General features: G+C 35.4%; 1 protein-coding gene across 9 annotated transcripts; it reads right to left on the reverse strand.

Annotated features, from left to right (window-relative positions):
• Positions 1-37,040: 37,040 nt before the first annotated feature.
• Positions 37,041-53,639, reverse strand: LOC131033592 (protein argonaute 16). Of its 9 annotated transcripts, none has more exons than XM_057964823.2 (24): positions 53,403-53,639; positions 52,262-52,328; positions 46,481-46,822; positions 46,064-46,263; positions 45,711-45,908; positions 45,458-45,594; positions 43,137-43,234; positions 42,852-42,949; positions 42,510-42,687; positions 42,311-42,427; positions 42,128-42,235; positions 41,834-41,893; positions 41,634-41,753; positions 41,385-41,550; positions 41,152-41,267; positions 40,876-41,013; positions 40,194-40,339; positions 39,792-39,869; positions 38,607-38,670; positions 38,394-38,505; positions 38,081-38,154; positions 37,859-37,953; positions 37,738-37,769; positions 37,041-37,577 (listed from the first exon to the last, which is right to left on the reverse strand). In XM_057964823.2, exons 3-24 carry the CDS (start codon positions 46,706-46,708, stop codon positions 37,393-37,395), a joined length of 2,748 nt encoding a protein of 915 aa, XP_057820806.2. In that variant the 5' UTR covers positions 46,709-46,822; positions 52,262-52,328; positions 53,403-53,639; the 3' UTR covers positions 37,041-37,392. The 9 variants fall into 9 exon arrangements, with proteins under 9 accessions (XP_057820806.2, XP_057820807.2, XP_057820808.2 ...); XM_057964824.2 differs by having other exon boundaries at positions 52,243-52,328; XM_057964825.2 differs by lacking the exon at positions 52,262-52,328.
• Positions 53,640-72,089: the final 18,450 nt, after the last annotated feature.

Consider the following 72,089-nt stretch of genomic DNA (forward strand, 5'->3'; position numbering starts at 1 on the left):
ACATTTTGTACACAAAGCTTTTGGACTTGTATATTTTCAAAAGAATAATGAAGAATGCATTGAGTTTGTATGCAGTGATTGTATTCATGATTTATTGTTACTAATTTCTCGTATGTTAAATTAGTAATCCCTTTGTGTATCGGTGGAATCTATTGGTTTTTAGTTTAATAATCTATGTAACTGACTTGATGAAACACATCATGTCTTGGTATCTTGACTTGTCTATGCTAGAATATGTTGAGATTTGTTGTGCTTCTTTCATAATAATTGCATATTTTTAAACCCATCTTATGCTTAAACCCCCTTATAATGGTTATCTATTGTGGAAACTTAGTGTGTATTCGTGTGTCTGTCATTGGGGTTTTTGTTATCTACTTTTTGTTGGTAATATGGTTGAATTGATTATGTGTTGCATCGATGTTTTGTCATTGATGTCAACACTAGCTGTTATGATTTTGGTTAACGGAAGACAGGTTTTGGTTACCAGTAGAAGATCTTGTGTTACCGGTAATGGTTTAAGGTTTAACCGATAGAGTTTTCACTGAGAAACCTTGACAGAATGCTAAGTGGTGTTGGTACGGCTTCTAGATGGAATTCAGGATGCAGAAGGTGACCCCTGATCTTCCCTCAATTGATTGAAGACATCGCTTTGGCGTGGTGGACTCAGATTAGGTCCAGTACCTATCTAGGTTATGGATTGGTATCATGTTAACGTGTTCTCTACATGTTACCAGGATGATTTATGGATTGGTTATTGTTGTTTTGGTCTAAAGTCGACATGGCATATCATTGTAATAACGATGTATGTAATGATCTTATTGTAATATATTTTAAGTGGCCGACCTAATTGGTTTAGGCCTTAGGGTTTGTATAAATTGATGTAAGATCTCGTTGCAAATCATGTGGCGTGATCGTGGAATGCAATATCATATGCGAAGGAGATTTGGTTGATCATAGGTGATCGAATTGGGTTTAAGGAAGAAGTCAAAGGCCTCCGGTATTGAGCTTAACCAGGACTGTAATCAGGTATGGTAGATGCTATCTCTAGCAGTTCATTATTCTGGATTGTTGTCCAATTATCTCTATAGTCAGTGAGACTCTTTTGTAATGAGCAGTGCGCTCTAGGCAGTGTCCCTTCCTACATGTACAGGCCCCTCATTGTATCACATACTTTCTACAGAAGTATCATCTAACTGTGGGTAGGCTTCCCACCATGGTTTTTCCCTTTACCGAGTTTTCCACGTAAAAATCATGGTGTTATGTGGTATGGTTGCATTGTGATAATTCTCTATTTCATTCTTAAGTTTTATTGCTTACCGGTATCTATTTCTGGTATTCTGGTACTCAATGTTTATGTAATATGGTTAAAGGTTATTAAGTGGTTTGATTGATATAATTTGTTAACAACTAATTCACCCCCCCCCCCTCTCAGTTGTTCACCGGTTATCCTAACAATTGGTATCAGAGATTTGGTCCTCTTTTGTAGAAGTTTAACCACTTCAAGTAGATCCTATGGTAGCTAATACTTCAAATCCACCGGAAACTATTTTCAAAAGAGAAATCCTTAAGCTTGATGGAACAAATTATGGGATATGGAAAATCTGAATGGAGATTCATCTTAGATGTCTTGGTAAGGATATTTGGGAGATCACTGAGAAAGGATATACACCTTATGATCTAGCATCCGGCAATCCTGCTCCTGCAGACCTGGATAAGAATATTGAAAATGATTGCAGAGCTAGAGAAGCCCTCTTGTGTGCACTTACTGATCAACAAATCATGGGACTGCTTGATAAATAATTGGCAAAGGTTATGTGGGATAAATTGCAAACTCTGAATGAAGGTGATCCTACTGTCAAAATTGCTAAACTTGATGGTTAATGGGTAAGGTATGAAAACTTGAAGAGGGAAGATAATGAAAGAATTGCTACATTTATGGAAAGAGTAAATAAGATTGTCATGGGAATTCAATGTTGTGGAGGATCTCTGAGTGAAGATGAAATAGTTTCCAAATTCTTGAGAGCCCTCCACTAGCTTACAAGATGAAGGAAACTGCAATTAATGAATTGAGGACAATAGCAAACACTGCATTTAACAGAGACATTCTGATTGGGAAATTATCTGCTTTTGAGTTTGAAGAATTTGGAACTTCTGGAGCTGCAAAGTCTAAACCTGCTTTTCATGCATCATCATCTACCAACAAAAGTGATTGGAAAGCCTTATATGCAAAGGAATTGGAAGAGATGAGGAAAGAGGGTGAAGAATTTGAGAAACTTGAAGCCTTATTTGCTAGAAGAGTACCTAAAGGACTGGTAGGAAGTAAGTATGAAGGAAAAGCACCTTTTAAATGTTTTGCACGTAATAAGATTGGTCATTTTGCATCTAGATGTCCTGAAAGGAATGCAAGATTTGAAGAAAGACTTAAGAAATCATTTAAGCCTAATTAGAACAAATATAGATTCAAGAAAAGAAAAGAATGCTACATAGCAGATGAGGAAGGAGTAAGTGATGACTCTGAGGATGAACCGATAGCAGACTCTACTAGTGGTTCCAGCAATGGAAAGGAATGGGTGTTCTATGCTTTAAAGGAAGATGAACTAGAAGTGGCTATCATGAATGAAGAAAAGGCCCTGGCAGCAAAAGTTGAAGACAAGGATGAATGGGTAATTGATAGTGGATTCTCACATCATATGACTAGAGATAAAAGAAAATTTATGTCCCTGCAAGAATACAATTGTGGTGAAGTCAGATTTGGAGATGATAAAGCATGTATGATCAAAGGTAGAGGTATTATTTCTCTAGATGACAAGCATAATACCTGATAATGTCTATTATGTAGAAGGTTTAAAGCATAATCTTTTTAGTGTTGGTCAATTGGTGGACAAGGGTTTCCAACTTCAGTTTAAAGATAGAAAATGCAAAATCATTAACAAAACTGGTTTGAAGATTGCAACCAGTACTCAGACTGGAGGTTATATTTTCACTTGAACACTGGTGATAGGACATGTTTGATTGCTCATATTGATGAGAGTTGGTTATGGCATAAAAGGTTGTGTCATGTAAATTTTTATTGTATTGTCAAGATTAGTTCAACAAAGGCAGTTAGAGATATACCTAAGATTATGAAGCCTCATAATCCGATATGTAAGGAATGTCAATTGGGAAAGCAAGTCAAAACTTATTTTAAGAGCATACATGATGAATCTAATGATGTATTTGATTTGATTCACACTGACGTATGTGGTCCAGCGAGGACTAGAAGTTTTCAAGGTGATAGGTATTTCATGCTGATAATTGATGACTATTCTAGGATGATGTGGGTGACTTTTCTAAGGGAGAAGCTGAAGCCTTTGAGAAATTCAAGATCTTTAAAGCTAAGGTAGAAATAGAAAATGGATTGAAAATCAAATGTCTGAGATCATATTAAGGCGGTGAGTTCACTTCTCCTAAATTTAATAGTTATTGTGAGACAAATTGAATTAGGAGACAATTATCTGCACCTCAGACTTCTTAGCAGAATGGAGTAGTGGAAAGAACATAACAGAACCATTTTGGATGCAACAAGAACTATGATAATGGAAGCCAAATTGCCTCACATCTACTAGAGAGAAGCAGTGAGTACAACAGTCAATAGAGTTCACATCAAAGGTGAAACCAGTAAGACCCCTTATGAATTATGGTTTGGACATACACCTATTGTTAAATATTTTAGAATTTGGGAAGTGAATGTTATATCGAAAAGGATGATTCAATTGGGAAGTTTGATCCTAGATGTGATGAAGGGATATTTCTTGGATATTCAATTCAAAGCAAAGTATATAGATGTTATAACAATGATATTTCTGATACTTAATATAAGTACAGATCCAATATCCAACAAGATGAGGGTGGGGGGTGAATCATACAAACTTAATCTTCCATAAAAACATCAAATTCAACCTTGGTAACATATACTTTAGTAATATAACCCAAAATTGTTAATCATGCAAACTCAAAAGCATTTAAACATCATAAAACTCATAACACCAGATTTAACGTGGAAACCCAAATAGGGAAAAACCACTGTGGGATTTCGAACCCACTAAGAAATATACTCTTCTAGAGTATGCTCGGTTAAAAGCAAATCATGTTAAAGATTACAAACACATTGCTAGATGTGACCCAGTTAAGGGATTTCCCTCAGATCTATTAGGATCTTCACCTTGTTAGAAGTGACCTTGTTAAAGGATTTCAAAGACTCAATCAGAATGTCACCTTGCTAGAGGGTTTTACAAATAAGACTGTTAAGTCCACTCGGTTAAGAGATTTTCTATCACTTTCACAAAATAACTGTAATAAAAATCTATCTGCAACTTCACATCTAAAATGCTAAAGCAAATTCTTATTTGTTCAATACAATCTAGACATAGAACTAATCTTGTCCATCTACTGGGCTTCTATACTCTGTTATTCAAATAGGTCTTCAAGCTTTTGTGCTCGGTAATCACTATGTAGCATCCCTGTGCATACACTTGCCCGCATACATTGTTTATCAACAGTTTCCTATTTATAAACAATTAGCTAACCGCTTAATCTCCTTGATCACATTTCCCATGATCAATCATAGCCATCAGATCTTCAATCTTGTCCAGGTTCAATGCATCTTTCGATCTGAAAACATTTTACCCTGCCTAGGAACTTGCATATATTTCTTGGAACTTGTGCTAGGGTATTGCGGTTCAATCTGAACTGTAGATCTTCATGTCGACTTTCCTTTGCCATAGATTCATTAACAAACTATATTTATGGCATACCAATCATTTAATCAGTTCCAGCTCATCAGCCTCTTTCATTAAATAACGCATGTAAACATTTAATGCATTCTGTTATAGCTCGGTTACAACTCGGTAAATACTAAACTTTACTCGGTAGACATTCCGCCTTCATTAACTGATAGCGATAACCTTAGGGTTTACCGACTAGGTTCTTTGCTTGATAACATAGTATAGTATTAACCTTATAACTTACAACATATGTATGATGTTAAAACAATCTAAACATCATAATCTCATCATTGTCTGACTCGGTAATAGTTGCCCCATTGAATACCTTATTCATCCCCTTATTCATCATATTCTTTATGTGTCTTTTACCGACGTCTCTATACTCTTTAAATCATACTTCTCAAGATATGGCAACATCATACTGAGTTAGAAAATCAATTTCTTGACATCAATGACAAAATAATAATATCACAACAGTAAACATCCTTAATCAGTTATATCCATAATCATCAACAACCTTCTCAATATCCTTATTGAAATGTCAACAATCTTTCATTGTCTGTTATAATGCTATATTGCCAACAAACAAAAGATTGTAGAAAATTGTGGAGAGTGTAAATGTGAAAGTGGATGAGCAATACAGAAATCAATCTATATCATATGACAGGGAACTGGCAGTGGAAATGTTCATAACTGAACAAGCAATGCCTCAACCGGTACAGGATACTGAGACAGTTACACCAATACAATTAGAAAATTCAACTATGGTTGATGATCAGAATAGTGAACCTGAAGTTCAGAAGACACCAAGGTATGTAAGGTTAAATCATTCTAAAGATCAAATCATTGGAGATAGGAACAAAGGAGTTATGACAAGAAGAAAACTGGAAAATGAAGAGGTATGTCTTATTTCTCAATTTGAATTGTCATTTGTTATTGAAGCTTGTAAAGATAAACACTGGTTAAAGGTTATAAAAGATGAATTAGATCAGATAGAGAAGAATGAGACTTGGACTTTAGTTCCTCGGCCTAAAAATAAGAATGTTATTGGAACTAAATGGGTTTTTAGGAATAAACTAAATGAGGATGGTCAAGTTGTAAGAAACAAGGCTAGACTGGTTTGTAAAGGATATTCTCAAATGGAAGGAATTGATTATGGTGAGACATATGCACCTGTAGCTAGAATTGAAGTTGTTAGACTATTTCTTGCCTATGCAGCTTATAAGAACTGTAAGGTCTATCAAATGGATATTAAATGTGCATTTTTGAATGGTGAACTTGAGGAAGAGGTATACATTGAGCAACCTAATGGATTTTCACCGACATATGATAAAGATGTGGTTTGAAAATTGAGGAAAGCTTTATATGGATTGAAACAAGATCCTAGAGCTTGGTATGCAAGGTTGGATAAATATCTTTTGAAACTTGGTTTTACTAAAGGCAGTGCTAATAGTAATTTATATTATAAGATCACTAATGATGATATTTTGATTATTGAAGTATTTGTTGATGATATCATTTTTGGAGGTGAAGATAAATTGTGCATGGAATTCTCTAATAATATGAAGAATGACTTTGAAATGTCCATGATTGGTGTGATGAGATTTTTCTTAGGTTTTTAGATTACTCAAACTGACAAAGGCATTTTTATCTGTCAAACTAAGTATCTAAGGGAGTTGTTGAAGAAGTCTGGTATGGATAATTCCAAGCCGGTAAGTACTCCTATGGTGACAAGTGAGAAATTATCTATCAAAGATACATCTTCACCGGTAAATCTGACAAGGTATAAGTCTATTATTGGTGGCTTGTTATATCTAACTCAGACTAGACCAGATATTATGAATGCAGTAAGTATTGTTTCAAGATATCAAAGTAATCCTAAAGAAAATCATGAATGTGCAGTAAAGAGGATATTTTGGTATTTACAAGGAACAACAGAATATGGCTTGTGGTATTTTAGAGATGATAACTTCACTTTATGTGCATATATATATTCAAATTGGGCAGGAGATACTGATGACAGGAATGTTGGTATTTTGGATATGTTGATATGGTTTTGTCATTGATGTCAACACTTGTCAACACTTATCAGCACTTGGAGATCTTTGGTTATGTTCACCAGCATGTTCAGTGACTTATGCACAGTCACCGATATCTGGTTCACCGGTAGGTTATGTAGACGTATAAAATTGACCATATTCCTAAATGAATATTTTATGTTCATTTCTCTATTTAATTAAATCCAATTTAATTAAATTACCCACATTCCTCTATTTAATTAAGTAAATTACTCAATTTATTTAAATTAAATTCACTATACCCATTTAATGAATAAATCATTTTATTCAATTAAACCCCCCCTATTCACTTTTAATTAAATTCAAATTTAATTAAAAAGTTATCCTAAATTGAATAAATCTAATTTATTTAATTTCCCCAAAATTGCAACCAAATTGAATTAAATTAACTTTATTTCAATTAAATCCTATTATTCCTCCATCCACTTGCACTTTCCTACATCTCCCACTTGCCTTCCTAAACCCCTTCCTAATTTCTTCTAGACTCTTCTAATCGCTTCTAATTAGCCTAACCCATCTTCTAAACTTTGTCACATCCCTAAGCAAAGGGAGGTCACTTCTCAAAACCTCAAAGTCTTTGATAACCATTAAAGGCTTCAAGTCTTCAACCACTTAATTCCCCAAAGTCTTCATAACCATTAATGGTTAACTCAAACCCTCTTACATGGTTAAAGAATTTATTTTAACTCAACCTTCATCCAACCCAAGGGTCTCATCAAGTCTTTAATGCTTTGACCATGATTATCTCTTAATCATTTGCACAAAGGTTTATCCTTGGATTAACTCTTAATCTAGTGGGTAAACCTAACTTAAGCTTAACCCTTACCATCTAGATAACCATAAGGTCTTCTCAGGCATTTAATGCCTCCAACCCCTTCTCTCAACCCAACCCTATGTTGACACTTGTCACCATTTCATTGGTGCCAATTGCAAACATGGATCCCCAACTTTCAAACTCAACCCTTGATTAAACCATTCAATCCTGACCATCCATTGCCCTATTTTTGCTATAAATAGAGCTCTCATCCCTCCATTTTCAGATATAGATGAATCCAAGTTTGTAGTATCACACTTATGCTCAAATACATTCAAGCTTTCATATATCATTTTTATGCTCATCATTTTAGCCTCTCCTTAACTAGGAATTAGTCTAAATATGCATGTTTAGAATACTTTCTATTATCATTAGTTTAAATCATTGAACTAATATAGTATGCTAGGATAGTTTGTTTACTAACCTTGTCATTTTATAGTTAGTTTATTGCATTTCTAGAATCATGCATAGCTTAGGATGCATCTCATATTAAATCAACAAAAAGCATCCCTCGTTCTTGCATTTGCCATCCCTAAACCATTTTGCTCAGTGATCTGAGAGCAAAAACATTGGTTTGAGGGACATTGTAAGATAGAGAACCATCCTTGGGAAGCTGAGTGATACTTCATTACTCCATAGCTTGCACCAAGAAGTCCTGTGTGTGTGTGTGGACAGGTATTTTGGAACATTTCACACATTTTGAGTTCTATCAACCCGCTTTTCCCGCATACAGGTTATATTGTTCACCGGCACTTGGAATGACTTGGAGATTACTTGGTTATGTTGAAGACATTGTTTGAACACTTTGTTTTGGTAATTTATTCATTGATATAATCAAGTTTGCATATTTGTTGTTACCGGTAAATAGGTCTAGGTTATGGACCGGCAAGCATATCTAATCCAGATCAGCACGACACATCATGAAGATGATTTATTACTATTGTCAATGTATTAAGCCGACATCATGCATCGCATATTGATTCATCTGTAATTGATTTTATTGTAATATCCTTTAGTGAGCTGACCTACGCATTTGGTCTTAGGTTATGGTATAAATGTAAGATCTCATTTATGAGATTAATATAGGATTGCGAAAAAGGTTTATAAGGTTGTAATATTCGGTATATACGAATATAAGCAAATCTATACACGTAGACATCATTCAAGATTGAAGTAAGGTTTGAAGAAGGCAAATCAGAGCTTAACCGGTACTGAATCCAGCATATGAAGATGTTATTTTGAGAAGTACATTATCATTAGATTTAACCATCCAACTGTAGTCAGTGTGACTCCCATTTTGTGATTGAGTAGTGAGCTCTAGGCACTTGGCCTTTTTGCATGTGTAGACTCCATATTGTACACACATACTATCTGCAGTAGTATCATCTAATTGTGGGTAAGCTTTCCCATCGTGGTTTTTCCCCTTATAGGGTTTCCACGTACAAATAACTATGTTATGTGTTGTGTATGTTATTTGTCTTTTTGTTTCATGCATTAAACTTTACCGATACTGCAATTAACTGTTAAACTATCTATCGGCATTAAGCATTAAGTTTCGTTAAGTTAGTTTTGGTTTGTATGTATTGGACAATTGATTCACCTCCCCCCCTCTCAGTTGCCTCCAGGACCTAACAAGGAAGAGCACTTCTAGTGGAGCTTTCTTTCTTGGAAAGAAAGTGGTTTCATGGATCAGCAAAAAATAGTCATGCATTTCTTTATCTACTACAGAAGCTGAATATGTTGCAGCAACAACTAATTGCACTCAAGTCTTGTGGATGAAGCAAATGTTGAAGGATATCAAGGTAAATTGTAGTGAATCGGTAGTTATCTATTGTGATAACCTTGCAGCTATTGACATGTCTAATAATCTGGTATTTCACCCTAAGACTAAGCACATATCAATAAAATATAACTTTCTGAAGGACAAGGTGGAAGAAAAGAAAGTCAAACTGGTTTATGTGAACACTAAAGAGCAGATTGCAGATATATTCACTAAACCACTGTCTAAGGAATCATTTGAGTATTTGAGAGACAGGTTAGGGATTTTTGCCCCTCCGGTAGAGACTTGATTGATGCAGTTTGGCATCAGTTTGGCATGAATTATCAGAGATACTATTCATTCCGACACTGAAGAGTGGTGCTACTACTCAGGGGGAGTGACGCTTTGAGATTCAGAGGCTTATATTATTGCTTTGATATTTTTGTCAGATTTTTGGCATTGATGTCAAAGGGGGAGAGATAGTTATGTGAAAAATAAATTCAAAAATTTACAGAAATAATATTCATAGGGGGAGAGTTATTGATAATCAGGAGAATGTTGGTTATCTTCCACAAGGGGGAGACTTGTTTGGCATTTCTTGGTTCTTAGATGTTTTTCACATCTAGTGTAGCCATCAATGCCAAATGGGAAGATTGTTGGCAATATGGATGAATTGATTATGTGTTGCATTGATGTTTTGTCATTGATGTCAACACTAGTTGTTACTGTTTTGGTTATCGGCAGATAGGTTTTGGTTACCGGTAGAAGATCTTGTGTTACCGGTATGGGTTTAAGGTTTAACCGATAGAGCTTTCACTGAGAAATCTTGACAGAATGCTAAGTGGTGTTGGTGCAACTTCTAGATGGAATTTAGGATGCAGAAGGTGATCCTTGATTGTGCCTCAATTGATTGGAGACATCGCTTTAGCGTGGTGGACCCAGATTAGGTTTGGTACCTATCTAGGTTATCAATCAGTATCATGTTAATGTGTTCTCTAGATGTTACCGGGATGATTTATGGATTGGTTATTATTGTTTTGGTCTAAAGCCAACATGGCATATCATTGTAATAAAGATGTATGTAATGATCTTATTGTAATATCTTTTAGATCAACCACCTAATTGGTTTAGGACTTAAGGTTTGTATAAATTGATGTAAGATCTCATTGTAAACTGTGTGTCGTGGTCGTGGAATGCAATATCATATGCGAAGGAGATTTGATCAATCATAGGTGATCGAATTGGGTTTAAGGAAGAGGTCAAATGCCTCTAGTATTGGGCTTAACCAAGACTGTAATCAGGCACGGTAGATGCTATCTCTGGAAGTTCATTATTCTGGATTATTGTCCAATTATCTTGAGGTGGTTATAACCTCTTTGTAGTCAATGAGACTCTTTTGTAATGAGAAGTACGCTTTAGGCAGTGTGCCTTCCTACATGTGCAGGCTCCTCATTGTATCACATACTTTTTGCAAAAGTATCATCTGACTGTGGGTAGGCTTCCCACCATGGTTTTTCCCTTTACTGGGTTTTCCACGTACAAATCATGGTGTTATATGGTATGGTTGCATTGTGTTAATTATTTGTTTCATTCTTAAGTTTTATTGCTTACCGGTATCACTTTCTGCTATTCTGGTATTCAATGTTTATGTGCTCTAGTTTAAGGTTATTAAGTGGTTTGATTGATATAATTTGTTAACAACTGATTCACCCCCCCCTCTCAGTTGTTCACCGGTTATCCTAACAATTGGTATCAGAGCTTTGGTCCTATTTTGCAGAAGTTTAACCGCTTGAGATAGATCCTATGGTAGCTAATACTTCAAATCCACCAGCAACTATTTTCAAAAGAGAAATCCCTAAGCTTGATGGAATAAATTATGGGATATGGAAAATCCGAATGGAGATTCATCTTAGATGTCTTGGCAAGGATATTTAGGAGATCACTGAGAAAGGATATACACCTTATGATCCGACATCTGGCAATCCTGCTCCTGCAGACCTAGACAAGAATATTGAAAATGATTGCAGAGCTAGAGAAGCCCTCTTGTGTGCACTTACTGATCAACAAATCATGGGACTGACTGATAAATCATTGACAAAGGTTATGTGGGATAAATTGCAAACTCTAAATGAAGGTGATCCTACTGTAAAAAATGATAAACTTGATGTTTACTGGGTAAGGTATGAAAACTTGAAGATGGAAGATAATGAAAGAATTGCTACATTTATGGAAAGAGTAAATGAGATTGTCATGGGAATTCAATGTTGTGGAGGATCTCTGAGTAAAGATGAAATAGTTTCCAAAGTCTTGAGAGCTATTCCATTGGCTTACAAGATGAAGGCAACTGCAATTAATGAATTGAGGACAATGGCAAACACTTCAGTTAATAGAGAAATTCCAATTGGGAAATTATCTGCTTTTGAGCTTGAAGAATTTGGACCTTCTGGAGCTGCAAAGTCTGAACTTGCTTTTCATGCATCATCATCTACCGGTAAAAGTGATTGGAAATCCTTATATGCAAAGGAATTGGAAGATATGAGGAAAGAGGATGGAAAATTTGAGCAACTTGAAGCCTTATTTGCTAGAAGAGTACGTAAAGGACCGACAGGAAGTAAGTATGAAGGAAAATCACCTTTTAAATGTTTTGCATGTAATAAGATTGGTCATTTTATATCTAGATTTCCTGAAAGGAATGCAAAATTTGATGAAAGAGTTAAGAAATCATTTAAACCTAATCAGAACAGATATAGATTCAAGAAAAGCAAACAATGCTACATAGCGGATGAGGAAGGAGTAAGTGATGACTCTGAGGATGAACCGGTAGCAGACTCTACTAGTGGATCTAGCAATGGAAAGGAATGGGTGTTCTATGCTTTAAAGGAAGATGAATTAGAACCGGCTATCATGAATGAAGAAAAGGCCCTGGCAGAAAAAGTTGAAGACAAGGATGAATGGGTAATTGATAGTGGATGCTCACATCATATGACTAGAGATAAAAAAAAAAATTATCTCCCTGCAAGAATACAATGGCGGTCAAGTTAGATTTGGAGATGAAAAAGCATGTATGATCAAAGGTAGAGGTATTATTTATCTGGATGGCAAGCATAATATTGATAATTGTTGGTATTTTGATGATGATTAGTTGTGATTGTCATTGATGGACACACTTATTTGATGTATGAGTTATTCTCAACCGGTAGTTGGTCCAACTGGTATTGTATATCATTAATTGTATAGTCTTTATTTGTTGAAGACTATCTATGTTTTGCAGAAGATGCTTACCAGTCAAATCATGACCGAAGACCCCAAGCGATATGAAGACCTCAAGCGGAACGAAGACCCCGAGCGGTAGTTAAGCTTTTGACCGAAACACTATGTTCCAGTTTTCCAGTCTTCACTTGTTAACTGATAATCGACATACTTTGTTAACCGGTATAATTGTAATGTGTGATGAGTTATCATCCACCGACACTTTGGTGGTGCTTCTGTGTCGTGTTACCAAATGTGTCTAGATGCACTGTACCTAGGAAATTGTAGTCTAATCTTATTGGACCGACATGAAATCAGGTTCCTATATGAGGACATCATGTCTAGGGTTTTAATGTTGTTTATGTGTGTGAGTGTTGTAGAGAAGATTAGGTCTGTGCAAGAAAAGGTATCTCACGATAGAGATTGAGAGTGCAAAATATAGGAGACTAAAGTAATGTTGGAATGCATTAACAGGGAGTTGTCAAGGATCTAATCAAGCATTTTGTGCTACTGTCTAGATCATTCATTTGTTGATTACTAATATCTTCGACAAGTCTGTAACCCTTAATCGGGTAGGCGTAGCCAAGCCTATTGCAAATCCTCTAACAAGGTGGTTCACAGTTGTGGATCTGAAATCCTCTAACAAGGTAGTCTTTAACAGGACTTATCTCCTAATAGAGATCTGGATTCCTAACAAGATCTGTCCTGGTGAAGAACGTTGTAAGGTCTTAACCGGTTTGGTTACTATTCTGCAAATAGTTGACTTGTGAGTTTTATTCACCGTGGTTTTTCCCATTTGGGTTTCCACGTCAAGACATCTTGTGTTATGGTGATTGTGCTTCTATGGGTGAATGCTTTATTTTCTATTTGGCTTATTTATGTTTTAACTGGTTTATTGTTTAATCTGCTACACCAGTCTGCAGTTAAACTGCTTAAGAGTTCATTTAAGTTTTTGGGTATACTAATTCACCCCCCCTCTTAGAATTCATCAATTGGTATCAGAGCCTACCTTTCTATAAGTCTAACCACTTGGAAGGAGATATGGGGGAATACAGCATGAGGGAACTCACTCACTGTCTTACTGAGCCTGAGAGAGCCTATGATGAACTCAAAATCAAGTATAAAGCCTCTTTAGCCAAGAGAAGAGAACTTGTTGAGCAATTGATGGAATTTACTAAAAACAAATTTTCTGATGAAGCAGACATGAAGGCCCTAGTTGGAGAAGTGGAGAAACTAAATTAATCTAAAACTAACCTAAGGAGGGAGTTGGAAGGACTTTCTATCAGGATGAGTCGGGAGCTAGAAAATAGAAGAAAAGCTAAAGGTTTAGTGAAGGACAAGGAGCGTGAGATCTCTAAGTTGAAGCAAGAGATTGGAACCATCATCACTCATCTGCAAGAGGGTAATGAAGAGAAAGAAGAAATACAAGCTAAACTGAATGCAACTATTTCTCAGAATGAAACCTTGATGGAGACCAATGATGCTCTTTCCAAGGAACATGCTGAGACAAAGGAGATACTTGCTAAGTTTAATCGGAGTGCTTCTAAGTTGGAACAAAATATGGAATCGGTGAAGCCATCAAAGGATATCACTGGACTTGGTTTCTCTAGATACAAGGAAGGTGAGACCTCTGGAACCAAGAGTGATGCACTAAAGGAGCAATCGACACCTAAAAACAACATCAGGAGTAAAGGTAAGCAAATGTTTAAACCTGTGTTCTTTAACTATCTTAAAGAAGGACATACTGCCAATGTATGTAGGAGCAAGGCTTACAATAACTTTCCTTACTTTCAAAACAATGTGGCTAGATCTAGTAGATTTAATGGTCACCATTATGCATGCAACAAGTTTGGGCATAGAGCTTTTGAGTGCAGGTCGGTTATGAATAAATCTGGAAGTTATGCACCAAGATATAAAGGAGTTGTCCCCGAGCTTCCTATAAACCAGAACCCAAACCGGTACAAAACCTATGACCACCAGTCAAATGGTTATGGAGCAGCAACCAGTTGGAGAGAAACCTTTTTTAACTATCGTGGTAGTGATCACACTGCTGCAACATGCAGAAGGAAGAATGGAAATGTGAACATCGGACCATGGAGAACACCTAGAATGGTATGCTATCATTGTAACAAACTGGGACACATTGCTAGAGCATGCAGACTGAGAAAGAATCCATCGGGAGACATACCGATCAACCCAGAAGGGAAGATTGATGTTGAAACCGTTCAGGAGGATATGGATAAAACTTGGAAAAAGAAATCTGAAGAAAAGCCACAGGATGTACCAGTGTCTGCACCCAGTGTGGAGATCCCTGAATTGAAAAACTGAGCTTCGAAAAGCTTAGGGGGAACATATCGGTAAAAATACTTCAAACCCCCAGAGTATATCGGGAAAGAACCTTTATCGATATTTGTTACCTGTCAACCGACAGAAGAAATGAAGTGGTAAAAAGTAAAATTAGGGTTTGAGCCCTAATGGTGATGCATTTATTATGGTAGGTGGGAGCATGTTTAAAAGTGACTTTTATCATCATTTTTACTTACTTGTTTTCAGAGAAGAATGTTTCTAGCTTCAGCAACGCAACCAGAGCGATTCATCTTGCATTCGAAATAATTGAGAAAGGAATCTTGCACAAGATTTTGCGGCCACCTCAAGCTATCAGTGTGGAAGACAAAGTGGTAAACAAGATTCTGAAGAAGTGTGTTGTGCTCGTCATCAACAAACCCTAGTTCAGAGTGTGAATGTATTTCTCATTGAAACATTCTTATCATTTGGAATCTTCTAGATGTGGCTTCTGCATCTACAAACCCTTCTAGTTCTAATGAACCTGAGGAATCACCTGAGTTTCTTAAAAAGAAGATGAAATATAATGCCCTATCTCAAATTCTCATTGGAGTTATTATCAAAGGCGATGTTTCGGGATATATTGATTCCAAACTAGAAGACCTAGGGTCCCTAGTGATTCACTCCCAGCTGAGTCTTTTATGTGGAGACAATAAGAAGATTAAACCTGAATACAGCATAATAGAGAAGAAGAAATTTCATAATGCAGTATACTTTCTCAAAGAATTTACAGAAGAACACATCAGGATTATCCTTAGTAGGGTTCATGGTGATAAGATGTACCTTGAGTGAACCCATGATATTACACCGAAGGCAATTCATGTTGTGACCGGTTTCTGCAATGTTGGGGAAGTCCCTGTTCTTCGAAAGATCACCAAAACCAAAGTGACAGAGCTCACTGGTTCTGTGAGTGACCAACGGGCAATGACTATTGACACCATTAAATATGACTTGGTAAAATACGCATGCATGGTAATCGGGTAAAGAATATTCTATGCTAGCAGAATGAATTTTGTTCCTACAACTACGATGCATGTCGCTTATAGGATGATCAAAGAGAATTCAGAATCTGACTTATGTACCTGCATGCATAAACAACTCATGGATAACCTGAAGTCGATCAAATTGGACAAAACCCTGAGGTTTAAGTTTGGTCAACTGCTTGTTGGTTTATTTTTCTACTTTCAAGGATATTTTCCTGGAGTCGGTGGCATTCAATGGTCAAGTGACCTACCGGTTTCCATACAAATAAAGGAGAGTCTGCAAGTAGTGGGAACTGCATATCTGGAGACTCTGAACAGATATTTTGATGAGTTTAGACTAAAGATGAACCAGAGAATGAGAATATCTGGTGATTTAGTTAAGAAATATGAAGATGACATATGGTTTACAATCAAAACAAATCACTACATAATGGAAGTGGTTGAACCCATAGAAGATGTAGTTGAGCCTATGGGCTATGAAGTGGTAAATAATATACTGACAGGGTATGCCTCTACCCTAATTACTTCACCACTAGATCCCAAGAAGAAGAGGATTGGTACTTACTTAGAGAGGATCAAACCTATTGAGGTACCGAAGCAGAAAAAAAGTAAAGCGGTGCCATCGGCATCAGCATCGGTTACATCTGCTGCCAGTCCTAAAGTGACCAAGAGCTCACCAGCGAAAAAGAAACTAGAGGCTATTCCGCCAAAGGTATTCGAAAGGAAGAGGAAAACCAGGAATAACTCACCAGATTCAGAAGACACTAAACTAGAGGTAGAAATGAAGAAGACAAGGCAATCAAGCAAGAAGACGAAGTCAACCAGTAATGTACCAGCAACCTCTGCACCGGTAAATATAGATATTTCCTCTTACAAGCCTATGACACATTGTCAAAGGACCATAAAAAATATTAAAAGGAAAGTTCTTGATGATTTAAAAGAATATTTTGATGATTTCAATGATAGTGAAAAGGAGGATGTTGAACAAGAACTTATTAAATATTTATGTATTAATGATCGGTCACCTACCGAAATTAAATCAGTTACTTCTAAATCTTTGTATGATTCTTTGGACAACAAATGGCACATTGTCATTGAAAAGGAACAAGACATCAGGGAGAAAATATTTGCGCAATATTTTCCAGATGCCTCAAATTCAGAATTGTTTAAGATTATTGACAAGTACAAAGGCATTTTCTTCATGCAAAGAAGAAGACTTCGGCTACTCGGAGGCAAAACTTCTGAAGTAGAAAAAGACACCCATCTGCAGGTTAAAGTTGTTGTCAAAATGCAACAAGTATCTAAAGCTAATCGGCAAGCTGAGCAAGAGCCTGACCTATCCACAGCCAAACCGGATGAAGTCTTTGACAGTCTGGGTGAAAGAATAGCAGAACAAAATGATCCCATTGATGTTGATGCACTGGATATTGAGGATATCACTCCAGACAAGGAAAAAGATGAAAGGAGAGAATGGAGAAAGAAAAGGATGGGAAAGTGGAAAAAGAGAAAGCAGAAAAAAAAGAAACAGGAAAAAGAGAAAGTAGAAAAAAAAGAAACAGGAAAAAGAGAAAGTGGAAAAAAGAGAAACAGGAAAAAGAGAAAGTGGAAAAAGAGAAACAAGAAGAAGAGAAGAGGAAGGAAGAAGAGAAGAAGAAGGAGGAAGCAGAGAAGAAAAATGAAGAGGAGAAATAGAGGGAAGAAGAGCGGAAGAAAGAAGAAGAGAAGAGGAGAGTGGAAGATGAGAAAGAGAAGGCCACCAAGGTAGCCCAAGAAAAAGAAGAAGAGGAGAAGAAGAAAAGACAAGCGGAGATCAAGGCAAAGGAAGGAGGACAGACTCCTAAGGCAACCAGAGATCAAGCCAAGCAGGTTGATCCCACTGATCTGACTCTTGCCTGTCTAACTCAATCAGTTGACGAGACTGAGCTACTGTAGAGCATTCAACTAGCGCAGGAGAGATTAGAAGAACTAAGGAAAAAGAAAGAACATGATGTCATTTAGTTTGTTGTTGACACTCTTTCCAATCTAATCCCCTGTACTAACCTCCTCAGTACCGATTCCTCGCTGGCCAAACTCAAACTTCTTTGCACAGTAGTGGATGATCAGGTACAATGTTTGGAAGATGTTGCTTAGGGCACTGCAAAGAAAACCATTAAAAGGCACTCAAAGTTGCCTTAGTAAAGCAAATGGATGAAGACAGGGAAAAATTGATTAAGCAAAAAGATGATATAAGTTCAACTATGGGTGAAGGTAACCTACTCTTGAGTAAAATCTGCCAACCTCACCTATTTTGTGAAGATGCTCTGAAACAGAAGACTCAACTCCAATCGGAGTTATAGAAGTATATCGGCAACTTCAAACTTCCCTATGATCTGTTCACAGTATATGGACAGACTGTCCATACTCACCAGCATCAGATTGCAAAGCTTGACTTAGAGATCTGCAATCGGACTCAAGATCTGCAATCGGACTTGAGATCTGCAAGAGCTCCAGTTGCTCCTATTACCAAAATTGCAGGTTCTTGAAAAGTGCTTCCTGAACTTGGAGGCTATTACTGTGACACAGGAGATGTGCACCATCGATGCAATGGAAGAATTAACCTTCCAAATGAAGACCGAGAGTGAAATTGTTGCCTCACTTCTTGAGTCATGGTCTTCAGACATGAAGAATTTTATGCAAAACTTTAAATCTCTTTTTGAGAAGTTTTACTCTTTATTGTCATGAACATATACTCTTTTTTTATATTATGCAAAAAAAGGGAATATTTTGCATTACTTTGTCATCATTGACAAAGGGGGAGTAGTGTATATTAAAATTTTGGCGAGTAGTAAAATTTCATGCACATACTTGTAATCTTTGCAAAGGGAGTAGTGTATATGCTTAGGGGGAGTAATTTTGATTATGGCATCTATTTTTGTTTTGTAAGCACTTAGATGTCAAAATTTTCCTAAGTGTTGCCATCAATGCCAAAGCGGGAGATTGTTGGTATTTTGATGATGATTAGTTGTGATTGTCATTGATGGATACGCACTTATTTGATGTATAAGTTATTCTCAATCGGTAGTTGTTCCAACCAGTATTGTATGTCATTAATTGTATAGTCTTTGTTTGTTAAAGACTCGGTGTTTTACAGAAGATGCTTACCGATCAAATCATGACCAAAAACCCCAAGCGGTATGAAGACCTCAAGCGGAACGAAGACCCCGAGCGGTAGTTAATCTTTTGACCGAAACACTATGTTCCAGTTTTCTAGTCTTCACTTGTTAACCGGTAATCGGTATACTTTGTTAACCGGTATAATTGTAATGTGTGATGAGTTATCATCCACCGACACTTTGGTGGTGCTTCTGTGTCGTGTTACCAAATGTGTCTAGATGAAATGTACCTAGGAAATTGTAGTCTAATCTTATTGGACTGACATGAAATCAGGTTCCTATATGAGGACATCATGTGTAGGGTTTTAATGTTGTTGATGTGTGCGAGTGTTGTAGAGAAGATTAGGTTTGTGCGAGAAAAGGTATCTCACAACAGAGATTGAGAGTGCAAAATATAGGAGACTAAAGTAATGTTGGAATGCATTAACAAGGAGTTGTCAAGGATCTAATCAAGCATTTTGTGCTACTGTCTAGATCATTCACTTGTTGATTACTAATATCTTCGACAAGTCTAAAACCCTTAATCAGGTAGGCCCAACCAAGCCTATTGTAAATCCTCTAACAAGGTGGTTCACAGTTGTGGATCTGAAGTCCTCTAACAGGGTAGTCTTTAATAGGACTTATCTCCTAACAAAGATCTGGATTCCTAACAGGATCTATTCTGGTGAAGAACGTTGTAAGGCCTCAACCAGTCTGGTTACTATTTTGTAGATAGTTGACTTGTGAGTTTTACTCACCATGGTTTTTCCCATTTGGGTTTCCACGTCAAAAAATCTTGTGTTATGGTGATTGTGCTTTTGTGGGTGAATGCTTTATTTTCTATTTGGCTTGTTTATGTTTTAACTGGTTTATTGTTTAATCTGCTACACCGGTTTGTCGTTAAACTACTTAAGAGTTCGTTTAAGTTTTTGGGTATACTAATTCACCCCCCCCCCTCTTAGTATTCATCAATAATGTCTATTATGTAGAAGGTTTAAAGCATAATCTTTTAAGTGTTGGTCAATTGTTGGACAACGGTTTCCAACTTCAGTTTATAGATAGAAAATGCAAAATCATTAAGTGGTTTGATTGATATAATTTGTTAACAACTGATTCACCCCCCCCCCCCGCTCTCAGTTGTTCACCGGTTATCCTAACACTTTCTTTAATTTTGTGTTTTCCTTCCTTTTTGTACTTTCAGGTCAAAAGTACACAAAAATACAAAGAAAAAAAACCATCATACAAGGGAGTTGCCCCTCTCAAACGTAGAGGAAGATTGTAGTTTGATTGCAATCTCTCCAACTGTTGGAACAATTGTCACTACTCTTTTGGCAAATAGGGTCAATTTTTATGGAGAATTCACAGTGACAAATCTGTTTAATAATAGATTTTTGGCGACTCTACTAGGGATTCGAAATACCAGTGTATTTTGTTCCTTGGAAATTTTAAGGTACCTTCTTCAGAATTAAGGTTGGTGACTCTATCTGAAAGATCGATTTCAGGACAATGGTTTAGTACAAAGGAAAATTGGAAAGTGACAGTGAAAGTGACGATGAAGACTATTTATATCAAAAGAAGCAAGTTCCTAATGTGCCCATACAAGTTGAATTCTTGAAGAGCTTCTATGGTGGCATGCAGTTTACTCCTGATAAGATTCACCCCTCCTTATGTCAAGTGTTGCAAGATATTGAAGAAGAGTATGGAAAAGAGATAGGTTTTCTTGCTTGTGATCATTTATCCAAATCAATAATAATCAAGAAAAATGAAGACAAAAGTGATCTTTCTCCTATACCAGTTGCTCAACAGAATCAAAATCTTGATAATCCTGGACAAGTTAACTTCTTGAAGAGTTTCTATGGTAATAGGCAACTTGATCCTAACAAAGTGTATCCTTCTTCACTTCAAACATTGCAAGAGATTGAACAAAAAGATGAGGGAAAGAATTGTTTTCTTGAAGATGAACATATTCTTGATGAGATGTCTTGTGATCCAAGTTTTGGAAATGACCCACCACAATATGCATGTGTCAAGGAAGATGAAGTTATATCAGCTCATAAGGATTCATGTCAAAAGAAAGATCAAGAGGAAGTGAGTGATGAAGAAAAAGAAGATTACATCCATGGATGCCATGAGCATTATGAAGATTATCACAGCAAGGAAGAAGTCTTCCATGAACTTGGAAACAAGGAGCTTGAAAGAGAAATAAATGATTTCAAGACTTCCATGCAACCAAAGCTTCAAGAAAATGATGAAGGGGAGAGGAATAAAGATGAACCTCATACGGTTCTTATTCCAAATTGGTGTCGTCGTGCTTCTAATGATGACTTCCTTTGTGGAGAAGATATTCCTATTTGCCCATGATTAATTATTGAAGAGGATAACTCCATTGATGAAGTCAAAGATTTGAAGACTAGTAGTCAATATTTTGTTGTAATTGATGAAGAGGAAATGACAAGTGAACCTTCTATGCATGCAAATATGCTCTACTCTTCTACATTTTCACATTCTACAAAGAAATAATTTTTCAAAATTCTTATGGCAAAAGAGGAAGAAAATATTACGATAAAGGATGATCCTCTGCTATTGGAAATTGATATTCAGAAACAAGATTCAATGATTCCACCTACAAAGGCTTCTTCACATCATAAACTATATAAAGGATGTCCAAATAGAGGCTTGATTTCATCCAATCCAAACTATCAGAAGGATCTTCAGACAAAGGATATTGGTATACTTGACAGGACGCCTGAAGTTATGATCAATGATATTCAATTTGGTATCAATGTCATTCAAGAGGAGTCACAATTTTATGATGAGATATGGTTTCTCGGGTGGTTGTTCAAAATTCTTCCACATCGAACATTTGTCAATGTTGCCAACCTATCGAGCTTACAGGTGTTACATGGATGCATGTCACTTTTCCTTAGAGGTGCCTATTTCTCCCAGCCTATAAATGGCTTTGTATGATATTTTTGGAGTTGTTTGAGGCAGGGGTACCTACCATGTGCATATTTTAGTTAAAATTATTGGTTGTGTTTGTCCCATTTTTGGTTTTTGTCTAGCCTTTCCAATAACTCTCTCATCTTGTCTCCTCTTTGTGTGACTCTGTTACCCAATGAATAATGAACTCATTAGTGAAGAGATCCCGGATTCATCCTCCATCCCTTACATTCCTTGTCCCCACTCAAAGCCATTTGTTAGCCCCTATTTTAAACACATCAAATTAAAAAAAAATTGTTTCAATCATATTCGAAATGAGAGATCTCAAGTCAATCATGCACCACCTTGATCAAGTTAGTGTTGACATTGAAGCTAAAATGCCAAACAAATGAGCTCCTAGATACCCTTGCACGCATGAAAACTAAATGTATTATTGGTGATTGATGGAATTTGCATATTAATAATACAACAAAGAGTGTTGACCCCTTCAGCCTTGTTGTCAAAGTTGGCTAAATCACCAATTAGAATTTTGGGTCAAGTTTTCAAAAAAAATTTCATTGCCAAACAATTATAGACTTTGAAATAAGTGGAGTAGTGAGTTGTCTCAATTTACATAAGAGCCGACGCATTCTCAAGATGATTCAATTGGTATTTTATCGATATAATCGGTAAGTTTGTGTGTTTTCACAAGTTGTTGAACTTGTTAAAAATTACAAAAAGCACAATCCATGGACAACACCATAAGTTATTATACTTTGTAAAATATAGTCAAATATTGATCAAGTATAAGCAAGGATGTGAAGAAGTTTCAAACTTATCATGATTCAGATTGTTATCGGTAGGTTGGCCAAGTATTTAAAAATACCGATACATCTATGGTTGAAAAGTCGGTTATTATAACTAATTTGAAGATTGTTACAAATCCCCACCATCCTCACTAAGAACTTGACCTATGAAATGCCAAGATTGCAGCATAGACAAAATCAAATGAAAGAAACGTCGGTGTTTTGTGCTGCTTAGAAAAGTTTCCAAATTCATAAAGGTCATGAAATGAGGAAAGTTAGTTGGTTCATTTTAAAAGTTGCCCTTCAAATACAGTTGATATTTAAATTTTATCGCCAAGTTCATGTTTATCCACAAGTTGTCGATCTTGTGAGAATTGTTGAATCAAGAAGAGTTTTAATCTCATCAATCTTATTGAAAAGTTTTTCTCTAAAGGAAGAAGCCCATGAGAAGTTAGTTATCCTAACTAACTCATATATCCTAACAAAATGGAATTCGATGATTGCAAGATGTACTATTCATTCATTTGATGAAACAGCTCTAGAAACTATCAAGAAAATGCAAGTGGCCACGTCCAATTCAAATCCACAATTTTCTCACCTCCTCTCTATGTGCAACAAAGTTATGAAGATAGATAAGATGTCATCTCATAGAGATGCTCTGCTAGACATGCATGAATCATAAATAATGTGCCTGAATTCTTTGATAGAATGGTTCTCAAAGACATCATTTTATGGAAGGGAATGATTGTAGAATATACACAAAATGCCTTTGTTCCAAAGACTTTAGAAACTTTCAAGCAAATGCAAATGCCTCGCCGAACACGAATGCAAAATGGATAAGCATAGACAATGCAACTAAAATGTTTTATGTAATGCCTAAATGATACATAAATATTTCATTGTGTGGAACACAACAATTGTGGGTTTTCAAGAAGATGTATTTGACAATACTAGTATTCTCTCTATTCATGTCAAAATGAAGTATTTGGAACAACGTATGTGCATACATCATTATAAATTTTGTGAGGTTATAGTTGAAAATGGTTTTGTATAATTACGTGCAAAATGTGGAAGCACAACCAGCTATCCATGGTTGACCTTCGTATTCGTGTTGTCTCTCTTGAGGACACTCGGTGCCATATAGAAATGTGGTTCATTGTGTGGACGTCCTCTCTTGGTGCATGCAGATTTTACATGAATATGAACTGATAATGTTGAAAAAGATTCAAAAGCCTTCAAACATATGCAAGTACATCGGTTTGTGAAGCTTAACACAATGGATATCCTAAGTATTCTACTTGGATGTGTAACCTCAAGATCTTTGTAAAAGAAGTATGGAATACGTTAAAGCGAAACAGTGGGGAGACTTTCATCAGATGTTATAGTTATTGTCAGCTTTAGCAATACACTATGCTATTCATGCTTGTAATATAGTAGACTTTCAAAATAAATCCAAAGAATATGAATACAATATTGTTCGTTAACATGCATGTAAAATATCGAATCACAGGCATTGCAACCGAATTGTCTGATAAAGTGCCTCGAGAAACTGTCTCCTCAAGAAATGAAGTGAAATAACTGCAAAATGTTTATTGGATGGATTGCATAAGGAAGCTCTCGGAGTGATTTAAATTGATCAGTGAATGTTGTTCTATCAAGGCATGACACTAGAAGGCTTCTATTGGAGCTTTATAATCAACTTCCATAAATGATGATGTTTTTCAAGCAATTGTTATAAAATGAACCAACAAAATTCATAGAACATTTTCGTGGAAGTATTTGAGTCATTAATTCCTCATTGGTAAGACTGGTTAAATCTCTTTCCATGAGCATCATGAGTTCTACAAAATGGATATGTGATAAGAAAATCGTAATGTCACAAAGTCATTGGTGAAGGTGTCAACTTTTAGAGATGGAGATGATTTTATATACGAAGCTACATTTATTCACCAGCTTTATCTAGTTGAATTGAAAAATATTTTTGCATTTGTTCTTACCAGGCTTAGTGAACTTGATGGATCACAATTCACTATTTGAGGGTATTTGCAAACTCTTTGTTATGATCAAAGGCTATCACGATACAAGATCTAGTATATTAGTGCTAACTTGTAACTTGTGGTGCTTTCAAGAAAGGAATTGGGCATGCAAGCTCACAGTTGCTTGAACTCACATGATCAAATTATTGATGGGAAAACTACTCATAGATTAGAAGAAGACATGGAGGCCATCTCAACACAATTGACATCGAGATTGTTTCTTCAATGTAATGGGTTTCAATTGCCTTTTGAAAAAAAGTGACTTATGTCACTTATTGTAATTAAAGTTAGCCTTTTGAATTTACTTTTGTAAAAGTTAGGTAAATCCTAGCTTGTCTTCAAAAGGTAGTTATTCTAAGTGTTTATTTATGTAGTTTTCCTAAGTTGGTTGTCCTAAGTAGTTACCAAAAGTAATTATCTTAAGTGGCTATTTAGGAAGTTATTCTAAGTAGTTACACAAAGTGGTTAGATTAAGTGGTTACCAAAAGTGGTTATGAATTATTTATTGCAAAATGCCTATAAATACAAGGCTATTTCATTTGTAAGGGGGAACTCTTATGAAGGAGAAACGCTGGAGAATTTTGTAGAGAAACTTTTTTAGAACTTTTGGTTTTCACATTTTGTACACAAAGCTTTTGGACTTGTATATTTTCAAAAGAATAATGAAGAATGCATTGAGTTCATATGCGGTGAATGTATTCATGATTTATTTTTACTAATTTCTCATATGTTAAATTAGTAATCCCTTTGTGTATCAGTGGAATCTATTGGTTTTTCAGTTTAATAATCTATGTAACTGACTTGATGAAACACGTCATTTCTTGGTATCTTGACTTGTCTGTGCTAGTATATCCTATCTCTCCATATGTTGAGAGTTGTTGTGCTTCTTTCATCATCATTGCATATTTTTAAACCCATCTTATGCTTAAACCCCATTGTAATGGTTATCTATTGTGGAATCTCAGTGTGTATTCGTGTGTCTGACATTAGGGTTTTTGTTATCTACTTTCTTTAGTTTTGTGTTTTCCTTACTTTCTGTACTTTTAGGTCAAAAGTACACAAAAATCCCAAAAAAAACCCCATCATACGAGGGAGTTGCCCCTCTCAAATATAGAGGAAGATTGTAGTTTGATTACAATCTCTCCAACTATTGGAATGGTTGTCACTTCTCTTTGGGCAAACGGGGTCAATTTTGAAGGAGATTTTACAGTGACAAATCTGTTTACCAACAGGTAGCTATCACCTTGTAAAATAAGCAGAGAATCAGTCAGTAATTAGTTTGTTTAGATTAGTTCAACTGTGGTTACATTTATCACTTTTTGTGGGCGTGAGAATATAGAGTTAGGTGATAAATTCGTTAACCAACAAAATGCAAGGTTGAGAAACCATTTTCCCAATGTTATTCCACTTGTTGAACACCTTCCAAGAGCAAAGGGAGATCAACACAATAAATTAATTGCTATAGGTCATAAGGCCCATAGACTCGGAATACCATCTTAACTTCTTTATGCTCACAACCTTAGTTAAAGAATCTACAACATTCATCAAAGTTTCTACCTTAATTAGCTTCACCCTGCCATCTTCGATCATAACTCTAATAAAATCATACTGAACATCAATGTATTTGACCATCCGGGCATGAAATGTCGAGTTCTTAGCTAGGCAAATCACACTTTGACTGTCACAATAAATTGTCATTACTCCTTGCTTTATTCCAATATTTGAACACAGTCTCTTAAACCAAATGGCTTCTATACAAGCATGAGTAGTTGTCATATACTCTACTTCAGTAGTGGATAAAGCAACCATAGTCTGATGCTTAATCATCCAACTAATTGCACCACCAAATAAAGTAAACACATAAGTACTGGTGGATCTTTTGATATCAATATCACCTACCCAGTTTGAATCCACATAACCATGAATATCAAGGGAAATCATGGCTTCAACCAGATTACCATGATAACACAAAGAATACTTTGAGGTACCCTCCAAATATCTGAAGACCCTTTTGACTGCATCCCAATGAACTCTACCAAGATTAGACATATATCTGGAAATAACTCACACTGCTTGGGCAATGTCTGGTCTAGTACAGACCATAGCATACATCAAACTTCCAACTACATTTTGGTGAGTCACTTTTCTCATGTCTTCTATCTCCGATGGAGATGTAGGACAATCTGCAACAAATAATTTTGTTCCAACTATAAAAGGAACACACAATGGTCTACAATCTTGCATGTTGAACCTCTGTAACATTGAATTCACATACTTACTCTAGCCTAGCCATATCTTTCTGTTCACTCTATCTCTTCTAATTTTCATCCCAAGAATGTGCTTTTCTTCACCAAGATCTTTTAATTCAAATTTAACAATGAGCTAAGACTTCAGTTCTAAAATCATACTTTTCCCTTTACCAATGAATAATATATTATCAAATATATTATCAATATATAATGCAATGTATAGGAAATGATCACCATCAGATTTATAATAAACACAATGATTTGATTTAGAATGCTCAAATCCCAAAATTAACACATATGTATCAAATTTTTTATACCACATCTTAGGACTTTGTTTGAGGCTATACAAAGATTTCTTTAATTTACAGACTAAATTACTTTTACCTTTCACCACATAGTGCTCTGGTTGTGTCATATAAATATTCTCCTTCAAATCACCATGAAGGAAAGTAGTTTTCACATCCATTTTCTCAAACTCTAAATCATTAGTAGCAACAATAGAAAGCAAAAATATAATGGATGTCATTTTTGCAATAGGAGAAAATATCTCACCATAATCAACACCCTCAACCTGAGAGTAACCTTTTGCAACCAACCTTGCTTTATACTTATCAATGCCTCCATCCGAACCAATATTTTTTTTGTACACCCATTTACAACCAACAAGTTTCCATCCTTCAAGCAATGGTACAAGATCCCATGTGTCATTCTTTTTCAAAGCTGTCATTTCTTCTTCAATAGCAATCTTCCAGGATTTTGCGTCATTCATACTTAACGCCTCTTCTACAAATCTAGGTTCATCCACATTAGTATTCAAAACAAAAATACATCTCCAATCATCAGGTGAATACCTTTCAGGTGGTTGTCTATGTCTTGTAGACCTTCAAACAAGCTGAGTTGGGTGTTCTTTCTCCTCTTCTGAAGATTCGGAGCTAGACGAGCTCTCCTCAACATCTTGCCTATCTAGAGGTCTTGATTCAACTCTTTCAGGTGTAGAAGGGAATTGAATCACATCTTGTTGTTTATTATGTTCTGGTTGCAATGTATCAGAAGGAGATTTAATTTCTCTAAATATAACACTTCTACTATGAATTACCTTTTGTGCAACAGAGTCCCAAAGCTTGTATCCTTTCACACCATAACTATACCCAATGAAGATACATTTCACAACCTTGTTCTTCAACATTGTCCACTTCTCCTTTGGCACATGTGCATATGTCTCACAACCAAAAACTCTAAGATGTCTCAATGAAGGCTTTTGACATGACCATGCTTCTATGACGTTTTATCAACAAGAGTTGATGTAGGAGAGTTAATTAGATAGCAAGAAGTGGCAACATCTTTAGCCCAAAAATTTTGTTCTAGACCAGCACCACTCAACATACTCCTAGCCTTCTCCATTGGTGTCCTATTCATTCTTTCTGCAACTCCATTCTGTTGTGGAGAATACGGAGTTGTTTTTTGTCTATTAATGTCACAGTCTTTATAGAATCTATCAAAATTATTAGAGCAAAATTCACCGCCATTATCAATCCTTAAACACTTAATTTTTTTTCCATTCTGCAACTCAACTATTGCTTTAAATTCTTTAAATTGACTTAAAACTTCATATTTACTCTTTAGAAAATATGTCCATGTCCTACTAAAATCATCAATAAATGAAACATAATATGTGGATTTTCCAATGGAAGGAACATCTATAGGACCAAACACATTAGAATGAATAAGATCCAAGACACCACAAGTTTTATGAGAACTCGAGTAAAATTGAACCCTGTTTTGTTTTCCATAAATGCAATGCTCACAGAAATCAAAATCAATATTACAATCATTCAAACTTTCAACAAAGTTTTTTATTTTTCAAGGTCCTTAGACCATTTTCTCCAATGTGGCCAAACCTCTAGTGTCATAACATAGTCTTCTCTATAGGTAAATTTGCTTCAGAAGAAAGAACACCCTTAGGTACCCAAAATCCATGTCCATCTGCTAAAGGTGAAACCCTCAAATCTTCCAACAAAGTATCCACAGATTTACTGTTATACAAAAGTGCTATTACACTCAACAATGTATGCCTCTAGCTTATACAAAGTACCAAACCTGACACCTCTTGCAATTACCATAGCACCCTTAATCATCTTACATCTTGCTTCAAAAAAGACTACCTGCACCTATTAGTTTGCTCACAGATAACAGATTTCGTTTTAATCCAGGGATATGCAACACACCATTAATCCTTTTTATTCTACCATCAGAAAACCTTATTCTAACTTTACCTTGACCAACAATGTCTAAATGTGAATCATCACCCAAGTACACCTTAACTCCATTAAATTCTTCATATTTAGAAAACCAATCTCTATTGGAAGTTATATGAAAAGATGCACCTGAGTTAATTAACTAGACATCATTACTTACATGAGTCGACAAAATTGCAATGAATGCATAACCATCTTCCTTCTCAAACTCAGAATCAGAATCAGAATCAGAATTCTTCTTTTTCTTCTTCTTTTCTTCTTTGCATTCCTTACAGATGTGACCTAATTTACCGCAATTCCAACAAATGACTTTGGACTCTCTAGGAGATTTCGATCTCCCTTTGGAATTGGACTTATTGCGCTTCTCATTCTTCTTGCATTTCTCTTTAGGTCTTCCAAAAACATTTAGGGCTTCCTTCGAACTGATGGATACCTTCCTCTACATCTATTCACCAAGTAGGGCACCCACCACATCTTCGGACTTCAAAACAACAGAATTACTATTGATAGCCATAACAAGAGAATCTCATGAATTAGGCAAACAAAGCAAGATATGGCATTTCTTTTCGTCATCCATCTTAACACTAATAAATAACAATTGAACCACCAACATATTGAATGCTTCTAGGTGGTCTACAATTCGTCTACCCTCTTCCATCTTCAAGGAATATAATTTCTTCCTCAAGAAAATTTGATTTAATAAAGAATTTGCTTGATACATTTCACCAAGCTTATCCCATAGCTTCTTTGCAGAGTTTTCTTCATAGACATTGATCAAAAGAGTCTGTCAGGCACAGTCTAGTTAGACCCTTGGCTTTTTGGTCCATAACATCATACTAAGTTACCACAGTAGGATCTGAGGGTCTTTGGACATTCGCATCAATGACATCCCACGAATTTCGATCTATTAGCAGATCTTGCATCTTCAACTTCCACATCTCAAAATTACTTTCATTAAATTTTTCCACCTCTATTCTCCCTAATGAACTTGCCATCTGGAAATTCCTACAACAAGATCAAAAGTGTCTTTTGCACAAGCTCCCACTCAAATCTGGATTAGTTCAAAAAACCCAGAAACCCACAACTAAAACCAAAGGTGATCAGGCTCTAATACCACTTGTAAGGAATTTAAGTAGCGGAACAACTTCCTACACCAACCTTGAGAGGAGGATAATGCAAAAACTTTTACAGATCGTCATAACAGTTATAGAAACTTAACAGAAAAGAGACATTAGAACATTCATACCATAGCACAGTGATTTACGTGGGAAAAACCCTTTCAAGAGAAAAACCCCAAACTCCAAAAGCAACTCAATATATTATTCGATTATCACAGATTACAATATACTTGCAGAGCAAGCTCTTCACAGGAGTACCACTAATCAGGGATTCAGAAGTAACTCAATAGTCATAAGACTCTTACACACAACCTCTATCTCACACACCTCATATATAGGAGATACAATAGAAGAAATCGTCAAACGACATTACAAAACCATGGGCTAAAACCACCCAATAAAGTATAGCCGACCTTATCTCCAATTTAGATGTCTTATGACGTGTTAAAAAACACATCAACATGTGTCCCTCCCTTTTACAACTCATTGATGTGTCTGATGCAAATTATATTTCTTATTTCAGGAGTACAAACTTCTGGAGACCATAACTTGTGAAGTGTGTTCGATTGACGAATCGTTTGAAGCACCAGAAAGCTAGTGAGGTGCTCTATTGCCTTGTAAATAGCTACACCATTTACGCCCACTTTTCAGGGCATTTTGAAGAGTCCAAAGTCTCCAAAATTAAGTTTAAACCTTTAATTGCACCCCTCCAAAATGAAAACTTTAATATCTTCAAAACTAGTTGTGATCTTGCCACGAAGTTATACCGACATGCTTATCTAACCAACCAGAAGCTTCTAGGATAATTTTGCACCATTTTGTGCTCAAATGAAAACTTACTATAAATAGTAACCTCATGTAAATGCAAGATTGAGACACTATTTTCCCAACATAAATATATAACTTATGAAAATGCTTCTATCATAAAATTAGTCTAGAACCTACTTCATATCTTTTAAATAAAGATGAATCATAATACCATATATTTTTATATTCTTAATCTCCTTGAGCTCTTCTTTTAAACATCTTTTTTTTTTAAATCACTTTATGTGCTATAAGCCCACCATAATGCATTATTATGGTGTCTCACATAACTTTCTCTATTACATATGAAATTTATAATGAGATGAACTAATGACACATTTCATATTTGCAAATTAAAAGAATGAGTTAAACTAATGACACATTTCATATTTGCAAATTAAAAGAATGAGTTAAATGGAGAATCTTAAAAAATGTGTTATTTCTTTAAATTGTATGTACCATATACACTCTCTAAAATTCCTTTAATATTAGATTGATGGAATTGCTCATTAAGCATGTTTTGCATCGAAAAGACAATTCAATTTATTTGGATAGGGTTAAGTTGTACAATTATTTCATTAATGATAATATTTTATTTATTTTGACATTGAAAGACTTCTCGTTTATCTTTCTTTTGTCAAACACTTGTAACATGTTAGTAAAAATTTATGTAAAGAATATAATCACTAAACATAATTTGAAGACTCTTAGCTTTATAAAATGAAACATAATAATATTAATTATATATCTCGTCTAGTATTAATTATGTATCTCATCTTGTAGATACTATCATAGAAACGCTAGCTCAAAATGGTCTACGATCACCATGATTTACAAAGGCAAAATATCACTACACAAGCCAATTTCCGAACATAAGAAAGTTTTTGTTACAATTTAAGAAAGAAAAAAGACATGTATAATTTAGACATATATCATCCTTATTTAATAACTTGGAAACAATTCAACTTGTATCATCTTAAGGAAATTTGTGTTCTCCTCTCTCACACACTCTCACACATAGAGAATAGCATTGTGAGAGAAGATAGAATTGTTATTTATTTTGTAAAAATGTTGATGACTTTCAATGTCTTCTTTTCATGTTTAGATAAGATAATTTTATCACTTTATGATTAACAAATGCATGCGAAGTAAATATGTATGGTTTGAAGCTCTAATGCACATTAATTTACAAATGATGATCATTTAGTTATTCCACAAATATGCATTATACAATGACAACACAAGGTTTTAAAATGTTCGTACATAAAATCCACTTTTATTTCAAGCACAAGGATAAGAATGAATATCAAATATGATATATTAATAAAATAACAATTTAGTCTTGATAACTTTTTGGTTTTTATAAAGAGTTTAATAGATAAATAAACAATGATATAATATAATAATAATAATTTGGTCTTAAAGATTTTAGCGGAAATATATATATATATATATATATATATATATATTAAAAAAGAGAATACATTAAAATATAATAATATGATAATAATAAGTTAGTTAGTTTCATAGTGATACCTATTAGCGTCTTTTAAATAATTTTTCCTAATATAAGTATGCTAGCATAATATAAATTTCCAAATCAAATAATTTATTTTCAAACAATGTAATGCTTTTTCTAGATGAGCATCCAAGCATCTAGTCAAAATCCTCTCATTATCATTTACAACTCAAGACACATATTCAATGTTATTATTAAGAGTTAAAAAAATCCTCTCATTATCATTGATAACTCAAGACACGTATTCAATGTTATTATTAATATGTTTTTGTCTGACAATCACAATGAATATGTAACACATTCTATACTAGAAATGCAAGTAGCTCAATAGGTGAATGCATGAAAGATACAAAATGTTTAGATTACTATCAAAATGAATATGCAGATGGGAGAAAGGCGATGTTTCTCAAATTAAAATGAACTTTACAATTATATTAAAAAAATTATTTTTTATTTATTTTATTTTTAAATTTAAAAGCATAGTGGACATGTCATGTGATGATTCTTGCATTGTGACAAATTAGATGTTGACAAAGCATTTTGACCTATTTAACAAAAATACTATGCCGTATGTCCAGGTGAAAAAAGTCATGCTCATTTTTAGAGATTAGAATATTAAACATAAATTATTTTTTATTTATTTTATTTTTAAATTTAGATGCATAGTGGACATGTCATGTGATGATTCTTGCATTGTGACAAATTAGATGTTGACAAAGCATTTTGACCTATTTATGTTCATTTTTAGAGATTGGAATATTATTAAACACTACTGAACTAAGTCATTGTTTCATTTCATTATTTTCTTTTCAAGATAAGTTATACTACTTCATTTCATTATTTTCTTTTCAAGATAAGTTATACTACTGAACTAAGTCATTGTTTCATTTCATTATTTTCTTTTCAAGATAAGTTTTACAATTGAAATAATACAACATTGAAACTAAGTCATTGTTTCATTTCATTATTTTCTTTTCAAGATAAGCTTTACAATTGAAATAATACAACATTGAACTAAGTCATTGTTTCATTTCATTATTTTCTTTTCAAGATAAGCTTTACAATTGAAATAATACAACATTAAACTAAGTCATTGTTTCATTTCATTATTTTCTTTTCAAGATAAGCTTTACAATTGAAATAATACAACATTGAACTAAGTCAATGTTCCATTTCATTTTTCTTTTTTCATTTTTCTTTTCAAAATAAGCTATACAATTGAAATAATACAACATTGAATTAAGTCAGCGTTCCATTTCATTTGTTCCATTTCATTTTTTACTTTCAAGACATAAGTTCTACAATTGAAATAATATCAATACTCCTACAAGATGTCATTGTTCAATTTCATTTTTTATTTTCAAGATATAAGCTTTACAATTGAAATAATATCAATACTCCTACAAGATAATTTTATAGGAACAATTACTTCTCTTTCAAGATGAACCTCAAACTTCCACCCCAATTCCAATTCAAAAAACTTCCAAAAGACCCACCTTCATTTTTCCAAAACTCCCAATTGATTTCATATTTTCTTTTCAATAAATTAAGTTTTACAAATGAAATAATATCAATATTTTACAAATGAAATAATATCAATATTTTACAAATGAAATAATATCAATGAAATAATATCAGTACTCCTACAAGATAATTTTATAGAACATCTACTTCTCTTTTAAGATGATCCTCAAACTTTCATCCCAAACCCCAATTCAAAAAACATCCAAAAGGTAAGATAATTTTATAGAACATCTACTTGTCTTTTAAGATGAACCTCAAACCTTCACCCCCAAACCTAATTCAAAAAACATCCAAAAGGTCTGCCTTTATTTTACCTAACTCCCCGCCCGGTCGACTAGCCTCAAACCTTCACCCCCAAACCCAATTCAAAAAACATCCAAAAGGTCTGCCTTTATTTTACCTAACCCCCCGCCCCCGCCCCTTATGTGAAACCTTAATCTAATTTGATCTAATTTGCAAATTCTGCCCACTTTAATATTTTAAAAAAGAAAATGTGTTATTAATAACCCATAGCTGATAATTCATTATCTCCTTGATGGACTCCTCGACAGTTCAAACGAGACTAATAGAAGCATCTACTTGCAAAATCTCAAACAAGTAAAGTATGTTCTCTCATCTTAAAAAATATATAGATGTTACTATAGATAGGAGTGAAGAATAAAAATGGAATGAAACAAAGATGAATAGATGTTACTATAGCACAGCACTATCTTGTAAGAGTGAAGAATAGAAATGAAACGGAACAAGATAAATGTTACAATAGCACATCACTATATCTATATCTTGTAGGAAACGGAAGAATGTTTAATGTCTAAACTCAACTTCAAGTTTATGCATAAGAGAATAAACACGGCATGGTGTCAACTTCTAATATGTAACAATGCAAAATCATGACCATTCAAGATTACTTTTAATTTGTACTATCGCTTAGCATTTGACAATAATCATACAGTCAAAATTTGTATGTGAATTGCACAACCATGACTTTTGATATATCCATAGTTCAATGAGGTCTTCCTTTTGATATCCACTATTGATTGTGGACATTTGTTGTACCTAAAGGTTCCATCATAGTGGAAACATATATTGACATAAAAATCAACCAACCAGTTCAAGAACGTTCACATAACACTATCGAGGATGTATGGAAAGATACAAGTGGATTTTCACTCAAATGTGTAAGAATAATTGCTTCTGATGTTTTACTAGTTATTTTCCAACTTAGATAGCCATAGCGATTTGAAAGTAGATTTTATGCACCTCTAATTACTTCTGATGTTTTACTAGTTATTTTCAACTTAGATTGCCATAGCGATTTAAAAATAGATTTTATGCACCTCAACTGTTGTGTATAAAAGAAGATATATAGTTTTTACATGATCTTTATTTTTTAAAGTAGAATGTGTTTTTTTGTTGAAGAGTTTTATATAAAAAATACACATCAAACATACGGTCATTTTTAAACATCAATAAACCAAAAACCCATTTGATCCTAGAATATAGGTCAATTCAAAATACAAATTTGGCAGTGATCAAACATTAGTTTTTGGTTCTCAGGTACCAATTTCAAAAGTGACCAGTCATCCCCACCCACGGAACATTTTTAATGTTTACAAAAGTGACCAGTTAAACACTGAATACACAATGCATGTGCTGTCCAGCCTATGTATGTATTACATAAGCATATATCTACCAAAAAATGTTGCCACGCGGAAGTCTTTAAAATGCCATCAAAAGCCATATTAAAAGCAATAGAATTGCCCTAAATAGATGCTTGTTAAAAATCGTGTTACATACCAGTCACTGCATCGCATGCAAAAGATCCCCTCATACAACATTCACTAGTAAACCTCCCATCCAGCGCAGACACTGGATGCCATTATAAGGTGTCTGCCATCAAAAGACTTCTAAGACCTTTCTACAAGCAACAAATCTTTGAGTTATTCACCTTGCTACAAGGTGATTGGTGACATCTTTCAGGTCTTCTGGTCTCCTAGACCGCTGGGTCTCCTGGACGTCACTAAAATTCAATCATTCATATTACACTCCAATAATACATTGCCAAAAAGACCGCTGGGTCTCGTGGATGTCACTAAAATTCATTCATTCATATTATCATTCCAGTAATACATTGGCAACAGTTTCTACAGAGTAAAAATTCCAAACATGCAGGTGAAATCCCACTGAAATGAAAAGGGAAAAACAAAAATAGAATACCAGCTGAAACAAGCATTCCACACATTTGGAAACCCAGAGTGAGGCTTGAAATACATACACCATAGCCCTCATCCATGAGTATCAAGTATATTCTAATTACCCCAATACATGTCCCCACCTATAATATTGAAATATCAATTTTCCGCCAGTTGCCTTATTCCCAATTACAAACCAGATTTATTTCAGATTTTGATGTAGTAAACATCCTAATAAAGTTATACGTTCAAACCACAATAAAACCTATTAATTCTATACACAATACCAAAAACTGCTAGCAGGGCAAAACAAGTAAGTAAACGGAATACCATAAAGGCATAAACCATATGTTCAAAACCTGTAAATTCGAAAAATCAATTACGTTGAATCGACAGTACACTCCTTTACACCGTTTTGCTTTATATAGTTAATCACTAGATGGAAAATACAAATTGTAATCTGTGCGTAGTGTAACATCGAAAGACAAACCAAAAAGCTGACCAACAGTGTCACCAATTTCATACAACACCTTAATCAGCATATCCAACTGAACGCATATATACATCAAACCAGTACACAAGTTCTACAAAAGAAATCTTACTCCAGAGAACTACCACTTCCAAGTTTTTGACGTGTCACCTCAAGTTTTACATGAACGACCCACTTGAAAAAGAGTTGAAAAGTTATAACGAACGGCAAAACTGATTTGAAAGTTGATGTGACTACAGCTCTAGTAAATCACCGAAAGAAACTGTTGCTACTTCTAAGTCAAAACTATTATCAGTTAGTACGAGAGTGAAGGGGTTTATCTGAAAATACTTTAAAAGTGCTCGAGGATCAGTTCAGGAATCAGCAAAAGAACATTGAATCACAAACTTTAATATGTAACTTAGGGAGCTCTGGAATATTGCCCCCTCCTGATGCAACCGATCCTTCCCCTCTTCCAGACCGAGAGGCAGATTCTGAAAGGTCCTCAGCCTTTAAAAACTGTTGCATTTGTGTGGCAGCCAGATGGGCATAGTTTATTGGAGCCACTATATACAATTCAAGCATAACATCAGAATCATGAATTTTCATTTTACAATTCAACCATAAACATCAGAATCATGACTTTCGAAATGAAAATTTAGTAGAAATACTTAAAAGGCAAAACTCAATGAAATTACTTCAGAAGCCTTTTAGGGAGCAACTAACCTGCAGATATTGCCGTGGTACTTCTTTGATACCTGCAACAGAAAATACATGTTACAATAAACTTAACACTACAATAGAAATAGCATTGCAAGTAACTAGGTAAAACAACATTTTCTCTTACACATATGACAACGCGTGAACAAGATTTTGAATAATGTCTACACCAAAATTGTTTTCATCTAGTAGTACATGGTAATGTGTAGGCCTGGATGTTCCCTACAGTAAAATCATCAAAAGAGGAATCAGAGCAGCAAACAGATGTTTCTTGTTTTAAGAAACAAAATGCACATGCAAGAAACAAAATTGCACTTCTTTAGTACATGTGATAGCCCGTGGTACTTACAATCATCCCATTTTGTGGGCACATAAAGAAATCAAAATTTCTTGGATGACATATTTGTGTATCCACGATAGTTCCTGTAGCAAAGGCATATAAAACAAAACAAAAAATCCATTTTAAAGCAAAAATTCCATTTCAGTCCAGAGCTTTTTCATTTACTATTTAATCTGTAGCTGCCTTATATAAATAAATTAGGCTTTTTCGTCAGATAAAACAAGCATTTAAAAAATTTCAAGTCACAATAAATAGAGCATGCGTCCTACATATACCATGCTCTGTTTTCAGGAACAGAACAGTTCGGAAAACAAAATCTAACCTGGTAGAACATTGGCGGGATCATTTGCCTGGAAGAGCTTAGTATGATGATTCTTTTGTGCAATTATCAATGTAACTTTAGGTCTATAACCAGTCTCAATATGATCGCATGCCTGATGGTTCACCCAAATAAGCAACTTAACACATAGCAAACTGGGATGAAAAAATTCAATCTTAATAAGAAAACAAATTCCTTTAGACAAAGTAGAACAACCTTTAATATAGCTTGTAACTCAACGTTCAAGACCTGATCAAATTGTGACTCACTAACTCCGTCTCTGTAGATATCAACAATATAGATCAGTAACACACAACTAAATCACATCCTCAAAGAGAACCAATCATTTATTTTTAGTTTAAAATCCATTTGACTCATTTACCACTCATGGGAACCAACACACAAGGCATTTTTGTTGCTTCATGAAATAGAAAAAAGAAATGATACTATCTCAATTAGAAAATAGAAAATAAATACAACAAATATAATTACATCAAAACCTTCAATTAGATTTGTCTTCTGTGCCTACAGTCTTAATATTGGGCACAATTTTCTTTAAACAAAGTAGGGTCCTTTATCTTATGATCATGGATAATCACACCAGACTACCTTTTGCTACTATGAACAAGGCCTAAGTTGTAGGGTCCTTCCTTGATCTTATGATCATGGAGAATCACACAAAACTAAATACCTAAAGAAAACCTATGCAAATACGAACCAAGGTCTAATTTTCTTGTAAATTTAAAATCTACAAATAAAAGCAAAACAAGCATAGCATGTTAAAACATAAAAATCATTTAGAATGTGTATAGCCTTAAAAAAGGGACTTGATACCATCTCCATTAGAAAAGTGGAAAAAAAGCAACAAATTTAGTACGCCAAAACCTTCAAGTAGATTCATCTATGCCCCATCCCAACATAGTCGTAATATTGAAGACAATTTTTTTTTTAAGCAATGCAGTAGAGTGCGCTTGATCTTATGATCATGGAGAATTACACAACTAAACATATAGCAAAACATACAAATATGAACCTAAGTCTAATTTTCTAAATTTAAAATCTACAAATACCTATACAAATATTAACCAAAGTCTAATTTTCTCATAAATTTAAATTCTAGAAAAAAACTAAAAAAAGCATACTCTGATTTTTCTCTGTTTAAATCATGAAAGTTATTTAGAATCTACAGCCTTGATCAAGAAGGCCTAAACAATCGCATTCACTATCCACATTTCAAAAATTAGGGGTCCCTGGTCTTTTGTTCATGAAGAATCTGTTAAAACAAAATATCTTTACAAAACCTATGCAAACTTAAACCAAGGTAAAAACAAAATCTTCTTTTGATCATGCAACTCGACTGAACTGTATAATAAAGAATAAAATGCAGTAAAGCATCCGTACCTAAAAATAACCATTTGTATTGGCTTCCGTCCAAAAGTTGATGTTTTGCAAGTTTTATAAAAATCCAACAGCAACTCCCTGTAAAAACAAGATTAATGACATGGATAACATTAATGGTAACTTTTCAATCACATCGCACAATAAAGAACATTGTAAGGATGATTAATATCCCAAAGGGGCAAGATTAATGACATGGATAATATTAAAGATAACTTTTTAGCCACATTGAAAATAAAGAACATTGCAAAGATGAATAATATCCCAAAGGGGCAATACTTGATCATGCCACCATCAACCATTTGGGGCAAGATTAATGACATGGATAATATTAAAGATAACTTTTCAACCACATTGAAAATAAAGAACATTGCAAAGATGATTATCATCCCAAAGGTGCCATACTTGATCATGCCACTATCAACCATTTTGCCATCTTGTTCTGAAGGTTTTGGTTTGAATAGAGCTTCGATCATCTCAACCTTTCGAGATTGAGTCCTCACTGAGGCTCTGTATTTTGAAATCAGAGGCCATTCTCTAGAAGAAACGACCTGTCAACGAAATTGTTTCTGAAAACAATTATTTCAGGTCACACCATCTAAAGCATTCAAAAATTGAGTACAAAGTCAGCAGCCCAAAAATTATGCATGCCTTCCAACAAACATAATCTAAAAACATGCACATTAATTTTCCATGAATTCAATCTCCCTTAGATAGGTCTTTCAACTTGAACTGATAAAAATGTAGATATTATATAAATCATGTTCATTTAAACAGGCATTCTTCGCCATTCATGTAAATAGTACATTTTAAATACACATCCAATATAGCTCAAACCAAAACACAATCAGAAGCATGTAAAAAATTGTATAACATTTCCATTTGATTAAAAACTTAATAATCACTGACAGATTTACAAAATACAACATTCCATTTCAATTAAGCATTCCATAATACTCGGTTTTACCAAATAAATTAATTTTATTGGAGGCCTCACTAGTTATGTAATTAAGTATCCATATTAATCAGTTTTACTGAAAACATCATTTGAATTGGAAGCATTAATAGCATTATCCTACATACTTACAGCTGCAATTGAAGGTGTATCACCATGTCCTGGAGAACCATGTGAAACATCCATACCAATAATGATTGTTGGATGTGAGGATATGCGTGGTACAGAACTATTATGTTCTAAAGAGAGAATAGAGTTAAGCCCACCAACCTGAATGAACAGTGGAATATTTAATAAATAAAATTATCAAGTGCAAGCAAAAGCCAGTATTATTGAAAATAACATTTATTAGACTGGCACTGTTATCCTACTATCTTCTTTCATATATTTTTAGTCAGAGGGGCATACCTTAGCATTTATTTTCAGGGCTACATTTGTATAGTACTGATCATTCATTTTCTTTGATGGAACTATGCACTGATTCACAATACCATTTTCTGAAAGGAACTTTTTCTTCCAAGGACCTTTTCAGATAAGAGCGACAATGTTCAACGTTCAGTCAACATATTTAAAAGTTCAGTCAACATATTAAAACGCCATAACTAAAACAGGAAAAACTGCTAAACAAATTATCCAATCACCATAAAGAGCACTTGTCTTCCTTTCTGGCAGAAGACACAGCAGAAAAACAGGTGGCTGTGAAAGCCTAGATTTCATTTGATTTAACATCCTGTCCACCCTATCCACAGGGTTAGCGTGCATATCCCTTGGATTCTCACAAAAAATTTGGCCGACCAAATCAAACTTCTACAAAAAACAAAAAACACTTCATTTAAATACTGCAAACACAAGTTTGTCAACTAGACTTCACTTTTTATCAGAATACGTACCAATCCTTTTCTTTCACAGCACCGTTTAAGGTCATCAGCAATTCGTCTACACTCATTCTCATGGCTTCTTGTGAAATTAACTAAAGCCCAGTTTTTAACTTCTGCTGGTTGAACCATGGTCTAAATAAGGTTTTTCCCACCAGTTAGACCAAATCAGATTAAAAAAAAAAAATTCATATATAAAATTGAAAAACAAATACCTTGTTGTTGAAGTTCCAACGACCCCGTTGTGGGGTCTCTTCACCTTGACCAAATTTCAGCTAGGCACAATTCACATAATATCAAATAATTAGATGGGAATCTACCCATATTTATCAGGACTCATGGTGGTTCAATACCAAACTTTGAATCAATCCAATAAAAAGGCTAATCACTAAAACACACAATCGTGCATGAATTTTGTTATCTACTTTATCTACCAGCCATTCTTCTCTATCTGTTTATTAGTAGTAAGGAGACATTCCAAATATAATTGACTGATCAAGGCAACCTACCTTCGGTGGATCAAGAATGCGGCCATCTATGGTCATCAACTGCTTATTTACATTAATATTGCACGCTCGCAAAAGTGGGTCTGAATTGTAATCATTGGCCACCATTGCCTGCATTGTTAAGTGAAATTACAGTTTGCTTTACGTGTTGTGAAACACAATCACCTCAGATTGAAGTATGCTTACCTTTTGCAAAACCACCATTCTATCATCTGGTTTCTGTCTAGATTGCTCAACAAGAGATGAGCGTTGAGCAGTAGTAAGGCCCTTTGTGTATCTCTGACCAGGAAGGATCTCACAGAGCTGCCCATTGGACCAAAGATAAATTTAACTCCAAGCTAGATTTCATTCAAATGTCCTGTTAAAAAATAACTTTATAACCAACCTCTATTGGGAGATAATTAGGTCGTTTCGGTCTACCCACATCCACACAAGGTAAATCTGCTGAATATCTTAAAGTCATTCCTTTGGTATTCATGAAGTAATCCAAAACTGTCACCTCTATTGTTTTCGGTGGTGATTCGGTATCTTGACCATTAGGGTTTCTTACTTTCAAAGAAAATCTTCACATAAGAATGTTGAACATATTTAAATGTTAGCAATACAAAACTACAAATGGCACAGACAACCACCAAAAAAATATATTATTTCATAGTAAAGAAATAATATGAAGATATTTGGAAGGAAAATGAAGGGAAGATTAGAAGGGAATCTCAGAGTTTTATACAGTTGTTCTTTGCATTTATTCTCACTGAAACCCAAAATCTTAAATTCCATATTCGTGTGAACTGCCTTTATTCGGATCCCCTTCAACACTCTTCTTGCCTGCAAAATGACAAATACATTCAAATACTTGTAGCAAGGCAATATATGAAGTGAAACACAACAGATAGAAAAGCCTATGTCCAATAAATAAGCAAGCAAACATCTTCAATGAAGACAAACATAAGAATACAAAACTGAAATACAACAAAATACAACATTGGAAATACAAATTGCAAAGACAATTTACCTTCAACCAATCAACATCCCATGGTTGGCGAGCATTTTGATTTTCTAATAAGAAATCCATCATATAGCCATGCTTAATAAGCATGGTTGTTGAAACATCTGTCCTCACAAGTTCACAACAACAAAACAACCTCGATAAATTTATAAATGATGATAGCCCAAGCATGGCATCATTACATTCAATATTTTTTTTCTCTACAAGCAAGAACAAATTATTAGTCATTCATTTTAAAAAGTGTTAATTCCAACCATTTTTAATTCCATAATAATTTAACAAAAATAAATTTTAAGATGTTGTATCAATCTCCATGTGTAGGTGGAAGGAGAAGTATAACTAAAAAACGAAGTCCAATAGACAATACCAGCGAAAACAGGCTTGAAGACAATAGCCCTTTACAGATAGAAAAATCAGGAAACTAAATTAAAGAACAACCTTAAGTGAGACCCATTGACTAGAAGGACTCAAATTCAGACTAACAAAAACCAATTCCAAATATTTCTAAAATATAAAAGAGAAAAGACTGTTAAAACAACTATTTTAGATATAAGTAAAACCAAATAAAACCCACAGTTGATACTGTAAAAATAAAACAGAAAAGTCATACAAACGAAACAGTCAAGTTGCTAATTAAAGAGAATCTTATTCAATGAATCATATCACTGAAATCCAAAGCACACCAGTGGAACATTTGATAATGTTTTTCAACAAGTAGGGGCAATCTACCAAATCATTCACTTTTGAAAATGTCAGTAAAATGCACTTTCAAAACCTCACTTCCCACCATTTATTATTTCATTTAAGTTTGAGAGAATCAGTTCAGGGATTCGATATCTTTCTCCATGTTTAGATGGAATGAGATATATTAATATAACTAAAACAAATACCAAATCTCACGTGCAGATCATAGTTGAATCAAGAAACCAAATTTCAAGTGATACCCATAAACTAGAAAGACAAGTACAATAACAGTCGTGACGTTTCCAAATGTTTGGTAGTACTTCTGGTAAACACAAATACTTTTGCAGCATTTTAGATTGTAATCCATGATTCATCATCATGGATGAGGAAGAAAACCCTCAGTTGACAGATAACAGACAGATTACAAATATTTCTAAACTAGAACTTCAATTCAATTAAGTGTAGCCCACAGCTCATACTATACCATTAAAGAATAAGCAACCATCACACAGATAAACAGAACAGTTGCTTATGAACTCCAGAAAACCTGATCAACTTTTTCACTTACGAATAAAATAATTCTAATGTAGCATAAAATCAAATGAACTATGAAGCGAGGAATGACCTAAAGCCTAGTCTGACAAATGCACATAGATAAACATAGAAGACGAGAATAAAGGCTCTAAATAATTCTAATGTAGCATAAAATCAAATGAACTATGAAGGGAGGAATGACCTAAAGCCTAGTCCGACAAATGCACATAGATAAACATAGAAGAGGAGAATAAAGGCTCTAAAAATTTGCTAAGAAAGATAGAAGTGCAGAATATAACAAACAAAATAAGGTTAGAAATCAAAGACCAATAATGACCAGTGAAGTGAAAGAAACCAAAAGGAGCATACTTCTTAAAAACCAAAAACATAAGAAACAACATCCAACACATATTTGATATTTATCATCCCAACCATAGCAAAGGGTATATTAAGAAAAAACAAGAATCACAGAGTTAAACAGAATAGTTGCTTATGAACTCCAGAAAACCTGATCGACTTTTTCACTTAAGAATAAAATAATTCTAATGTATGAAGTGAGGAATAACCAAAAACAAAATAAGGTTAGAAATCAAAGACCAATAATGACCAGTGAAGTGAAAGAAACCAAAAGGAGCATACTTCTTAAAAACCAAAAACATAAGAAACAACATCCAACACATATTTGATATTTATCATCCCAACCATAGCAAAGGGTATATTAAGTAAAAACATGAATCACACAGATAAACAGAATAGTTGCTTATGAACTCGAGAAAACCTGATCGACTTTTTCACTTAAGAATAAAATAATTCTAATCTAGCATAAAATCAAATGAACTATGAAGTGAGGAATAACCTAAAGCCTGGTCTGACCAATGCACACAGATAGACATAGAAGAAGAGAATAAAGACGAAAAATTTGATAGGAAAGAATTGCAGAATATAACAAACAAAAGAAGGGTAGAAATCAAAGAGCAACAATGACCAGTGAAGTGAAAGAAACCAAAAGGAGCATACTTCTTAAAAAACCAGAACATAAGAAACAACATCCAAAACATATTTATCATCCCAACCATAGCAAAGAGTATATTAAGAAAACCAGTCCTCACCCATATTCAGAGACAGGCCCTTCTGTGAAGGCCTAAAACTAACATGGTATCCCTTACATCCTTGAACACCACCTCCCAGATCAACTAATGGAGCAAAGCTCCAATGAAAAAAGCTTTGTCTCACCAACAGATAGTTCCTGTAGAAAGCAGTTAATCACATGGGCAAAATGGATAAAACCCCAGATTGATTTCAAAACTGTATCATTGCCAAAAAAAAGTCAAGCATTCAATGAATTGCCAAATAACGACATACTTTCTGGCAGCATGTTGCCTGAGAATTATATCTAAAACCCTCAATGCATCCTGGCATTTGTCAGACACATCACCTCCTAAAACAGCTTCAAGGGATTTCATTGAGATCTTTGCAGCAAAATTGATCTCCACCTTGAATTTCTCTGCTCTGTCATCTCTTCTCATTTTCTTTCTTCCATTGTCACCAGCCCCAGATCCGCTGATAGAAAACAAAGAACACATGACAATTAGTGAGAAAAAAACATAAATGATTAGCATGGCAGCTCATTATAAATAACAACGCCGGTTAGAAGGAAAGAATTATTACGTGATTTGCAAAATGCATACAATCTAAGCATTGCATGAAATGCTTACCTCGCTTCCTCCCCAATAAGAACAGTACATTCAATGTTATTTTGAGGAAGAGCTCCAACAGTAAACATGCTCTTCTCTCCATCATAAGCAAATTCCTTGCCATTCAGCTCTGTCTGGCCGTAGACCTCCTTCACTTTATCCATTATTTTCCTCAACAAAGTCTTGTTAGTAATAGGCCCACGATCACTGCTGATTGTAACCTGAAATCAACAGTTGTATCGCAATTAAAAATGTCAAATATAACTCTTAAGTCATATTTATATTATTTTTAAATATATGCTCAAAATCTATCATGATGGCCAATGTTTAAGAATCTTTTGCCCTGTAATTATAACAAATAGCATTGAACTTATAATGCTTACAAGAATTCTACAACAAAACAACACAGATGAATTATCAAAGGCAAAGTTTACTCACATTGTAGTGAAAAGAATCTTGAAGATTTGAAAATGCTACGCTGAAGTGATTAGACAGAAGCTTTATTGGTCGACCAGATTGGCCCTTACCAGGTCTTTTCATAGGTAGAATGCGAGGGGCTAGGGGCCCTTCTGTAGATTGTTGAATGGGCTGAGGTACCTGTTGGGGTACAAAGCCTCCTGGTGGATTAGGGGGTGGAGGTGGTAGATTCTCTTCAACTCCAGACATAATGTATTGCTTCTAATTTAACTCTGTATGACGACTGTATAGTAATATACAGAGCTTCTTAATTAAAAATGTCCCGTGTATATTTGGCTCCTAACAGGTCCCAGACACAGACACCTGAACAAATTAAAAGTACAAACAAGCCAAGATCAGTGAAGTAAATGCTGAAGAGCAGTTTTTAAAGCCCCCAACCAGACAAGTTCTAAGCTCAGCTAGAATAATATTATTAAAATTTCACCCAACCAGATATAAATTTCACATCAAACCCGACCAAAGAGAAAAGACAGAAAAAGTTACAAAAACAATATTTTAAAACCTCAGAATTACTAAGGGCTTGATAAATTCATTATAAGGTAAAAGGTTTCAAAACATGACACCACTTACAGAAAAACATACAAGACTTATCAATATCGGAAGGCGATTTCACATAAAACAAAACACTATTAAGCATATCCAATAATTCCTTCAGGCCTGTCATCATATTCTTAACGTGACTAAACTTCAGAAATAATGCTCCAAAATTCATGAAAAATCTCTCCCCTTGTTAACAACTACACAGCAGACACAAAACCCCACCGGCTACAGTGAGATAACTGCTTGAACAAAAGCTAGTTTCCAAATACAACAAGTATTTGACCAAACATCCACGAAGACAACAGTTGCAAACTGCGTTTCAATATTAAGGAAACATTAAAATTTAAAAACACAGAAAACACCGCTGTAACACACAATGCAACAGAAGCTTTATTCAGAAACCACAAACCAAAGCTTAATTACGACAGCTCAAATACAGCACACTTTAATGTTTGGTCAAACCCCAAAATATCCCAAATCAAATTACACCCAGCTCTGAAACAACTGAAAAGTTTTTCACATGGAGAGCAATGCAATGTTGCTTAACTGAGACTCGGAAACCAAAGCTGAAAACCCACTCTAACCTGCTATAGAGTGCTGCTAAATCTACCCTCAAAAGCCACAATATTCTAAACGAATCACGCCCGGCGCTCAAATACACTATAGATATTTTACAAGCAAAGCAACGCAAACGTCTTTAATCTAGCATCGAACACCCAAAGCCAAATACCCAATAAAACCTGATATACAATGCAAAGCTTACTTAACAATAAAAAATATCCTCAATAAAATTACACCTAGCACAAGGGCCACAGCGAAATTTCTCAGGCAATACAAAAGGTTAATTTCGTGTCAAAACCAAGCATCAAAAATCACCCTAAACTACACGATAATACATATAAATTTAACCTCGAATCTTTACCATGTTCTCAACGAAATCTCAACCCAGAAAGTAACCGCTACAAAAATTTAAGTTAAAAGCAACAAGTTCTCTCGATTTACTTCGAAAATAGCTACAGATGTCAATACCCAATTCCGAACCGGATCCAAAAACCTCCCAGGAGCAAAGCTAAAAATGAAAAGACCAAAAAGATTCAGAAAGAACAACAGCCAATGCAATCATTGACATTTCAAATACAACTAGTACTAACTAGTACACCAACAGACACGTTTAGCTCGCCACATGCCATGCGTCTTAATTTTAAACGAGTAGTATATGCATTTGAAAAAAAACGAACGAAAAAAGAACGCAGCTTAAGAAAACGCAAAGCCAGTGTACTGCAACAGTACCACTCTATAAATTGCAAAGATAAGCTGCACTTGATACCTCTGACTCTGCAAATTAAACAAGACCCTATAAAATAATGTTGATCAAACGCCTATTCCATATAAACGCCGTGTGCCATGCATAGATAGCTCCATCGCAGAGGGACTATATAACCAAATTAAAAAAAAGGTTTAATATAGAGAGGTCACAGGTAATTTTTTTTATAATATCCAGGCTCTATCTACAGTCAGATGGATTAGATATGCGAGTACTTCTACAAATTCGATAGGCAATGCTTGTATTCGATTTCCTGTAAGCAGGTTCCGTGATTATCTTGTCCCTGCCTAGTACGTTATAAACACCCACATCCGAGACTCGTAAATAGCTCTCGTTGTTAAGTTATAAAATATGCCAGTGTCAGGGTGTAAAGCAAAGGACCAAAAAAATATTGTTTTCTATTTTCACGAAGTATGTACTCATTAGTCATGCCATATCTATGAAAGGCACGTTAGCAGAGTTATAAGTATTAAAAACTATAGCAATATAACCATAATCAAGGCATGAAAGGGACGTTTGCTTACTTTGGGTGTATTTATAAAACTATGATTAAAACAGTGTAGGCAATTTCCTATTTCTATATGGCCTCGAAATGTTCTACTGATTGGGTTATCGACCGTTTGTTTTTAGGAGAGGTTTTCTAGAGTGTGATTAAACAATTATAGAACAGAGGTAACTAGTCATGCCATATCTATGAAAGGTACGTTAGCAGAGTTAAAAGTATTAAAAACTATAGCAATATAACCATAATCATGGCATGAAAGGGACGTTTGCATACTTTGGGTGTATTTATAAAACTATGATTAAAGCAGTGTAGGCAATTTCCTATTTCTATATGGCCTCGGAAATGTTCTGCTTATTGGGTTATCGACCGTTTGTTTTTAGGAGAGGTTTATTAGACTGTGATTAAACAATTATAGAATAGAGGTAACACCAACTATAGATCCATCATCAGGATGAATAGAAAGCATGCAGAATGAGAAGATGAGATATGATTAAACAATTATATGAGACTTTTCCTTTTAGCACGTTGTTCTACTGTGTGGGCCATGGACCCCTTCATTTTGATGGATGTTTTAGCTATATGATTATTTTCTTTGGTTTGGTTTCTAAGACAATTAGTTTCCATTAAGTAATTACACAAAAACGTTTTAAAATATCTAGAGACAGTCCTCGGGTGTTCAAGTGTTCTTTAGACCATGAATCACACCATCAAATATCGTATGCCCTGTGACCAGGAAATATGATTTATCTCAAAACAATTTTATATTTAAAACATTGTATTGTATGAACAGTCCAATATAGACTGGAAATCTCATGTCTCATGATAGATGGGTTCTCATGAACCATGTCTCATGACACATGGGTCAATGAGTTTAGGAGTCTGAAACTGAGTTTTGGAGTTGAAACTACACAGTTGAGTCCTGATATTGATCTCATGTCTCTGCTTTTTAGAACCTTGCTTGTGCTGAGTGGAAAACTTTACGTTTACAATTAAGGGCATCTAAGATAGATAGGTCCTAAATGAGTAGCTCCCCCAAAGCAGGCTGGATTGGTACTAGATTGAGAAACTCCATGACTCACCGGTCTCCCTAAAAGCTACCTATACTGGCCTTCAACAAATAAGCTCCCTGGCTTAAAGTGAATGAACCCTAGCCCAGGAGCACATTACCCCGGCCTTAATTACCAAGTAAGGCTAAGAGTAAATGATCCCAAATCCAAGAACTCTATATCCTGGCCTTACTACCAAGCAAGCTCCCGGGCTAAGAGTGGTCATATCCAGGTTACAAGTTGTTTAATTCAGAAGCGTTATTAGAATTGGAGACTTCAAAAATAAGCATACTTGAACTGGAGAAGAGAAAAGAGTGGATATAACTCCGCATAATTTATGTCATTTTACCCAAAATCAAGGTCAGAACTTAAAAATAAAGCTATAATGTCAAGGCTAGTATAGAGGCTTTAGAGAGAGAGAATTCTTCAAGTCTGTACTCCTAGGTAAGTATGGCAAAAAGCGAGTAAAGTGACTATCATTTGCTATTCCACTTTTCCAAGTTACTGATGTTAATATGCAATCAAACCACAAAATCAAATCCGCAGTAACATCTCTCACAAACAGGTCCAATGCCAACAAGCACAATTAGCTAGTGATTTACTGTTAGAACCTTAGAATTAAGACCCGGGTTCAAATTTACCATTTAATAAGCTCGGTCTGTCTAATCTAATTGCTCGCTTCGAGCCAGCTAAATCTGGGCAGAAAGCTGGAATTCAAGAATACGAGCTCCTGAAAGTTGGAATATAAATCGTTAAAACTATTCCCCTTTGATAAAAAATTCAGTGCCTCGCAACTAGCAGAATTTTTAAGTAGAAGATTAAAAGTCGAGGAATTTGGAAAAATTAAGGTCAAACAAAAATTTAGTGCCTCACAACTATAGAATTAAAAATAAATAAAAAATTAAGTTCATGAAATTTCTGTAAAAGTCAAACATCCACCATACGTTGTGTAATAATTTCCAAAGAAATCGTCCTCCCAAACAATGTGCTAACGTGAAAAAAAGATTAAAAAAACAATACTCAGGTACCCAACAAAATATAGCCCACGATGCCTACATAAATTCCCTATCAAGACAATTTCCATGAATGAGAATATCTGAAACCACCCACCTCTGACATAAAATCAGAAGGTATCCATCCATATATTGCAAACTGTAAATCATCCAGGAACTCTGAAAAAATACAAAAACCCAAAAAAGCACAGTATACTAGAAAAAGCCAGGAAACCGCGAAAGTTCGGTGTAATCCACAAAAAGATAAAATTTCCGGGAATACAGGTGTATAGCACACCAGTTGTACCTGCATGCTTAGATCCCCCCAAATAAATCCTTATTTCCAAATGATTTTTGAGCCCAAATACACACCCATTGCACCTGCATGCTCATATCCCTGCTTAAACCCAAAGAAATCCTCTCCACATATTTCTTGAAAACTTTAACCCAACATATAGCCTCTAAAATTCAAAACCCTACTCACCATGAAAACAATTATGGCGAACAGTAACACATATTACCCTGCAGCCTTGCCAATTAAGCCATGAACAGTAAATTAAAATACAGAAAAAATGGACGATTTCACCGTGAACCTCGTATTTGCAAAGCTACATAAACTTCTTCATAAAACCTACATTTTCATAACTCCACGACAAGGGATTTAACTGTCAAAATCAATTTGCTACGTTTTCAACAACTACAAATCAGCCAAAATAAATAACTCCAGCATGCAACACATACATTGCAGCTTAATTTGAGCTTAAATTACATAATGAGTAAATTTAATCTACAATTAAAAACAACAATAGAAAATAATGTCTACTGAATATTGAAGAATCTGACACCACTAAACAAAAATTTAATTTACTATTAATCACAGTAATACAAGAAATTGTTTTACAGAGCATTGAAGAATCTGACACACCACTGAGCAAATGATCGGAAAGAGAAAACAGATGGGTGAGTTAGCTTTGATGCATATCAAACAAAATCAGAGTATGCTGCTCAAACGCCTCTGCAAGATTACACCTTAAGCAAAGCAGACCGTTTAAGCTGATTAAAGAATAGGCCGTACTAAAAATAGGCGTAATTCTATAAAATACTAGTCACAAATACAAAAATTAACAGTTAATTAATTATCATTAAAGAAAACATACCGCATTTTATATTCAAAATCTATAGGATGGGATTACGACGCGCCAAAATGGTTAATAAATTACTACTGGCTGGTTCAGCTAACTTCTTTAGAAAACTAGAAAAGCGAAAAAACAAAAAGAGGGATTTCATTTGGGTAGAGAGGAAACAATGCTTTATACATATGAACGAGGTATTTACAGTAAACTTTGAGATCTCCGAAGAAGCTAGAAAAGCAAAATTAAGTAGGAAGAAATTCGGAATATGCCTGCAAAGTCAAAAACAATGATGTCATTCTCTGCTTTCGAGTTGGCCTAATTTACAGCGAATAATATGAAAATAAACAAACGGAAAAATAAAAACCCTTCAAATTTGTCAAAAGTAACTAGGAATTTTAATAAGTTAATAGATTCACCGAATCTTGCTGCTCAAGCAAGAGCATGATAAAGAGGAATTCACCAAAAATAATGCCAAAATACAAAATTCAAAATTTCCCAAATAATTCTGCAAAACCAGACAAGCCTCCCTATCCAAAACCTGGGGAATTTTTTCTCTCTCATTCAAATCACCAGTAGAAAGCCAAGAGAAGCCTTACATTTAGATCTTTTCTTTGTTTTTCATTTTTTTTTTAATTTGTTGCGAACACATAGGACATTGAAACTTTAGCCACATTCTGCACTCTTCCATTCCGAAAATTCCAGTTACTCAAAACTGAACAAACTAAATAGTGTCAAAAAAGGAGAAATACGGTACAAATCCCAAGAGACGCTTCACCTTCTTCAAATTTTCCAGATGCCTAAACCCCAGAATCTTCTTATGCGCCTAAAATTGCAACAATTTTACAAGCCCGAAATAGAACAATTTTCAACTCGACGACACAGCTAAAAAGCCGCTAATCCGTATGAGAAAAAATAAATTTAGGAAATCGTCAAAATAGGGAATAGAATATTTTTAAAAAACCTAAATCAACTAGCACTTAACTACGGGTAACTCCAGCTAAGAAGGCTCAAAACAAAACTAAATTTATCACATTACGCTCATAAACCACTCACATGCAATGCAGCTCATCTTGCATGGCATATCACCAAAATTTCACAAAACTAAGAAAATGCATTACGACAGAACACATCCAGGAAACTTTTTGCTTTAAGATATGGAAAAGCTTTCATAAAATCATATGAAAAAAACAAAAAAATGCATTACAACAGAAAATCATGTAAACCTTTTTCTCTTATTTTTCAGTAAAAAGATATGTTTCTTCTCACAGAAAACAAAAGACTCTTTACAGAATGAAAATCTCGTCAAAGCTTTCATAAAATCATCTGAAAATACAGTTAGTTACCTGAATGCCTGCAAATCGTAGAGAGGTGTGACGGTATACAAGTACCACGGGGAGCTATTTAAGCTACACAAAAAAGTAATTTAAAAAAGAGTGTAATTAACAGAGCATCATTAATTAGCACAGTAATCGATATAAGTATAAGACGCCATCTCCGCCGTCGCATGCACGAGCTTCCATAATACCCACTACTCTGCGTTTATTTATTATTCTTATCGAAAGGAAAAAACAGTTTTATTTAAATAAAGCAACAGGATTTCCTAGCCTAGCGGTGCTCCGCGATTTCAGGTCTTGGATTTAAAAAATAGAAACAAAGAAGATATAATAATAAGTAAAGATGGGGTTGGATGTCATCATGCAAGCTTAGTGTCTTACAGCTTTAATGGAGGGATTTTTTTTTCAGACAAGGATATTTGTTTTGTTTTGTGTGATGTCTTAAAAAATATATGTTATTTCACATTTATTACAGCGACATTGTTGATAATAATCATATATTATAATGGATTCCGTTGCTTCTTATTATTATTATTATTATGTATATATATGTTTTAACAATTTTCTAATAATAACATTTATTGTTTATCAACTCTTTTTTAAATTATTATTTAATATAGTTAAAAATGTATTGATATTTTTTATTTTTTATTTTTTTAAAGCTATTTTCTCTAATAATAATAATAACACTTTTTTTTGTTTTTGTTTTTATATAATTAAAAATGTTTTTGATAATAATTAACTAGCATTTGCATCTATAAGAAGTTCAAGGGATATGTCAATAGGATATTAAAGGTAAAATTTAATTAAAAATCTATTACCGGATGACTTGAAAAATGGAGTTAAAGAAATACATTTGATGTTACCTATTAAAAAAAGGTAGTCATGGTTTCTGATTATGATGTAAATGTCATAATTCCACAAGTTGGGTGGTGATTAAGGGCAATGAAAGAGAAATCATGACACATAACTTTGTGCGATGATCAGTACCATAACTTTCTCTATATCAAATCTAATAACAACAAATGCAAAAGAGGACATTATCACAAATTTATAATAAATATAACTTGAATGATGAATCAATCTACCAACTAAATCTATTCTTAAAGAATGATCACTCTAACAATTGGAGCCATATATGAGCTCATGATCTACTAGAAAATTGATACAATTGTTGTAGATTAATGTCGCTTTATCACTACACCAAATGTGAGGGTTGAGCATTACTTCCACAAGCATAAGATTTTTTCATTTTTGCATGATAGGAAAAGGCAAAAAATGAAGCATTTTATTAGGTCATAAGGGTTGTACATTATTTATGGTATGTATTTCAATGTATTGTGTGAGTCTAATCATATGTTGAGCTTGAAACAAACTAGGAAATGCCTTCAATTCATGTACGTGTCCTTTAAAAATCTTATTTAAGTATTATTGCAATCTAGAAAGTAATTTAAGAAATGTTTAAAATAACAAATTATAAATATTAATTAAGAAATATTTAATAATGAGTGAAAAGTGGAAACAACAATATTGAAAGACTAAATGAATTCAACCACAAAACCCTAGCCTAACAACAACAAAGATCCACCATAACATATGAAGATTACCTAAGACAATGCAAATCAAATGAAATCACAAAGATTATACCATCACATGTCCAATAGGGTTTGGATCTCCATTCTTCTTATATCCATTGATCTTGCTTGATATATTTGCTCTCAGGTTTTATGTGTACAAGAGCTCAACAAAGAACGGAAATGTGGTTGCAAGTAGGTTTGATCGCATATGAAAGTTTGAAAGCGTAGAGTAGTCCGAGGGGTTTGATAATGAAGGAAGCATCTCCTTATATAGAAGACACTATAAGAAATGAAGGGATAAGATTAAGAGGTGTAAAAGATAAATGGTCGGCTATGATTAGAGGGTAGGTAGAGAAAATAAGAAAATAATAAGAGAGTAGGTAGTGTAGGAATTAAAAGATGAATGACATGTGTCATGGGTAGAAAAGGATAATGAATTTAATTAATTAATAGAGGAAGTGAGATCAATTAAATTAAATAAATAAAGATTTATTTAATTTAGGAAAAAGACAATTTAAATAAATAAAGGTATTTATTTAAATGAGGAATAAGGCTAGAAGAGGATAAATGAATTAATTAAATTAATAAAGATTTATTTAATTAATAGAAGAATTAGGCTAAAGTAATTAAATAAATAAAGATATTTATTTAATTAGACTGAACAATTTTAGGTGTCTACATTTTGCCCCTCTTTGAGACAATGCAGCTTGTTGTGTTGTTTCAAAGAAGATAAGATGAACTGATACAAAGTTGCCCCAAGATGGGAATGATATGCCCTCTCGAGAAATTGGATAAAAATGTCTGGAAAGATTATAGACAATCTCTCGATAAGAAAAAAATGATAGAATGGACTGACCGGATAGGATAGAGTGACAGAGTCACGGGATAAAGAAGACTAACTCGGGAGACTAGGGCTAGGGTAGTCTATAAGATAGACTACGAGGGGAAAACATCCTCATTGTCATCCACACATCCAAGAGATCAGAGTGTAGAGAGAGAATAGAGTAGCATCAGTCAACAGCGATGGCATTGGTGCATAGATTCGTTCACGTTCGTCGATTTCATAGGCCAGCAAATGCAGGAGAGCTGGTAAGTACCGTAAAACCTCCTTGTACTTTGTCGCAATAAATGTTATCATTAATGCATGTTAGGTAGCGCATTTAATGCATTTTAGATATGTCAAGCAAGGGGCAAAAAATGCTAAGGCGCGTCTATGTTGGTGCCAGGTGCGTCTGGGTTGGCTAGGCACGTCTGTGTTTGTGTCAGGCACGTCTATGAATGTAGCAACATCTATGTCAAATGCGAGCGTGTCTGTGTTGTGCAGGCGCGTTTATGCTATATGGGCGCATCTGTGCAGAGCAGACACGTATGTGCAGTATGTAAGCGTGTTTATGTCATAAAGGTGTGTTTATGTCTTCTAGGTCGAATCAGCAGTTTTGTGATGAACATACACTGTCGATTGGATAAGCTGCTGAGAGGATACACTCAAGCAGGTCCTCTAGGGAAGACTAGGATAGCAAATAGGGCTAGGATTGACAATTCTATGATAGAACATACGTTGCCAATTAGGAAACTGCTCGAGAGCATACACTCAAGCAAAGGCCCTAAGATAAGATAGATCGAGGCACTTTGTGATGAACAGGGAATGCCAAAAAATAGTACTTTGTGATGAACAGGGAGTACTAAAAAGAGCAGCACTTTATGATGAACAGGGAGTGCAAAACACGTAGTACTTTGTGATGAACAGGGAGTACTACTAGGATAATCAGCAACACTTTGTGATGAATAGGGAGTGCCACCAGGATAAAAAGCAACACTTTGTGATGAACAGGGAATGTTACTAGGATAGAATGTCATAAGCACTAGGATAAAAAGCAAAATTTTGTGATGAACAGGGAATGCCACTATGATTGACACAATTGATTTGCTTAACTGCAAGAGGATCTACCTATGCTAGAGTCACAAGAAAGATTCTCGTCGACTCAGAGTTTGCAAGCAGAGCTGATAGTTGAGGTGAGAGCAGCGGTTCAAGCTATGGGTCTGCGACATATTTTGTATGTGCCTGAGTTTCGGGCGAACATGGGGTTGCTGATTGCATTGGTTGAGAGATGGCACTCAAAGACTTGCAGTTTTCATTTGTCGATGGGTGAGATGACAGTCACCTTAGAGGATGTTTACAAGATTTTAAAGATACCGATCGATAGGGAGTTAGTACCCTATGATCAAGATGGAGATAAGGATGCACTAAGACGAGTGTTCTAGGATCGGAGATTGGAGATGAGGGTTGGACATGTGGCTTGGGATACCATGAAACAAACAGGATTAGCACTATCAGCAGTATTGGCAGGAGTGATCAGTGGGTTCCTCTGTCCGGATAGGGCGACACGAGGATTGGTTGTGGGTTGGGGTGGTACACTAGAGACATTGGTGACACAGAACACCAGATTTGTATGGGGACCGTGTCTGCTAGCACATTTGTACTATGAGCTACATCAGTTTGTATACCATGGATCGGCAGGATTAGGCTGCGAAGTTACACTGTTGCAGGTGTGGGCATATGAGCATCTACCAGTGACACAGCCGATTCATTTCAGAGGCAGGGGCCATGGGCGAAGTTTTGTACATTTGTATGACATGATTACATCTCAGCCGCAGATTGGGAGATTAGAGTACTGGCGCAGGGTCATTGATGAGATTGACACTGTAGTATGGAGGTTGTACAGAGAGTGCGAGGAGTGGGAGGATGACGCAGTGGAGCTGCCATATACATTTCAAAGCAATTATCTGATTGCGCGGACAACATATGTTCTTGAGAGGCAGTTGGTGGATAGGGTGGGCAGACAGTTCGACAGGATACAACGGATGCCACGGGGTTCCGGGATGTATGCTCGGACAGTGAGAGATCAGGAGCACTTTGGGCCATTATTGTCGTATGATCAGGCAGTGATGCAGCTGGTAGAGATGATTCCCTTGCCTTGGGATATGTGGCTAGAGATAGAGGATGCAGGGATGGATGCAGAGTATATTGTATATTGGGTTGAGCATCCATTTCCATGGTTGACGAATCTTGGGGAGCCGATAGATGGAGATGGCGGAGGTGATGGAGATGATGATGGAGATGGCGGAGGTAGAGGTCAGCGAAGGAGGTGGGGTATAGTAGGAGAGAGGAGAGTGGCTCCGAGGAGGGAGGGTGGAGAGGAGAGGTAGGATCGACAGGTTCACATGGTGAGGGGCAAAGGCGGATTGTCTTTACAGGTGCCAGCAGCATAGAGTCCCAGACAGGTACAAGGACAGGGGCAAGGACAAGGGCAGCCACAGGCGTAGCCACAAGTACATGAACAGGGTGAGGGGGGAGAGGGGGAGGATGAGTTGCTGGAGTTGAGGTAGATCTGCCAAGGACAGGTAGATGAGATCTAGGATCTCGAGCGGGAGAGGGATAGGCTCAAGAGACAGCTGAGAGATACTGAGCAGGAGAGGGATCAGGCTATCTAGCGTTATACAGAGGTTGAGATAGCACTAAGGGCAGGGAGACAGGCAGCAGAGGACACAAGAGTTGGATACGCCTATGTTCTGCGGGTCGGGGAGGAGATAGGTTACTGGAGAGATCTATACTATGGAGCGATGCCACCAGAGGAGCGGGCTAGGAGCTTTCGTAGACCATTGCGGACAACAACGACCACTAGAGGGAGGGACAAGAGATAGGCATCGAGTGGTGGGGTCGTGGGTCCTCCATCACCACCAGATAGAGGGGACAGGAGAGATGATCCTAGGGCGGGTCCTTCCAAGGCTCAGACTCTGTCAAGGCCAGGCGGCTCTGAATGAGGGAGTTCATCATAGCCTTAGAGGGCTCCCTATGTATCAGTTTTGTACCATTTTATATGATGACACCTTCAGGTGATTGTAGCCATATGATTTTGACATCATTGTATCATGACACTTATGATTATATATATATATATATATGAGATTCATCCTTGTGGCAACTATATGCATGTGTACCTATGTGATAAGATGTTTCATGATGTATGTTTCTATGTGATGAGATGTTTCATGATGTATGTTTCTATGTGATGGTTATGATATGGATGCAAATATGTACATAATGAAATGCAATATTTTTTATTTTTTACGTTTTTATATGTTATGCCAATGCAAATGTGAATGTATGAAATGCAGATGAATATGATAACGCAAATAACTATTTACATGATAAAAATGTAAGATTGCTAACATGTGTTGTGTGCAGGATGTGATGTAATTGTGATATCTATATGTATGTATGAAAAACTTATATGTGGTAATGCAGGTGCAACTACATGAAATGCAAATATTTTTAGTGTGTCATTATACTCAGTCATGTGATAGCAGGCTACACAGACTCGAGAAGGATGATGGAAGTCAATCAAGAAAGGGGATGGAAGATAAAAGATATGAAAGTGAAAGAGCTTCTTGTGCGTTATCATCATTGAACTTTATTATGGCAAGTAGGTTATGACAATCGAGGCATATGTTCAACCTAGAAATTCATTGTACCCATTTGCATGGAGATCAGACAATTGCAAACAAGGAATGCCCTAGTTCATACTAGACTCACAGTGTCCTCATATCCTTGGACAAGTCATAGCATTACTAAGAAGCAATCCACAGACAACAAAAGAAAAATAGGTGATGATACCCCATCCTCGCCTTTTTAGTCAACGACATCCTGGAGATAAAATCTCTAGTCAAAGACATCTTGGAAAAGCTAAAAGACATGTCACCAAAAAGATAAAATCAAAAGAAAACCAAGACTCAACACCAACATCCACTATAGTCCTCAAGTTTAGTGTCTCTTGTCACTTGTATAAGTCTTATTTGATTGTGGTCACAATGTTTACTTTCACAAAAGGATAGATAGCACTGAACCATAATGTTGTTTGAGTCTGTTGAAAGATTTGATTTGTTGAAGCCCATTGTTATTGTTGTGTCTCATCTAAAACTGACTGAATCCATGCAACTAATACTTTATTGCGGAGAAGACGGAACTCTATTGCGGATTGTGATGCAAATGCTTCTTTATTGTGGATTGTGCGTAGATAGATTGAAGAAAATTGGAAGGAATTGTACTCCTCAGAACATGTGATGCTCTTAGTTCCACATCCATCAATAGACGTAGGATTTGCCTTAGCCACTGATAGGAGCTTATTTATTGTGGATGGAAAGGGGTGAAAAGGAATGTTTATTATGAATGGTTAACCAATTTTAGGTAGATCAATAACAAGCCATGATGGGAATGGGTAAGTTTATTATGGATGAAGAGGTTGTGAGTGTGTGCAAAGTGAAATGATGAAATGAAATCCTGAAGGAGGGAGGAGCAATGTCTCTATACATGGCGTTAGTGACCCAGTTTTCACCATGGTACTTGCCCAAGGCGCCACCGAAGTGGTTTTCACCGTTGGACGAAATTACTTTTTTTGGTTTTTTAATTTTTTTGTGTCACAAGGCACCTATTTGCCAAGTTTTCACCAAGTAACGATTTTTAATTTTTTTATGATTTTTTTTGTATTTTGAGTTTTTTTTATTTTTTGTATTTTTGAATTTTTTGATTTTTTTTTTGTATTTTTGAATTAGGATAGTCTGAAGAACTATGTGTAAAACCTGCGAAGGTGCATGCTGTTGATATGATCCTCCAAAGGTTCACCATCTAGAGTTGAGAGCTGATATGCACTAGATCCATAGGTTGTTGTAATGATGTAAGGATCAAGCCAATTTGGTTCGAATTTGCCCTTCTTCTCTCTGTCTTGCTGATTTCTAGGATATTCCTTGAGAACTAGGTCACCCACCTCAAATATCAGAGGCTTAACCTTATGATTGTAGATGCATTGTTCTTTGACTAAATTATGTGTAGCTCGAGTGACTGTCTTCCTTGATAAAGGAACTGAGATAAAATTACTAGTGTGTGGACTACACAAGCCCATATGTGTGTCACCTAAAGAAGTTTGGGTATCCTTGACAACAAAATCCTTCGAGTAAGTTCCATTAAAGGTCCATGATGTATTGCCAGAAGGAAATGGATGTGTGAAACAAGTGGATGAGTGATGAAGGCTTATGATTGCGAAAAGAAGTGAAAGTAGGATGGCATGATGGAGACTTAGGATCAACAAGTATTCTTTTTGATTTAAAATTTTAGAACTTTTGCCCCCTGTTATTTTGATATTAGGGGAGATCAACTCTTGCTCTTTTTCTTTCATAGGATTTTTATCCTTGACCTCGATTTTTGCATAGTCCAATTGCTTTTGATTTTGATTTGGACTAAAGGACTTTTCTTTATTTTTTACTTTTAAATTTTTTATTTTCAAAACTTGATTTTTGATCCCCAATTAGTAAGGGCTTTTGTGATTCTTGTTGATCCAAGTCTGGGAGTGGAGTGGAAATGGAATGAGTGGATGAAATGGTAAAGCTATGTGATTTCTCAAGAGGGCTGGCGATATGCTCAATAGATTCTTTGCTGGAACCACTCTTAGGACTATTGATATCAAGAGTTGCTTGCACCACTAGAGGAGATTTGCATTCAGACTTAGTAGTCACAACACTAGGTGGTTCACACCCAATTCCTTGGTCTTTGTAGACTGTTCCTGTTGACTGAATGTCTTAAGAGATAGTGGGATTTGATCAACATGAAAGATATATTCACCACATCCCAGGTCTTTAATCTTGAACTTTTCTTTGATCTCTGTTTGTTTGGATGTAGAAGCTTTCAAGGATTCAGGATCAACATACGCTAATGAAGGAACAGCTTCCCGATTGACTAGAATTGTTATTTTTTATCTAGGTCACATATTGATGCAATATATGAATGGATTTGGGTCAACTTTGACGGTCACTTCAACTCCTTTGTGTGAAAAATTGATACATCGATGATATGTAGATGGGATTGCGCTCATCTCATGAATCCATGGACATCCCAAAAGTATGTTGTATGTGAGATTGAGGTCTAGGACTTGACAAACCACATCCTTTGTAACTGGCCCAACTCTGAGAGGTAAGGTGATTGTTCCCTTGGATGAGCGCTCTTCATCATCATATGCCTTAATGGTAATTTTGTTTGTATAATTCATAGCCTTTTCAAATTATCCCAATTGTTTAAGAGTGTTCAATGTACATATATTGAGACCAGCTCCTCCATCTACCAGGACTCGTTTTATTCGATGTTTGTGTAGGAAGGCTTCAATGTGTAAAGGTGCATTCTATGGTTGGCTCACGGAGGTGTTGTCAACTTCTATGAATGTAAGGGAGTGTGGAATGGAAAGGTATCCCACCATGGCTTGAAACTGGTCTACGTTCAGATCAATAGGGATGGAAGTGTCTCTCAAAGTTTTGTCAAGAATGGCTTTATGTGCAGGGGATATGTGTAAGAGCTCGAGGATGGAGATAAGCGCGAGTGTCTTCCCTAATTGTTCTACAAGGTCACACTTAGGTTTAGTTGACGAGGAAGCAATGTTTTTAGCTGGAGCACCTTGCAAGGTGAATTTACCTCGACGAGTTGTAACATTACATTCAGAGGTAGGTCCAGAAGAAGATCCAATGCCTTTTAGGACAACCTTGGGTCTTTGGGTAGAATTTTTCAGGCGTTTTGTCCTTGATGATAATGGTAGAGACATAATTGTCCATTGAAATGTGATTAATAGTTGAATCATAGTTATAGGATGCTCTGGTATATTTATTCTGCTCATTTGTGGCTTTAGCTTTTCCCTTGTCATGTTTTGGGAATGGTTCTTTAAACATTTCATGTTCTTGATTGGATGAGTGTCCCTCGATCTCAATGTCACCTCTATCAATGAGATCTTGTATGATGTTCTTCAACCGATGACAATTTCCTATTTTATGACCTTTGCTTTTATGAAATTCACAATATTCATCATCATTCCACCAATTTGGTTTAACCTTTGGCTCATATGGAGGTAAATTTGGAATTGTTATTATTTTGTTTGCCACTAGCTTCTTGAAAATTGATTCTAGTGGTTCTCCCAATGGGGTGTACTTCCTTCGTGACTTTGAAGTTGTTTGAGTATTCACTTGATTGTTTGTAGAGCTTGATCCAGAAAAAACGATTTTGGGTCGTACTGTATTGGCATAAACAACACCATCATTGACTATGTTCTTGTTTTTATTCCAAAATCTTGGCTTATCTTTTCCTTTAAAGTCCGCTTTGTTTTCCTTGAATATTTTGACGATGCCTTGCTCAATTAGGACCACCTTTGTTGCTAAGACTTTTTCAATGACGTCCTTGAAGGTGGACAAACAAGCTTTTATTAGGTCATAACCAATGTCTTTGTTGAAATTTTGGGTGAACATCTCTACCATTTGTTTTTGTGGAATTTCACAAGAGCATCTACTGGCTAGATTTCTCCATCTTTGTAAAAATGATGAAAAAGATTCTCCATCCTTTTGTTTGGTGTTGCACAAAGTGGTGACTGATATATCTGTCTCTATGTTGTATGAGAAATGTTGGATAAATGCCTTTGTTAAATCACCCCATGACTTAATTCCAGGTGGAAGTTGAGAGAACCATTTCATAGCTTGATCACCTAAGCTTTATGGGAATAATCTCATCAAATATGTCTCTTCCGTTGCTATGTCAATGCAGGCTGTGAAAATTTGTCTTATGTATGCCTTAGGATCCCCTTTTCCTCTATACTTATCAAACTTAGGTGTCACAAAGTGTGTAGGAAATGGAGGCATTGGAATGCTTTTGTCAAATGGATAGGGACATATGTCTCTCATTGTGTAAGTTGGCTTCAGTGTATTTATGTCCTCCATTTTCTTTTGTAAGTCCTTGATTTGTTGTTCCAAATTGTTCTTAGGTGGAGACCGACTTCTTGGACCATACCCCATGCCTGGAGCACCGGGTGGAGGAGGAGCATGTTGCATATATGGATGATATTGATCATACACATGTTCATATGGAGGAGGTCTATAATGATGTTGTGTATATGGACCACTTCGTATAGAGTCATGGTGAGGAATGGAATATCTGTTTTGTCCATGTATACCATACTCTACAGGCATGTCATGAGTTTGTTCTAATGTGTTGCCCCCAAATTTGACACGGGGTTTCCTTGTGTCCAAATTTTGATCATGCCTTTGGATATCCAATTGCTTTGGTGGTAGGTCCTTAGCATTGGCATGTGATTGAGTATATTTTTCTACATAAGACCTCCATAATAGTCTGCGAAGGTGAATATCATATGCTTGACCATGTGTATGTTGGACCTCAGGTTTTTGAAACAAAGATGATGGTGATTCAGGCACCATATGTGGTCCTCTATTGCTTCCACTATTAGGCCTCCTTTGATCCATGTTGGGGTGAGCTTGTTGTAATGGTCGATTTTCCATTATTTGAGACATGTCAAAATCATGAGGGATGTTGGCTCCACTTTGTGCCATCACTTGTAAGAAGTATTGTCTATCTCTCCTCATTATTTCCTCAATCAATTGATAGAAACGGGGATCCATAATGGAGTCTTCCAGTTCTACTGAATGTACAGAAAAGTTATCCATATTGTTATTGTGTGTATTATTGTTGTTTGTAGTGTCCATGTTCTCAATATTTGGAATGTTTCTATAGGCATCCATGTCAAGTAACATGGTATGATCAGAATTGAAGAAGACATCATTGTCATACTCATAGGCACTCATGTTTGTGGACTTTTGAGCCTCTTTAGCTTCTCTCCTAGATTTTTGGGAACGGGTTTCAACCATGAACTAGGTATTGACCAAGATGTGTGAGACTAGATGAAAATGGAAAAGAGTATGGAAGACCAAGAGTTGGATGAAATGTAAATGAATCTAAAGTTTACTTGCAATGTCCAAAGTGTAAGACCAAGTATGTATGTAGTAGAGTAGGTGTGGCTTCCAAAGAGATGATAGTTTCTCTTGATGAGGTAAGTTGATCGTGACTCTAAGTAAGACCAAATGAGACCCAAAGGTGATAGACCTTGATGAGGGACCACTTAGCAAAATGTTGTTGTATGTAGTGTGTTGACAAAGTATGATGAGGACAAGCAAGTGACCTTTTGACTCAAGTTTAGATAAATGTAAATGTAATGTAAGGTGTAAAGCAATGGACTTTGTGAGACCCAGAAATAGACTGAATGCTAGATGAAAAACTCAGAGAGATGACCTGGGAAGCTCAATAAGTTTGAGACTGATTGTTCTTGTTTACTGGACTGTAAATTTTTTCAATTCTGAACACAGACGTGCCTGTATACTTCACAGACACAATTTTATGACACAGACATGGTTCTGTCAGACACGGACGCGTTTCTGAGATTTTGTAAATGCAATGTTGCTCAAGAGAACACAAACGCATTTTTGCCCTTCACAAACACATTTATATGACATAGACATGATTTTGTTAGACACAGACGCGTTTCTGAAAACTGATTGCAATTTTTCCAATTCGTGAAGTTGTTTTGTTGTGACCCAATCTGAATTTTTGACTGTTTTTCGTGACAAGAGGACACAATGTTGATGAAGACTCAATGTTGATGAAGACTTTAGACTCAAAATGACTCCAATAAAAGTGTGTTGTTTGATGTAAAAAATGTTTTGCATACACTTGAAGACACAAAAGACACAATGTTTTGATGTTTGGTCTTAAATGTTTGATTTGTTCAAAATAAGACATGCACAATTTTTATGGTTGGCCAGGACAATAGTTATTGATCCCACATGAGGCTACGTTATTCAGAGCAGATACTTAGATGCTTGACCCCACTGGCTCCACCCTTGGCACTCACTTCTCCGGGGCAACCAAGCATCAGTCCCCACGAAAACTCCTCATGGCGAACTTTGTATCTCTACTAAGAACCGTATGTGTGTGGGCCGCTCCAAAGGTCCGACCTCCTGCCCCAACAACTAGAAGGATTTTGGCTTCTAAAACAGAAAGGTGCTAGTAAGGGCATCCGCTCATGGGGCCATACATGTGGCACTTTCAGCTTTATAAATACAGAAGGATCCCAGCCGGTAGGGGTTACACCCTACAAATGATCAAATAAATTTGATCAAATGGGTTTATAGGGAGACATAGTGTCGGTATGAACTAATCAACACATATTATCCATAGTTTTCACCATGAATACAGTTGTTTATAGTGGTTCAGAAGAGGATGGATTTTCCTTGCTACCACTTGGGTCGTTCTCTCCTCACTAGTAGTCCTAATGACTACACAGGGAGACAGACCCTCTAAAGATTAAACAAAAAGAGCCTATTGCTCAAGTCACAAAAAACACTAGTTCAATTTTAGTGCACCAATTGAAGTGTTTGCTAGTCTATGAAAACAAGGCACACAATAAAGATCCAAAGAAAAATCCTTTCTAGGGTCCTACAACAAAGATTTGTTAGTAATTTGGATTGTTTCAAATGATCACCCCTTCCTGCAAGCGCACAAGTTAGGTAAATTTTAGATAAAAAAGACTTTGTGAAATAGGGGCCTTCGACAAAATGATTTTTCTTTTAAGACAAGCTGCACCAATTTCGTTAGCTAGATCAGAAGATGTTAGCTTAATATAAACCAGATCTAAAATCTGAGTGACGAAAAACAGAATCAAAAGAAATCGAAATACAAAAGTTGAAACGCAAACGCAGTTAACACTAACACAAACGCTACAAAAATACGCAAACGCACCTAGATTCGACACAGACGCGACTAGGGAACACAGACGTGTCTGAATGCTTCACAAACGCGATTAGGGAACACAGACGCGACACTGTAATCTGCAAAAAAAAAGTAAAAATAATGTCGAAGACGTAGACGCGATCCCAAATATTACAAACGTGGCAGAAAATCAAAAACGCGATCCCAAAATGCGCAAATACGAAAATGTCGAAATATTGTCAGAAATGTCAGATCTGCAACTTTAAAAAACACAAAATCTGCAACAAAAGATGTTAAATGCAAAAGGGACAATCTAGTCCCACCGGGCGTGCCAAAATGTTTATGGTGAAAAGTGGAAACAACAATAGTGAAAGGCTAAATGAATTCAACCACAAAACCCTAGCCTAATAACAACAAAGATCCACCATAACATATGAAGATTACCTAAGGCAATGCAAATCAAATGAAATCACAAAGATTATACCATCACATGTCCAATAGGGTTTGGATCTCCATTCTTCCTATCTCCATTGATCTTGCTTGATATATTTGCTCTCATATTTTATGTGTGCACAAGAGCTCAACAAAGAACGGAAATGTGGTTGCAAGTAGGATTCATCGCATATGAAAGTTCGAAAGTGTAGAGTAGTCCGGGGGGTTTGATAATGAAGGAAGCATCTCCTTATATAGAAGACACTATAAGAAATGAAGGGATAAGATTTAGAGGTGTAAAAGATAAATGGTCGGCTATGATTAGAGGGTAGGTAGAGAAAATAAGAAAATAATAAGAGGGTAGGTAGTGTAGGAATTAAGAGATGAATGAGATGTGTCATGGGTAGAAAAGGATAATGAATTAATTAAATAAATAAAGATTTAATTAATTAATAGAGGAAGTGGGATCAATTAAATAAATAAAAGATTTATTTAATTTAGGAAAAGGACAATTTAAATAAATAAAGGTATTTATTTAAATGAGGAGTAAGGCTAGAAAAGGATAAATAAATTGGTTAAATAAATAAAAAATTATTTAATTAATAGAAGAATTAGGCTAAAGTAATTAAATAAATAAAGCGATTTATTTAATTAGACTAGACAATTTTAGGTGTCTGCAGATGCAAGTAGATCTAGCATTCAATTGAGGGGATGAGTTAGATATGATGGAGTAAATGCATAAACATGGGGGACCAAAAAGTGACCACTCCACTTTTTGGCCCATAGAGACCATAACGCAAGCATATTATAATGTGCTCGCTTTATGGTTTGTTGACCACAAATACATGAAAACCCCTAACCCTAGAGAGAGAAGAGAGGAAGAGAAACAGAGAGAGGGAGAGGGAAGGATGGACAAAGAGAAGGAAAGGGATGGAGAGAGTGAGAGGGAAGCAAGGACAGAGAGAGGGGTAAGGAGGGATAAGTAGACCTGCAACCCCCATCATCAATTGTAAACCCTAAACCATGAACCCTTAAAAATATAAATTGAACCCTAAATTCGAAGCCCTAAAGCCCAAACACTATATAGTATACATTGAACCCTAAACCCTAACCTCTAAATCTTAAATACTATACTCTAAACCCTAAATACTAAACACCATATAGGTAAAAGTAAGAAGATGAGTCCACTTCCTGTGGAACTTTTGAACTTAGTCAAAAATAAAAAATAAACGTAGAACAAAATGAGATCTTGTTACACTTTGGAATCCTAAGCCTTAAGTTTGAGTTACATTTCAATGTTTTTTTTCTTTCTTATACTTTAAGTTATATTTCATGTATACATTGATAGGATGTTTGAGAGTGGTTTTAGATCTCTAGGAGTTATAATGCAAATTCTAGGTTTTAGAAGATCTTATAAGTTTTTAAATGTCAAATCTTAGTAATCAACAGGCTCTTATCAGCATTGTCTCGCTTTCTCTGTCTCACTCTCTTTATCTCCCTCAATCTCTAGAAATCTCTCTATCTTTATCTCTCTCTCTCTCTCCACTTTTATCAAGCCTCACTCTCTACCACCTTCCCTCCATACTCTCTCTCTCTTTCCCTCACTACTTATCTCTATATCCCCTCCCTCTTAGCATGCCTCTCCCTTCCTCCAAAAGTAAAATTAAAATTCATATGCTAGTTTATTTTATTGAACATGTATGCGAAGATAGAGATGGGTGAGAAAATATGTGTTTCACAATTTCTATACAAAATAGGTCTGTGAGTTTGTGTAAGACAATCTTTGATGTACAGGGGAAATGGAGGTGGTCAAGTTCTTTCTCGTGAAATTTTTCCCCAAGTGAAGGATAAGACACATTAATATGAGGTGGATATGCCTTTTTTTAATTATTACTAAAAAAAAAATTAAGGGTGTTGTGGGGTCTTGTGGTAGTCCAACTCATATTTCCTAGGTAGACCTCCTCAAGGTAGCTTCTGGTAGTGTGGGGTTGGATGCCCAAAGAGGTAAAAGTTGTTCCTTAGAGCCACCAATGTTTATGTAGAAAGACATGATTTTGAGCAAAATTTTCTCCATATTCTATATTTTTTGGTTGAGAGGTTGACTATAAAGATGGATAATTAATTGGTAGGCAAAAATTTAAGGCAAAGACCAAAAATTGATGCTGTTAGATTTGGGCATTATAGAAATGAGATATTGAAGGGGATATGGAATTATATCTATTTGTACCCAAGCTACTTTTTATATTTTGATTCTCTTTAGAAGAGTATGTTGGAAGTATTTCTATTGGTGGTACTTAGTTCTTATGGAATTCAACTATTTTTCTCAAAAAATGGCTCTCAAACTTTGATCCTTCAAAGGAAAATATCAATATGACATCAATCAAGGTTTGGCTATGTAGGCTTGTCATGGAGTACTATGTGCTGGAATCCAAGAACACTGAGAGGAGGGGTGAATCAGTGTTCTACCGGAATGATCAAATTTAACCTTATTAAAACATGCACTCACCAACCGGTATACCGATACATATAATATTGAAAGAAGTAAAGCAACCAATAAGCCAATCACACAAATGAATACCATAACATAGAGAATTATATGTGGAAAACCTCAAAGAGGAAAAACCACGGTGGTATTTGTGACCCACAATATCAATCCATTGGCCATATGAAAAAATATTACAAGATATAGGGGCCTGCACATGCAGGAAGGCTTATAGCCTAGAGCACACTGCTCAATCACAAAAGGAGCCTCACTGACTACATACAAATCCAGACTACAATCCGGAGAAATGAGTGAAAGCTGCAAAGATAGCATCTTCTATGCCTGAATATAATTCTGGTTAAGCTATGTCTGTTCCAGTTTGAAACCCTAAACCCTTACCAGAATACCCTCTTACATAATCTTTGCATTACCACCTTCTATCTATCTCAATACATCTTACATATATCATCTATATCAAAAATGATCTAATCAACTGACCTATATACCCTTACAATCCATCATGTCTTATGTCGACTTACAAAGATAATTACAAAATGAATATACATGTCAGCTTAATAACATATATACATAAATATCAAAATCAATTTCCGATGTCGGATCTCACAAAATGATGTTGGCCTTCAATAACCCGATGAAGTCATCTCGGCCTGCAATGTTGGTACCCAAAGAATTCCTTCCAACCGATGAATATACCTACCAGTGGTGTCGATGTCGGTGCTAGTGAAGTGTCTGTCGGTAATCAACTAGACCAAAATATGAAAGTCGGAACATGTTGCCAAGTTGCCATCAATGACAACATATTGAAACCTACCAAATGAGTGTCAACTGCCAACAATCTCCCCCTTTGACATTGATGGCAACACTCATGTGAAAAATGAAAATGGTTTCCATATGTCGGTTTCACCCTGAGACTGCTCCCATTGAGTTGAATATCCATCTATGATCATGATCAAAATACTCCACATCACCCGATGCTAAGAATGTATTTTTCACATCAATATCTCTCCCCCTTTGACATCAATGCCATCAAAAATAACAAAAACCAGGACAAAGACTATACAAAGAATGTCCCATAATACCTTACCAGAGCTTAATATATTTAAAAATCTCTAGATAGGCTTTCTCCAATAGCTCTATATAAGTATCCCAACCTAATTTTAGTGTGTCGAAAATAAATGCAAGTCCATTAAGCATATGGGCATATGACTCTTTATCTTTAAGTTCTGTTGGTGTGGGCTTACCAACTATATCAATAAAATCCTTCTTATGTACACTTAATGAATCCAACCAGGGACTCACCAATCCTCTAAGACTTTGAGCTCACCTTATAATTTTATTTTTATCCCTCTCAAGAGCATAAACTTGAGCTTCCAAAACCAAAATCTGACCATCAATGGATGTAGTCAAAGAATGTGATCCATCCAAAGAATTTACTATACCTACAATCTCCTCCTAAATATCTTTAGCCCTTTTATCAAAATCAGCTATAAGTAAGCCTGTGTTACAACATACTCTATAAATATTAGTACACTTCCTCAAAGCATTATCTATCAACTTTAGTTTATCCTTAATCTCCTTCTTCTCTTAATCAATCATCTGATCAAATGTTGCTCTCTTTGCTTGTGTAAATCGCTCCAGTGCCTGTCGGTTTGATATCTGATGTAGAGATTGAAATTCCTTTGAAATGTGCTTTGTGATAATTTTAAGCTTGCCGGATGGGCTCACTTCTTTGTCAAATTTGCACTCTGGGACAAGTCTATGCAAAATAGTGATAGATTGTTCAATAACTCCTTTGTCCATAGACCCTTCCTTCATCATTTTCTGTGTAGCCATCATCATGAGTTAAATAGAACTCATCTCTGTAATGTTTTTCTGTTCAACCTGTGAGGTGTCAATTGACAACAATGATGGACTCACTATCGGTTCCCTGTTGGATTCCCCTTTCTTCTCTTCTGATGGTTTGACTTTTATAGCTTCCTCACTTGCACTGGTGGCTTCGCCACTTGGTGCAGTATCAATTGCTTTCGGTTCCTCCTTATGAACTGTGACCTCATCCTATACATTCTGATTCAGAGGACTATTTTCCTCAACATTAGTAACTTGTACACTTAAAACCTTTACACTCTCTGATTCTATCGGTATCTCAACATTTGCCTGTGCATTAGTTTCTATTGGGGCTCTATATCCAATATCTTAATATTTTTTCAAAATTGAGGGTGAAGTACCCACAATACCTTTACCTTTCCCTTCAACCGAGATGTTTGTAGTATCTGTCTTAGGTTCCGGTGAAGTATAAAAACCCGGGTTTGAAGCAAAAAATGAAGCCCATGCCTTGTGTGTCTCAGTGACTATCTCATTGACCCTACCTAACATAAGACTAATTATTCTATGAATATTGTGAAAGATCTTCCTATCTGCAACCTCAAGAGTCCTTTCCAACTCCTCTAGAGTAATGGATGCACAAATATTTAACAACTCTTGTATCTTTATATGTTTGTCCTCTTCTATTGCTTATAATCTTCTAGCATCTAATATGTCATATGACC

Source organism: Cryptomeria japonica, chromosome 5, assembly GCF_030272615.1.
Source record: "Cryptomeria japonica chromosome 5, Sugi_1.0, whole genome shotgun sequence".
Taxonomy (NCBI): domain Eukaryota; kingdom Viridiplantae; phylum Streptophyta; class Pinopsida; order Cupressales; family Cupressaceae; genus Cryptomeria; species Cryptomeria japonica.

Coding starts and splice junctions, on each gene's coding strand:
- LOC131033592 (XM_057964825.2), bottom strand. CDS start 46,708: ATGTCTGGAGTTGAAGAGAATCTACCACCTCCACCCCCTAATCCACCA. Junction 41,268..41,384: donor GAAGACAAGTGCTCTTTATG/GTGATTGGATAA, acceptor TTATCTGAAAAG/GTCCTTGGAAGAAAAAGTTC. Junction 37,954..38,080: donor GCCCACAAAATGGGATGATT/GTAAGTACCACG, acceptor ATTTTACTGTAG/GGAACATCCAGGCCTACACA.